At 39.9% G+C, this 72,089-nt stretch overlaps 1 protein-coding gene across 1 annotated transcript; it reads right to left on the bottom strand.

Annotated features, from left to right (window-relative positions):
- Nucleotides 1–21,769: 21,769 nt before the first annotated feature.
- On the bottom strand, nucleotides 21,770–63,790 carry Gm10439 (predicted gene 10439). Its single transcript, NM_001037716.2, has 7 exons — nucleotides 63,730–63,790; nucleotides 46,494–46,619; nucleotides 45,695–45,774; nucleotides 41,122–42,032; nucleotides 29,868–29,949; nucleotides 29,012–29,061; nucleotides 21,770–22,262 (listed from the first exon to the last, which is right to left on the bottom strand). The coding sequence occupies exons 1-7, from the start codon at nucleotides 63,743–63,745 to the stop codon at nucleotides 22,226–22,228; spliced, it is 1,302 nt and encodes a 433-aa protein (NP_001032805.2). The 5' UTR covers nucleotides 63,746–63,790; the 3' UTR covers nucleotides 21,770–22,225.
- Nucleotides 63,791–72,089: the final 8,299 nt, after the last annotated feature.

The following is a 72,089-nucleotide window of genomic DNA, read 5'->3' as shown; positions in this document are numbered from 1 at the left end:
GACAACCAGTAACTTATTACATATTCAATTGTGATCTTGAACTTTTAAACTCCCCCTTCATCCTCTTCAACACTAGGATTAAAGACACTTGCCACTACAAATGGTACTATATTGTAATGAGAATTGAACTCAGGGTTTCATGCATGCTAGCTAAGTACCCTACCAAATGAGCTACATCTACATTTAAGAATATTCTGTAATACAACTCCTTAAGATCAAATAAAATATTCCAAATTATTCTCTCACCACTGGTCATTAAAAATTTATATTTGAATGTAAACAAATACTTAATTCTAGGGAGAAAAACTAAGTGAGTGGAAAAGAAATGCTATAAAGGTAGCAAAAAGTTGGCTTGGTACAATTGAAATAAATGGATCTGGTAATAACTTAGCTTTATTTTCATTCTTTTCAGCTCTTAAACCAGAGAGGCAGATTAGTGAATCACTCAAAAGGAGACAGTAAACACTTTGACAAGTGTCTATGATAATCCATAAGAGTAAGTGACTAACATTATACAGACAGTACTAAAAAATCTAGCTTTAAACTAGTATATGTTGCTTAGCAAGCAAAATACCCCTATATTTGGCATTACCATGCCCTGCTAAAACACTTCTAAATGGTCAAAGTAACTGATATTAGGAAGAAAGTGCTAGCACAGAGAATATTATAAATGCAAAACTTGAATATAATTATAAACTAATCATATTTATGTAAGGAATATCTTCTGGGCTGGGATTGTAGCACAGTTGTCCAGTACATACTCAGCATGAAAAGGGCAATGGTTCTCATAAGAAATTATTTACATCAAATCAGGTACTACAAGATTCATAAACTTAAGGAACTAAATTCTAATTTTCTTATAATAGTGAAAACTATTGTGTATTTTATCCATGATATGTGTGGGTGTGTATTCTGTGGTGTGCATGCAGAAGTCAGAAGCCAACGTTGCATGAACCTACTTTCTCCACCAACTTCTACAAGGATCCCAGAGATCCAACTTAATTAGTTAGGCATATGTGGCAAGAACCTCTCAAAACATTTTTATATAGTCAGGGTGTAATAGCTCTTGCCTATAAACCTAGCACTTGTCTCATTGCTACCAGAAATTTGGTTGCATGCAAGGTTCACTATCACCACTTTGGTTTTCTTTACTTTTCTCAGTGATGCAATTCTTGAATGGTTCAAAACTATTTGCAATGCATAGATGATTTCAATTTCAATATATTTTACAATATTTTCAGTTGGGAGTATCTTGGACAACAGCAAAAGTGAACACATTTTTTTCTTTCTAAATTTATCAACTATACCCTAAACTTTGGCCTGGGGATGTAGTTAAATTGGGAGAGTCCTTGTCTATCATACATATCTCCCTTGGCTGGAGCCTAAGCACTCCATAAAACTAGGAGTAGTGGTACAGTGTCTGTAATTCCAGAAGATGGAAAGGAGAGAATCTGGAGTTAATGTCATCACTACATAGGCAGTCTGGCTTCCATGAAATATCATTTCAAACCAACAAAGATAAAAATCAAAAAACCCTTTAAGGAGCCTAGGATGGTTCTCAGTGGTAGAACACTTGCTTAGTGAGTGTAAAGTCCTGGGTCCAATCCATGAAAATAAACAAATAAAACAAACAAACAAAGGAAAACCTAAACCTAAACCAAATCAAACCAAACCAAAATTAGTATCAAAAATCTCATCCTGCAAGTTCTAGACCAGTTTCTGTCAAACTCACTTGTTCCAGTCAGAAGGAAGTATTTCATCTCTGCACCACAGAATGGAGACTGTGCTTAAAATTGTAACATATTCCTTCACAAAATAATGTTCCCAGAATTGCCTCTATGTGTGTTTGTGTGTGTGTGTGTGCGTGTGCGTGTGTGTGTGTGTGTGTGTGTGTGTGTGTGTGTGTGTGTGTGTGAGAGAGAGAGAGAGAGAGAGAGAGAGAGAGAGAGAGAGAGAGAGAGAGAGAGAGAGAGAATGGGTGAGAGCACATACTTATGAGCTTCAAGGAGGTTGAGTGAAGGTGTCATCAGGTGTCCTGCTCTTACTTTCCAAATTCCTCCCTTGAGATAGGGCGTCTTACAGTACTTCGAGCTAAGTCACAGCTAGTCAGATCCTATCTCCATTCTAAGAACACTGGGATTACAGATGTACCCTTGACCAAGACCAAGCTCTGCTTTTTGTATGGGTTCCAGGTCCTCATTCTTCTTTTGCATGTGCTCTTACCCTGTAGGCAATTTTCCTGTTCAAACACTGTTTAATACCAGATGCCTATATAATAGCTTAAAATGCCCTATCCCATTCCCACTCTCCCTCCCTCTATGAGGGTGCTCATCTACCCACCTGAGCACTCCCTTCTTCCTGCTCTGGCATTTCCTTACACCAGAGCAATGAACACCCTCAGGCCCAAAGACTTGTCATCCTTCTCTGCCTCATATGTGACCAGCAACATGGGTTCCTCCATGTGTATTCTTTGCTTGGTGGTCTACTTCCCGGGAGCTATGGGGGTAGGGGTGGTGGAGTCTGGCCTGTTGACACGGTTACTCCATCCATGGGGCTGCAAAACCCCCTCAGCTCCTTCAATGTCTTCTCCAACTCCTCCATCATGGAACCCCAAACTCAGTCCAATGGCTGGCTGTGAGCATCTACCCTACCTCTGTATCAGTCAGGCTCCGGCACAGCCTTTCTGGAGATAGCCATTTCAAGTTAACATCAGCAAACACTTCCCAGCATCCAAGCTGCCTTGGATGCAAGCTGCTTTTCCAGGTGGTTGGCCGTGCTGAGGATAAAACTCAGTACTTTGTGCATGCTCATCAAGCACTCTGCAAACTAAGCTGCACCCTACTTCTGAACAAACACAGTTTACAAATGCAGGCCTTTGACTGTTCTCCTGTTTTTATTTTTTTTATTTTATTTTTATTATTCCTTTTATGCATTTACGTTTCAAATCATATCCCCTTCCCTGTTACCCCTCCACAAACTCCACCTCCCCATTCTCCCCACTCTCCTTTGACTTGATGAGGGTGCTCCTCCACATACTCACCCACTCCCACCTCACAGATCTAGCTTCCCACTACACTGGGGCATCAAGCCTCCACAGGACCAATGGCCTCCCTTCCCATTGATATCAGATAAGCCCACCCTCTGCTACATATGTACCTAGTGTCATGGATCCTACAACTGCTGTCCCCAAATCACCATAGCCACAGCATCCAAAGGAGCACAGAATTGGATTGGCAAGATGTTGTTTCACAAGCCATACTATGGTCATTTAAAAAGAAAATCAAAAGCAAAACCAAAGAACCCTGTTTTTTAAAATGTATGTTTTGCACATCGTTGAGACCAGGTATCACTTTGCGGTTCAGATTTTACTTAAAATTATATAAACCTGTTTCACCTGCCCCAGTCTTCTGGGTACAGGGTGAGCCTCCACGTCCAGTCTTTTATGAAGAGCCTGAAAACAATCTGTCTGTGGACCTGGAGTAGGAAACTGAGGGTCTTGTGAATACAACATTCAGATCTACATCCACTATGCTCCATTACTGGAGGGGGATTATAAGCATGTACCATTATATTGAATGCAGGTATTTATCTGTGTTAGGCATGTAAAGTACAAGGATAACTACATTTCCAGGTGTGTGCTCTCCATTTTTATACAGGAATGATCCCATACAACATTTATTAAAAACTCAAGCAAAGAAATTTTAGACTTTGGACCCTCTTTGGCTTGTAAATTGTATTAATATTTTTATCTGAAAGCATTAATTTTGTGAGAGCATTATTCAATAATTACAAAATATTAATACAAGACAAGTTTTCTACACACTGAATCACAACTGAGAAAGTACTTCATACAGTGGACACTCTAAAGAATGTGACAGAGGAGATGGGGGAAAATTCATGAGTCTCTGCTCCAGTACATGGGAGACCCTGGGTTTCATCACCTATGATGGGTGGAGACAAGTTAAGTGACAGGTTTCTCTCACTCTCTGAGATTCATGCTATACTTATTTCCAGAAGCCTTAAAAATGGGGATTGTACAGATTTCCTTAGTGGCTTTCTTAACTAGATAATTGGAAATTTAAGAAGAGAGCATTGCTCATTGCTCACATATTATAGTGCCAAGTGTTAAATTAATAGTGTACACTCCATAAATATTTTTGTGACTATAGTTGAGGACATCTGTTATGCTGTCTTGTTAATGCAAGAGAATACCGCAGAACTCTGAAACAGGACTTTTTTGTTTTACTGTCCAAAAGATACACTTGGTAAACAGAGAGCCACAATTTTAGGCATTTGTTTGCTTTTAAATCCAATTCTGGTATATTTAACACCTTTTACCTTAAGTAACATTTATAATGTACTTTGGGATATTACTAATATTGGCAAGTATAAGAATGACATCTTGGACCTTTTATATATTTATTTTGTAAGTATTTGTATGTGCATATCTATGTGGCCATGTACTTGCATGTGTGTTCTGGAAAGCATTGTATGGATTTTGATACCAGGGACCTGTAGTTAGATAGCCATGTTTTGGATCTCTTGGCCCCAGAACCCAGTAGCAGAAAAAAAAGGGGGGGTGGAAACTGGGGTTGAAGCGTGCTCAATAGGCAGTCTGAAAGGAAAGATATTTTCTAAACGAAAAAAAACAAAAAAAAAAACAAAAAAAAACAAAACAACAACAAAAAAAAACAGTTACTACCTATTCATCTATCCATACCCTCCAAAAGGCCCAACTTTAGACTCTCATATTGGCTTGGTACACCGCAAAGAATATAAGACTGAAAGTTCTGCCATTAGTTAAGGAAATTAATACGCTAATATGGCAGACCAGAAAGTGACCCTTTATTCTCTTCCTCCTCAAACAACTTCTAATAATGTTTCCTAAGAACAATCAAGGAAACCAAGGAAATTAATGCTCACTTCTTCTGTCACTTGAAATATAAATATTTAAAATTTTACTTTTAGGCACATGGCTTTAGAGACAAGATTACTCTGCTCCCAGGGGGCATTTTCACAAAGTTCAAACGCTGGGCTGGAAAACCTGGAAGAACTTCATCATGCCACAAGCTTTTCTACTAGCTCCTTAAATGTATTCTCTGTTGTATACTAGGGAAATCCTGATCATTACTAATGGGCTCTAAATAATACTGTTCACACTAATTTCAATTTGATTTCTCAGATCATCTTTTTGGTTGTTTTGCCTCCATTTTGCCTGTGACTCAAGTGTGTACCTGATGCCTGTGCAGTCCAGAAGATGGCCATGTGATGGGAATCAATCCATGTTGTTTGAGGAAACAGCCCACCCAATGTTCTTAACTATATGGTGTTAGAGGTGAGAAAAAAATAGGATTGAAAGAAAGATGAAATTTCAAGACCTGTAAGTCATAAAAAGTACTCAGAAATTGTTGGTTGTTTGTGAGCCTAGAGGCTGCCTGGGGCTGAGAAAAAGGAAAAACAAACCCAGGTATGCCCTGTAGTTAAAACATTACTGGGAATAGCTTAACCTTAAAGATAAAGAGGATTGTGAGGACATAACAGGGCTATCTAACCTGAGTCAACAACTCACAGAACTCTGACACCCTGCACATACATGTAATTTTTCTGCTAATGTTTGAATAAGACAATAGTGTGTCACTATGCTCAATTCCACACCCCTAAGCCCCTTACCCCATAAAAACTCCTAACTTTCAAACCTCGTGGCTGACATCCTTATCTCCTGTGTGGGATGCATGTGAGTTTGGAGCTCCATAATTAAACTACCTCGTCTAATTACATCAAGATGGCCCTTCGTGATTTTTTTTGGGTGCACACCATATAGGGTATTGAGTAGTGGATTCCCCACTATGTTCTATCATTTGAAGGTCCCACCGAGATCTGCGTGACACCAAGGAACCCTGAAAGACCCCTTGGAGGTACGTTTGTTTGTGTGCGTCTTGTATGTTGTCTGTTGTCTAAGTGTCTAAGTGTGGCACCACTGAATTTGTGTCTTGGTTTTTCAGTTCTGAGATTGTGGGTTTGAATCCCACCTTGTGTCTTGGTTTTTCAGTTCTGGTATTCTGTATTCTGGCAGCTGCCACTGTGGACTCTGAGGGCCTACTGGCTATGGGAGGAAGACATTCTAAGGCTCCTTAGGCTGCATCCTTGGAAGACATTCCAAGGGTGACCCTGGAGGAAGTGCCCAGGGTGAGGGACAGTCAGAAAGGTCTGACTGTCATCTGACAGAGTAAGAAAAATAAGGTGCTTTTTCTGCCAGAAATGGAGTCGATGTGGAATCTGACCCCCGTCAGGAAGTCACGTTTGGCTGGTTGTACAAGTCGAGGCATGGACAAGTGTGCTTAGATATACTGGTGTTTTTTCTTTGTTGCTGTTTTGTTTTTGTTTGTGGTTTTTGTCATGGGACATGGACACTGTACATAGGAGGTAAAGTGGAATCCCTTCCTGCAGGTCTGTTTGTATGTCTGTGTGTCTGTCTGATTTGTTCACTTGTGTGTCCTCCATTATACCACCTTCTGATTCTGTTTTGCTTTTGTTTTGTCTGGTTTCAAGTCTGGTTTTGGTCCCAAGGGGTTGACTAATTATCTTAGTTTTCTTTTAGGCCAGTCTCAGGTTCTGGGGGCCTTCCCATGGAGAGAGGTCCATTTGGGTTGGTTGCAGTGACAGTGAGACATGCCAAAACGCTGGAGGATGCTCTGGTATCAAGCTGGGAAGTTGGATCTGAAACAGTCCTTCTCAACCCAGCAGCAGTTGGGTTCAGTATATGCCTGGAACAGATAGTGTCAGGCTATCTCTGGAAACCGAGTGTGAGACGCCCTGTATTGGTCTTGCTTGTGTTTGTCATTTCTGTGGTACTGTGATTCTATGGTGGTTGCTTGAAAACGGTTTCTGTGTGTGTATTGTGTGTCTCTTTGTGTTCGGACTTGGACTAACAACTGACGACTGTTTTTGAGTTATGCCCTCTGAAATAAGCCTAAGAATTCTGTCAGATACCTATGCTGACCACTTCCTTTCAGATCCTCAGCTGCCCTGCCTCCCACTCCAATTCCAGGGAGCAGCCAGCAGGTCACTGTGGTCCTGCCCATGGACCTGGAGCCTAGGGAGAAATAAGATCAGGAAACTCGGAGAAAAAGAGGGGTGGTCTCTGAGAAGTCAGTGGCCCTGGATATTGTGGCTGCTGAAGGGGAGATAGAGGAGGCTGTGGGAGTGGCCGGCCAAGTGCGCCACGGGTTCCCTGGCTGCTTCTCATTCCCCTGTCCCCTGTATCCAGTCTCTTGTTAAAAGAAAAAGTGCTTTCACTTTGAGATATTGGTGGCCCGGTACAGCCAGCTGTGAGAGCTGTGCTCCCTTCCCTGCCCTACATGTTTTCTCTTCTAGGGAAGCCCTGAGCTGCTGGCAGTGAGTCTGTTCCAAGCTCCAGTGAGGGAGGCATCTGCCCACTTGGGGTTTCTGTTCAAGGTAAGGAGCACCTGCGAATCTAACTGCCAGGCTCTGATGGGGGTCTCGTCTCTATAGGACTAAAAAGTGACCCAACAATCTGACCAAGCTAATAGGAAGTTACAGAAGTTAAGAGAAGGACAGGGTAAGTCGGTAAGAAAGTGCAGAGGAAGAGAAACGAAGGAAGGAGAGAGGTCTGCAAAGAAGTGAGCTAAGAGCAAAGCTTCAGCATACTCAGGAGAGATGAATGACAGTGGTAAATAGAGAGCTTAACAGTGAAGAAAAGTAAAAATAGAGATGAAGGAGATTAGAGAAGTCTGAGATGAGAGAGATACTCTAAAGGAATAAATATTCAGAGGAATAACCAGTAAATAAGAGTCAGACAAGAAGAAGAGTTAAGGAAACATGAGGCTGACAAAGACAGAGACCAGAGACAGAATCAGAGATGTGCTGTGAGACAGAAAGATTAACCAGGGTAGAAGAGAACTATGAAAGAAGATAAGTGACAGGATAAAGATGTGATAATTAGATAACATCCAAAGGAAACAAAGACAAAGAGGAGGAACAAAAGATTATATATATATATATATATATATATATATATATAGAGAGAGAGAGAGAGAGAGAGAGAGAGAGAGAGAGAGAACATTATATGAGATCTCCGTTACAGTTAGGAAACAGGAGCAAAGAGAGGTAAATGACAAAGACTAGAACCTAGCAAAGTGGCACATGCTAATAATGCTAGCACTTAGAAATGATCTGTAAGAAACAGGAAGCCAGAGAATTAAAAAGAGAAAAGAGAAATGAAATTCTGGCCACAAAAGTCAGGGAAAATAGAAAACTTAGATAGTACCTGGCAACAAAAGAAAGCTTTTGGCTAAAGATCAATGTGTTTACTGTAAAGAAAATGGCACTGGGTGAGAGACTGCCCCAACAAAAAGAAGAGGAGCCCCCCTCATGTCCAAACCCTTCACCTGTTCGTGGCTAAAAGTAAAGAGATAGCAAAAGGGGTGCTAACACAGAAGCTGAGTCCTTAGAAGAGGCCGGTGGCCTACCTGTAGAAGCAGCTAGAATACAGACTGTGTTTCATATTCCCCCACCGACCAGTGCAAAACAAGTTAGAAAAGTTCCTGGGCACTGCAGGCTTTTGCAGATTGTGGATTTCAGGTTTTGCTGAATTAAAGAGATAAACAGCCCTTCATATAGAGAAATAAGGAACAACAGGCCTTGGATGCCATTAAGACTGACTTAAAGTTGTTCCCAGCTTTGGGACTCCTAGATGTGACTGAGAACAAAGCTATTGCTAAAGAGGTTCTTACTCAGAGATTGGGACACTGGAAAAGACCTGTGGCATACTTGTAAGAAATTAGACCCGGTGGCTGTAGAATGACCTGCTTGTCTGCACATAGTGGCTTCTGGTCAAAGACGCAGATAAATTGACTCTGAGACAAAACTTGGCACATGCCCTAGAAAGTGTGGTTCAGCCCCCCTGACTGATGGCTGACTTCTTGAAAACATTATCCAACCGTTCTCCTGAATGACGGACACATTATCAGTGCTTTTTGTTGACTGAACGAGTGACCTTCACTACCCTACTGGCTGAGACTTCACCTACTGATCACTGTGATGACATTCTGGCAAAAGAAACTGATACTCGAAATGATCTGAAGGATCAGATCAGCCTTGGCCTGAGAGTTTGAGCTGGTACATGGATGGCAGTAGCCTCGAGGTTGAAGGTAAGCAGAAGGCGGGGACAACAGCTCAGTGGTAGACAGAAAGCTGAACTTGTGGCTTTGATACAAGCTCTATAAATGGTAAAGGAGGAGTCTACACTGACAGCAGGTATGCTTTTGGCACTGTACAGAGCAATATACAGACAAAGAGGGCTGTTGACATCTGCAGAGAAAGGCCTAAGTTGCTGTGGCTAAAAGAAATCAGATGGCAGATCAAACCACCAAACAGGTATGCCAAAGAGCAGTGATCCTGGCAGTCTGAAGACTATCAAGTTATAGACAAATTAAGACTGGTAAAAGAAACCCTGTATAGAATAGTAGAAACTGGAGAAAGAAAACTAGTCCTACCATGGGAAGACAGACCCGACATCTACTGAGAGTTAGACTTTACTGAGAAAAATATGTGTATGAATACCTTCTGGTTTTTGTGAACATTCTCAAGATGGATAGAAGCTTTTCCCTGTAAAAATGAGACTGTTCAGATAGTCATCAAGATTATTAAAGAAAAATTTTCCAAGGTTCGGAGTGCCAAAAGCAATAGTGTCAGATAATGGCCCTGTCTTTGTTGCCCAGGTAAGTCAGGATGTGGCCAAGTATTTAGAGGTCAAATGAAAATTACATTGTGTGTACAGACCTCAGAGCTCAGGACAGATAGAAAGAATGAATAGAACTCTAAAAGAGTTCTTGACAAAATTAATCATGGAGACTGGCACAGACGTGGTGCTCCTTCCCCTTGCCCTATTTGGAACTCGAAATACTCCATCTTGATTCAGCCTTACTCTTTTTGAGATCCTTTATGGGACTTCCATGCCCATCACTGTCTTAAATGATGTGTTTAAACCTGTTGTTATAATAATTATCTGTATGATAACTTAAAAGGTGGTGCAGAAAGTAGTCTGGTCACAACTGGCTACAGCATGTGAGCAGGGTTCCCCAAAGACATCTCACTAGTTCTAGCCAGAGATCTGATCTATGTATATCTACATCATGCACAGACCCTCAAGCCTCGCTAGAAGGGCCCCTGCCAAGTCCTCTCTACTATTCCTTCATATTCTATTTTTGTTACAACTTATGGTCCTCCAGCATCAGTACCAACCTATAGTTAAAATAGAAAAAGAATATGATTTCTATTCTCCACATAGAGAAATAGACTTCTGAAATTCTAAGATTAGAATTACTTAGTAGAAGAAGAGGGGAATGAAAGAAAGATGAAATTTCAAGACCTGTAAGTCATATAAAGTACTCAGAAATTGCTGGTTGTTTGTGAGCCTGGGGCTGAGAAAAAGAAAAAGAAAAACAAACCATACATGTAATTTTTTGCTGATGTTTGAATAAGGCAATAGTGTGTCCTATGCTGAATTCCACACCCCTAAGCCCCTTAACCCATAACCACCCCTAGCTTTCAAACCTCATGGCCAACATCCATTATCTCCTGTGTGGGATACATGTTGGTCCAGAGCTCCGTAATTAAACTACCTCGTGTAATTACATCAGGTCAGTCTATTCATGATTCTTTGGGTGCACGCCTAATCGGGAATTGAGTGGGGGTTTCCCCACAAGGTTCTATCAGAATATGACTCAGGGGTTCCTAGAGGAGGATAGAATGCAGACTATGGTTTTATAATTAGAAAGGGCAACTAAGCCCAAATCCGAAAAAATTTTTAAACTTATGTACTTCCCATTCAAATTGGAAGGAAATTATACATTTGAAGTACATGTTTTATCTACATTTTTGAAGTATTTCTATCTGGTCATGAACTTATGCTGTAGCTTAAGAGGCCATGTAAATAACTCTTATCATCTTGACCTACCCTCATTACATTTTCTTACCTACACATATTCGAGGATATTATTAGGTTTCCAGTACATTATCCCGGGCATCAAACTCAGATTCTCATGCTTGCAAGCATGCACTATGTCCTAGAACTCAGCCTAGCCAGCAGTCATTTAATGTTCCAGTGTATTACATGAGCATGGTATTGTAGTTTTTAAAAATCAGCTTGTCTATTTTGAAGAGTACTCCAGGTAGGACTGTGTATATGCAAAATCCCAGCACTGTTAAAAGCAGAAGTAGGGGGGATTTACTGTCATCCTCAACCACAATGGGTGTCTCCAGCCAGCAGGCTTTAAAGGAAACACTTTCTTAAAAGCCAAACCAAACAAATGAAAATATCACATCCCTGAATGATCATCACCTGCAGATTTTATCTACAATTTCATGTCTTAAACTGCAGAAGCAGAAGGATTGCATTGGAGGCCAGGCTCAGTAAATACTGGATTTTAGGACAGCCTTTTGACTACAGTATTGTTTCAGGACAGGTTGGCCCTACACTATGAAGTTTCACATAAAAAATCAAGAGATGAATAAACAAAGTAATGAATACACAAACACATGAACAAATGCAGCACAATTTCAACTGAAAGGTCATTACATTGTAATAGGATAAGTTTTCTTTGCTCTCAAACTCTCACTTTGCCCCTTCTTAGAATTGGGAACAAAACACCCATGACAGGAGTTACAGAGACAAAGTTTGGAGCTGTGATGAAAGGAAAGACCATCTAGACACTGCCACATCTGGGTATCCACCACATAATCAGCCTCCAAACGCTGACACCACTGCATACAGTAGCAAGATTTTGCCGAAAGGACCCAGATATAGCTGTCTCTTGTGAGACTATGCCGCGGCCTAGCAAACACAAAAGTGGATGCTCACAGTCAGCTATTGGATGGATCACAGGGCCCACAATGGTGGAGCTAGAGAAAGTACCCAAGGAGCTAAAGGGATCTGCAACCCTCTAGGTGGAACAACATTATGAACTAACCAGTACCCTGGAACTCTTGACTCTAGCTGCATATGTATCAAAAGATGGCCTAGTTAGCCATCACCGGAAAGAGAGGCTTATTGGACTTACAAACTTTATATGCCCCAGTACAGGGGAAGGCCAGGGCCAAAAAGTAGGAGTGGGTTGGAAGGGTAGTGGGGGGGGGGCGGGGAGGGTATGGGGGACTTTTGGGACTGCATTGGAAATGTAAATGAGGAAAATACCTAATAAAAATATTAAAAAGAGAAAATATCTAATAAAAATAAATAAATAAAAATCAAAAATAAAAAAAAAATTTAAAAAGAGAGACTTTTTCTGAAAGCTCTAGAATAAAAAGAAGCAAAAACATGCAATAGGTTTAGATGGCAAGAAATAGTCAAACTCAGGGTTGAAAAAATCAATTAGACACAAAGAGAACAAAACAAATACTCAGGAAAATCAAGAGCTGGGTGATTTGTTTTTTGTTTGTAATTAATTTTTTTTTATAAAATCAACATGATAGATAAATCCTTAATCAAACTCACTAAAAGGCACTGAAGCAGTATCCAAATTAACAAAATCAGAAATGAAATGGGAGGCATAACAACAGAAAATGAGGAAATTAAAAATTCATTCAAAAGCATGTACTTGACAAAACTGGAAAATCTGAATGAAATGGCTGGTTTTCTAGACAGATACCATGTACCAAAGTTAAATCAAGATTAGGTAACCCGACTAAGCTACCAAACACAGAAACACATGAAGGGACCCATGGCTCCAGCTGCATATGTAGCAGAGGATCGCCTTCTCAGGCACCAGTGGGAGGAGAGGACCTTGGTCCTGTGAATATATCCTCCATTGTAGGGGAATTTTAGGTCAGGGAGTTAGGAGTGGGTGTAGGAACACCCTCATAGAAGTAGGGACAGGGAGGATGGGATAGGGGGTTTCCGGAAAGGGGGGGGCACTGAAAGGGGATAACATTTGAAATGTAAATAAAGAAAATATTCTATAATAAAAAGTGTTAGTTAAACCATCTAAACAGTTCCATAATTCCCCAAGGAAATAGAAGCAGTCATTAAGAACCTCCCAACCAATAAAAGCCCAGGGCCAGATGGTTTTAGTAGAGAATTCTATAAGACTTTAGTGAAGAGCTCAATCAAATCTTGTTTCTTTTGATTTGCATTTCCCTGATGCTTAATTATGTTGAACATTTTTTCAGGTGCTCTCAGTCCTTCGGTATTCCTCAGTTGAGAATTCTTTGTTTAGCTCTGTACCTCATTTTTAAATGGGGTTATTTGATTTTCTGGAGTCTAGCTTCACAAAAGAAGTCACTTGATATGCACTCAGGAATTGTACAGACTAGTGATTGTTACTCTGTTCTGGGTCTCTACAGTGGAGTTGGATTGTTCCAGAGAACATCCACTCCTTTATCATGGGTTGTAGAGGGAGAATATATGTGCAGCTCAGTTGAGCAGTGTCCAACTGAGCTGTAGAGTGTGAGCAGTGGAGAAACTTATTGATGGACATGGGACCACTTGTCATTGAAGCTACTCTCTATTACTCTAAATGGGAAGTCAGGCAGGTCCACTCTTGACGCCTACCACAGACTGAGACTGACACTGGAAAAAAAAGTATCTTCATAGTTTGGCTCAAATTTAGGGAGTAAAAATTATCTCAATTTTCTTTTGTCTCTAGCACCTTTAGGATGTATAGAAAAGACAACACAGATTTGGGGAAATGGCTCAGTTGGCCAAGTACTTGCCAGTAAGTGTAAGGATCCAAGTTGCACCCAGGGCCCCATTAAGATAAGCCATGATCTGTGGCTGTGAGCCAAAAGTACCCAGGTCCTTTATGGCAGAGTGGTTTTCCATCTTATCTTTTTCCTCCACCCCAACTCCTGCCTTGGAAATACGGTTTTTTTTTTGTTTGTTTGTTTGTTTGTTTTGTTTTGTTTTTTTTGTTTTTTCTTGATCAGCCATTCTAGCTTTTTCTGCAATTTGAAGTCTGTAATCGATTACTTGAGGACAGAAGATCCTCAAAATCCTCTGGACGTTCTTCTGAACGTTGCTATCATCTAATATCAGTAGTGTCTAATTTCAAATGCTTAATGTGTGTGTGGAGAGATGGCTGACAAACCTGAAGCTTGGTGGTAGATGGGAGAACTTACCCATGTATGATGTGTGAGTCATGTGTTCAGTCACCAGCACCTTTGGTGGGACACACAGGTGTAGCTTTAAAATGTTTGTGGAGTTTCCACTCCACAGGGAGCAGACAGCTAAGCTCAGTAAGAAGATGACATTTCCAAATACAGTTGTATTGCAGATGACACTGCTCCTTCACAGGACGACTTATAATATTCACCTGGTATGTCATTTGATGTAGCTTGCCTTCAGTAAAGGCAATGTAGTCTTTGGAAGAGCAAAGTGGGCCCAGATAAACAATATTGAGGTTCAAAAACAAGTTTTCAAGTACATGTGTTTTTCTTCAGAGCTGGGACCGAATCGAAGACCTCACTGATGGGTAGCAAGCACTCTGCCATCTTACAATATTAGTAACAACAAAAATCAAGCAACATGCACCGCCCCCAGACTCTATTATAATTATCTTAAAAAGCAGTTCATCTAAGTTAGGGCCAGGCTAATTTTTTTTTTTTTGGACGTTGAATGCTGCCTTCTGCTGGCTGTCATGGAGGAGGGCACCCTTTCAGACACAACAAAACCAAAAACCCACACAGCCTCAGAGGTGAAAGCCAGATTCAACATAATTTTACCCTTAAAAATGATTGCTCCTTTTACAATGTAAGTAAAATATGATTCTTTTAAAATGTGTAAAATATAGAAAAAGTGAATATGGAAAAGTATAAATTTCCTATCACCTTAGCCCAACACTTTGGTGATTTTTGTGTTTGCCCATTCCCCTCTTTCATGTTCCCTTTTTCCCTGTGTGTGTGTGTGTGTGTGTGTGTGTGTGTGTGTGTGTGAGTGAGTGAGTGTGTGTGTGTATGTATTGTTAGCTTATTTGTTTATTTTGATTTAGAGCTTTGTATATAGCTGAGGCTGACCTTGAAACTGACCTTTCCCTGTCTCTGCTTCAGAGTACTGGGTTAACAGGGGGACATTACCACTACCAGCCACCCAGTCTGTAATTTGTATATTGATTCATGTATTGGATTGAAACATGTTTTCCTTTATCCAAGGCTGCCTTAGACCTTTCTAGTTAGCCTTGAACTTCTGACCCTACAGGTTCTACTTTGAGAATGCTGGGATTTCAGGGGTGTGCCACCATATCCAGTTTACCCAGGCTCACCCATGTGGGCATCCAAGCAATTTAACTCAAATTTGAATCTCCAAACTTTACCTGTTACTCCCATTTTGAGGTGCTGTGCATGAAATTCAGTGGCACAGCATGCTGAGCAAGCACCTTGCCATTGAGCTCCAGCCTCTCTCTCTTGTTTCTATCATACAATATTTGGATTTGTATTCCAAACTCTGTTTTTATGCGAGCATTAGTTGCATTTAACAAACAGTTATTGAAAATTTTCTATATGCTAAGCATTTTATTATGCAACAGGTATAAAACAATGGAAGGCTGGAGATGTGACTCATTTGGTGATGTTAGAGCCCTTTGCCTAGAGGGCACTGGACCCCTTATTAGATTTTCAACCATAAAAATCAAAAATAAGGATGCAGGGATGGTTCAACAGAGGAAAATTTATCAAAGTAACCCACTATATAAACAAACTTAAAAAATCGCATGATCATCTCAGTATATGCTTACAAGGTACTTCATTCTTAAGCCCAGCATTTTTTCTAGGTTTTAGGACCAAACCCCTAACTTTTCTTGCTGATCATGGTATCACATAGCTGTAAGCACTCATGAGGTAGAGGAAGGTGGATTGCCCCAAGTTTCTGATCTCATAGCACGTTTGAGTCCCAACAGACAAACATAGGGAAAAATGCCTATCAAAGCAAAAGCAAACTCCACTGTGAATGTAGAAATGAGCAGAAGAGCACTTGACACCTTAGCTCACAACTTCCTGCAACTCCAGCTCGAAGGAACTCAACACTCCTCCGTGGCCTCTGTGGCTTTCTGTACCCACATTCTCATATCCACATGCACAAACATAATTCCAAATAAAACCATTCTTTTTCATAGGAATTCAAAGCATTGAGAGAGAGGAAGGACACAGAGCCCCACATAGACTATAACTTCAACCGTCTCAGTCAATATTCTCAGTTGCTAATCATAATCATTACAGTGTATCACCTGAGAGATTAGGGTTTTTTTTTAAATGTGGGTTTCTGGGTCCTGTAATTGGAGTCTCTTATTCAAGAGTTATTAAGTGATGCCTGGGATTTTTCAAGTTCCCAGGTGACACTGTCAATACTGCTCTGAGGATCAACCTTGAAACATTAGGTCCAGGTGAGAGAAGCATAGTGAATCAAGTCACTGTTTCTTTGTTCACATTCTAACAAATGGAAGAAAGCTTGGCTCTTTGAAGTGCTTAACACTATAATTTATATTCCCTTGCTTCTGTTATTCAAGGCAAATAAGGAGTGACTTGTGAGTGATGTGGCTGAGGTTTAAACACTCATGGCAAGCAATTCTGCATTCTCAGTCTATTTACATATGAGAAAATATACACTTTTTAGAAGTAGAGCTGTTTGTTAAACAGTTCAGTCTTCCAGTGCTGCAATTTATTATACTATATAGCATTCTACAGGTGTACCATTTGGTCTAGCTCTCTTCTAGAAAATTACCATATAGAATGAGCTAAGCATATATTGTAAATATATACTACATGGAACTTCTCTATGAACATAATTTAGCAAAATCTCTCTGGAAACTGCTTAGCAGTCCAGCAATGGGAAAGTGCATACATACAATGGAGAAATTGATTGTGACCAGAAAAGAAGGATGAAAGTAGAGACATCAAGTAAGAGGTATTGTTCTTCTCATCCTTCCTCACTGCTCCCACATCCTGTGAGGCCACAAGGCTCACAAGTTGTGCACTGTACATGGGCGTGTCATGGGAACAGATTGTAAATTTGTGGCACCCATTTTCTTGCTCAGTGATGCCACTCATGTTTGATGCTCTCTTGCCCCAGGAACAGATTTTATTTGTGGGAAATAGATGCATTGTAATGTGGATCCAAGTACTCTAGGGACCAAAATATAAGAGAACATTATGCCACAAAACTGGAAGAGCTGTACAGATTGCAGATACCAACCATAACCTTACTAGAGAAAATGGAGTCAGTACCAGGCTGGTGTCTGCCAAACTGCTGGAACACAGACATAGGGCAATAGCTATGACATAGTTAAGGAAAAGTTCCCATTACTTCTGGGTTTGCTTAAACACTTAGTTTTATTATCTTTGAATTATGGTTTAAATTCCAAATATGTTACTCCCCTCCCTTTCATAACAGAGCAAACATTTTTGTTTTATAAGTCAGAATGGTAAAGGACAGCTTTTGAAGATGTGTTTTGTGGATGGCTGTTGGATGTCATGATGCAGGTCAACAAGCTTGAGCCATAGCTCCTCCATCTGTAAGCCAGAAATTGCCCAGAAAGGACTCTTTGCCCGCATCCCAAAGATACTATCCTGTCTGAATCCTGGTCTAAAATTTTGATGTTTCCCAGATATGATATTCAAGGTGAGAGAGGATGGAGATTTGAAGCACTTGGTAGATTGTTTTCCTATCACACATAAACCCTGGTTGGATCCCCAGAGTTGCAAAACTGGGTGTGATCTTGTAGACCTGTAATCACAACTCGAGTGGGAGGTAGATGCAAGAGCATCAGAAGGCTCGGTGGGTAAAAGTAATTGGCAGTACAAACTGACGTTCTGAGAAGCTGTATTTGATTCCCAAGAGCCTACAGAGAAAGGAGAGAACCTGAGCCAGGCATGCCCATGCACCCTCACTCACACTCATCATCTACAACATACAAAAGTATGACAGTAGTTTTGAACAGTGAGACGGTGCCAGTGAGATGGCTCGGACTTAAAAGAACTTGCCATGCAAACCTGAAGACTTGAAATCAGTCTTCCAGAGGTCCTGTGCTCAATTCCCAGAGTTCAATTCCCAGCAAACACATGGTGGCTCACAACCATCTGTAATGGAATCCAATGCACTCTTCTGTTGTGTCTGAAGACAACAATAGTGTACTCATATACATAAAGTAAATAACCTTTAAAAAATCTCAATCTTCAGATACCAACTATGGTGGTAGATTAACTGGGTCAGCCAAGCTGTCTTTTGATTTCCACATGTGAGTCCCAGTGGCATTTATACTCTTGAGAATATGTAATCACACACACAAATAATACAATTTTAACAATTTTATAATTGAAAAAAAAACCCTTCAGTTTGAAATCTTTGTATTTTGCAGGAGAATGTCCGAAGGACTACATGCATTATTCAATTATCAGTATTAATACAGAAAAGTACCTTATTTCTATTATTCATAATTTAGCAGGCACATGAAGAATAGTTTCCATTATTTAAAAAAGGGCCACTATAAATGTAAGATAGATGCCATACTCTGCATTTTATTTCTTTTTCTTGTTCCTCTTGAATATGAAGGCACTATCAACATTTTTTCCCAGATAATTCCTTGTCATGAAAGATTCTCCTGCACACTCAATCATGTTTTAGTATCAGCTCTACAGTCATATTTTAAGCACATCATATACCAAATTAGAACAAGGTGCAATATCAATATTGGATTGCTATGATTTATATATTGCCTTTTGGTAGCTTTCTTATTGTGGTCTAGCGAGTTTTTGATTTATTAATTTATTATTAATTTTCTAATTAATATTAATATCGACATAAACAGTAAAGGCAGCTGGTTTCTTTGCCACTTTCACTTAGCATAGAAGTTTCAATTAATCTTAGAGAGTGAGAACATTTTTCAACTCTTAGGAATGTATTGGTAAGTGAAGTTTGCCAATAAGTCACACTATGAGTGGAACGTCTCACTACAGTTGTTGTAGCACTGTGCAGAATTATTTTAAGATTTTTTAATAGGAACAAATTTGTACTTTTTCTATCATGAGGTTCAACAATGCAATGGCTATATGTGGGTATGTATATTTTTGCATTTTATGCCTTTTCAAATTTCTCCAATGATGATGTATTAATTTTGTACCAGAAGAAATATTTTTGGGCTGAAGATGCAGCTCATTTGGTAGAGGGCTTATTTGGCATACACAAAGACTGTAGAACCTATAACCTCAGCACTTGGAAGATGGAGGCAGGAAGCCCAAAAGTTCAAAGTTATCCTTGGTGTCATAGCAAGCAGGAGGCCAGCCTGGAATACATGAGCCCCACGAAAGGATGGACTATCCAGAGAGTGCCCCACCCGGGTATCCATCTCATAATCAGCCACCAGACCCAGACACTATTACATATGCCAGCAAGATTTTGCTGAAGGGTCCCTGATATAGCTGTCTCCTATGAGGCTATGCAATTGCCTGGCAAATATACAGAAGTGGATGCTCACAGTCATCTATAGGATGGAACACAGGGCCCCCAATGGAGGAGGTAGAGAAGGTACACATTGAACTGAAGGGGTCTGCAAACCTATAGGTGTAAGAACAGTATGAACTTAACAGTACCCCAGAGCTCGTGTCTCTAGCTGCATATGTAGCAGATGGCCTAGTTGGCCATCATTGGGAAGAGAGGCCCCTAGGTCTTGGAAACTTTATATACCCCAGTACAGGGGAACACCAGGGGCAAGATGTGGGAGTTGGTGGGTAGGGAAGCAGGGTGGGGGAGGGTGTAGGGAACTGTCTGGATAGCATTTGAAATGTAAATAAAGAAAATATTTAATAAAATAAACAAAACAGAAAGAAAGAAAGAAAGAAAGAAAGAAAGAAAGAAAGAAAGAAAGAAAGAAGAAGGAAGGAAAGAAAGAAAGGCAGAAAGAAAGAAAGAAAGAAAGAAAGAAAGAAAGAAAGAAAGAAAGAAAGAAAGAAAGAAAGAAAGGCAATAACCCTATGTTACTCCCTTTTTCAAGAGCTGAACAAATAAAAGGGAACACAATGACAGCAAAAAAAAATTAGAAAATACATACAAATCTTTCACAATTCATAATATTTTTTAAAGGGAGAATACACATTTGCTTTCAAAGTAATTGGCCATATAAATGATATTAGGGCAGGGCAGGGCAGGGCAGGGCAGGGCAGGGCAGGGCAGGGCAAGCCAGAGCCAAGCACATCTATATTCCGTGGATCTTGGAGGCTGAGGCAGGATAACCAAAAACTTGAGGACTGCCTCAATGATCGCTACATTTTTCAGTCCAATAATATAAATAATTTTAAGCCATTGTTAATTTTGTTAAGGAAACAGTGCGAAAGTATAGACTTGAATTGTTCTCATGTCACTACACTGTATCTAATTATCCTCAGAGAAGCCACTCAATGTGAGGACAAGACTTCCTTTGTTATTCTTAAAAGTACTGGCTCCTTATTTATATTCATGTCACTGTGCTAAAAAAAAAAGAAAAAGAAAAAGAAAAAAAAAAACAGAAAAAGCTGCACTTGGTGCTGCATGCCCTTAATCCCAGCACTTGGGAGGCAGAGGCAGGTTGATTTCTGAGTTCGAGACCAGCCTGGTCTATAGAGTGAGTTTCAGGACAGCCACAACCATTCAGAGAAACTCTGTCTCGAAACAAACAAACAAACAAACAAAACCAAACAAACAAACAACCGGATAAAAGCAACTTAGGGAAGAAAGAAAGGGGTATTGTAGTTCACTTTTAAGGTTACAGAGTGTCAGGGTGATGAAATCAGAGCAATGGGAACTTGGGACAGGCATGAAAGCTTGTATTCATGCACTTTATCCTTTTCACACAGTAAAATCACAGCCCAGGGAATGATGTCACCCATACTGAGTGGCTCTTCCTACCTTAATGGACATACACAAGACCATCCTCGAGAAGCACATATGCTCTCCTAATTTACTCTAGAGCTCATCAATAACTGAGATGAACCATCATACACACCTTTAAATGAAATAAAATTACAGTGTCACTATTTGGAATGTATAGCTGGGAGCTGAGGTCCAAAACTTATTTTGATGATTCATCCATGGCAAGATTATCATTACTTACTCCAAATATTCATAGTCAGGAAAAAAATGACATTTGTATTTAAATGTTATTTGAGCTGGAGAGAGAGCACAATAGTAAAGAATTACCTGCCATGCTTATGGCCCTGGTTCTTTATAAATTTCATTTATTTTTTTTAAAATTTTTTTAATTATATATTTTCTTCATTTACATTTCAAATGCTATTAGCTCATTGGTAGAGTGCTTTTCTAGCAAGAGCAAGGCCCTGGGTTCAGTCCTCAGCTCTGGGGAAAAAAAGACAAAATAACAAAAAGACCCCCCAAAAAAGGTAAATTACATTTTCTTTAGTGTTTATGTTGTGTGCACATATGTGTGTGTGTCTGTGTGTGTGTGTGTGTGTGTGTGTGTGTGTGTGTACATGAAGGGTGTTAGAGGAAAATTTGTAGGAAAGAGTTCTAAGATTTGGGCAGGCTTGGTGTCAGCAGTGTTATCTCACTGACCCTAAGGCCTGCCTGGGCTCCAGTCCTAGAACTGAAACAAACAAACAAACAAACAAACAAACAAACACAAAAAAAGAAATAACAATGTTCACAACTCTTTATTGAATTTCATGTGTTTGCAAATCCAACAATAAAAGAAGTTACAAGTAGAATTCTGACAAAAGTAAGAAAAAATTATTTTGCCTTTCATGTTACAGTAAAATGGATAAGAAAAAAAAGCTTACTAGTGTAATACTCATACAGTTGAAGTCACTCACATGGATTGCTTTTGTGCATAAAACCTTCTTATCACTTGTATGGGTTCCAGAGCTTAAGGATTATGGTAAATTACACAGTTTCTCTAACATTGAAAAAAATCCCATGTATTCTGAAAATAGCTGATTTCTTAAAACAACCCCATTGAAACCAGCATTCATCTTGCTCATCTCCTTGTTCTTTTATGCAAACAGTACTAAACACTTTTTCTTCAAATAGCTTAGTATGAACAGAATCCTGACATTTAATCCTAAGAAAGTACATTAACAAGAACAGTCCAAACTCGAACATTATATGAATGTACGTATGCTCTCAAGTGTGGTTCAGTGCAATTAGCTAGCTGCCAACGCCCGAAGGAAAAGGCAGTTTAGTCTTCAGGTCTTCTCATTCTACTATTGTTCATCCTGGTTTCTCGAAGATTCCTTAGTATAGTGTATCTAGCATGGAGCGACAGGTTAGTCTGTGAAAGAGAGAAAAATTCTTTAAGTTGGGGAGCTTAACAATTTAGCAAAAACTCCTGAAATTTGATTATTAAAAATAGACTAGAGAGCACAGTTAGCCCACAATGAAATCCAGTTCTTGGAGTTGGAGGCAGGAGGGCCAGGTATTCAGTCATCCTTGCTACAATACTGAATTAGATAGAGGTCAGCCTGGGCTACCTGTGACTCAAAATTCTAAAAAAGAAAAGAAAAGAAAAAAGAAAAATGAACAAAGGAAGCAATTGAGCAGGCAAGGAGGCAGGCAGGCCTGTTGGTATTCACCTATAAATGCAGGTAATGGAAGTTTGAAATCTGATTGGGCTAAAAAGGGAGTTCAAGGTACCAGAAAAAGACAAAAGGAGCATACTGAGATGGTTTGAGAAGACTCTGGGTGGGGCTGATGTCTGTTTAAGTTTGGAGAATGTACACCAGCTCTCCTTGAGACTCCAGAATCACCGGTGGTTTGCCCGGTCCTTGGTCTAACCCTGAGGTCACTATGTACTTCACCCACAATAAACAGCAAAATCCTAGACCTTTAATGGAAGAACATATTACTACAAAGACCAAGCAGTGGTATCTTTCACTGTAGAACAAATGGCAGGCTTAATTCTACATGCTCAAATTAAAATGACTGCCCTATATTCAGGATTTACAATCTATTATGTGAGAGCAATCCTAGATACCAATGTCTTCCTATTGGTCTTACTGTACAGCTGAGGAGAGTACCTCTAAGGCTGCCTTTAGTCATACTTCATTCCAGCTTCATCTTATATACATGACCACAAAGCCAAGGTTTTTCTTCATCATTCAGACATTCCCTTTTCATCTTAAAACCCAAGTTAGAAAGGATTAGCATTGTTGTGAGATTGAGGTAGTTTGTATGTTTTCTGTTTTCCACTTATGAAACACACACACACACACACACACGTACACACACTTTATTTTTTTCTGTTTTTATAAGAAAGAGCATTTATATAAGAGTTTAAGATGTCCTTGGTCTCATGATTCTCTGAACTAGTCTGCCTTACTTATGTGTTACGTACGTCTTCCCCTAATATAATCAGAATCCTGATGGATTAGTATACTTTTCTTACGTCAGCTCATTGCTCAATGAAGAATGTTAGAAAGTTCTTTTAATTTCAATCCCTTTTAAAAGTCTTTTGCCATGTATTAATTTGCTTCTTTGCTCTAGTACATAGTCTACTAAACATGCTTGCTTTCTTTTGTGAGAATCACTCTAAGCCTGTATGCGGCTGAGCATTTAAGTATAAAGGATTATGGGTTAAATTTGTGTTTCAACAGAGGTTTGTTTGAAAATCAGTCTGGAGAGGGGGCTCAGCAGGTAGTTACCTGAGGTTATTTCCAGGCACTTACATTAGGTAGCTCACATGTGGCTGCAGCTGCAGTTCCAGGGATCAGGAAGACATGTGGACATGCACATGCACACATCCATGCTCACAGTGTGAGAGGGAGGATGATAGTGTAAATAGATCGATAGACAGGTAGCTGGATATATAGACATACTGACTGACTGAGAAAGAAACAGAGACAGACTCAGAGACAGATGCACAAAGACAGAGAGGCAGACAAAGATAATTATAAACACACGTAAAAGAGGTTGGCTTATTTTCCTAACATTTTTGTCCCTCACAAAGGCAGAGAATGGGAAAAGATTCCATGTGTATTAAGGGGGTCTCATGTTTCCTATATGTAAAAGATAACATTATTGATTTCAAGTTGACCTAAAATGAACATGGCTTCTTTAATATCTAATGAGTAAGCAATTCTGCCATTTCATCATAAGTACCCGGTCAGTCTGCACTACAACATCGAAATTTAGTCTCACTCTATTTGGGTGACATGTTAGAGTCTTAATTGTGGTGTATGTACCATCAACAAATTCAGCATCAACTTCAGGTCTCCAGCAACTGTCAATTAAGGCACAATAATTAGTAAGTCGCTATAGTGGCCTCCTATCAGATAAGCAACTTTGGGGCCTTCAACTTTGTGTCTGAAGGTCTCAGACACAAAGAGGTCTAAAAGGAGAAGGTGCAGTCAATTAATATCTATGCTCCCTGTAGAACCCATATTCTGAGTCATGGAGTATGTCTGCAGGCTTTTCCCTGCTGTTGAGAAAACTCAGGCCTCTAATGCATTGTGTGCTTTACCACTGAATTATACTCCTAACGCTAGGTATTATAATCAATTTACTTTACCTCTTTAGGTGAGTTTTCACCTGTTAGATAGGAATCCAGTTCTACTCCTTTTTAAGTGTAGTATATTTTGGAACAAAAGTAATCTAAACTTCCATAGGATGAAAATGGATTTGTGAGTGTCTTGGACTAGGATGCAGAGAACATAGGGCAAGAAAGGTCTGCATGAAGAGTGTCTCAGTAGGAGCATGGCAATTTGGAGGCAAACAGTGAAAATGTTCAAAAATTACATCAGGATGAAGACTGCACACCTCATAATCTACTAAAAGCCACAGAATTGTGTAGTCTAACTACATAATATAAAAATTGTAGCTTAGTAAAATTCATCAAAGCTGTGCCTTATAATTTTACTTCTCGGTAGGTAGAGGCAGTGTCTTAGTCAGAGTTTCTATTCCTGCATAAACATCATGAACAAGAAGCAAGCTGAAGTGAAAAAGGTTTATTTGGCTTACACTTCCATACTGCTGTTCATCACCAAGGAAGTCAGGACTGGATCTCAAGCAGGTCAGGAAGCAGGAGCTGATGCAGAGGCCATGGAGAAATATTCTTTACTGGCTTGCCTCCTCTGGCTTGCTCAGGCTGCTCTCTTATAGAACCCAAGACTACCAGCCCATAAATTGTCCCACCCAAAATGGGCCTTTCCCCCTTGATCACTAATCGAGAAAATGCCTTACAGTTGGATCTCATGGAGGCATTTCCTCAACTGAAGCTCCTTTCTCTGTGATAACTCCAGCTGTGTCAACTTAACACAAAACTAGCCAGTACAGTCAGATTGATCAGGAGCTCATGAATATCCTTGGAAACAGTGTTTGAGGACAGCCTTGTCTATGAAACCCTCTCAAAAAAAAGAACAAAAATAACAACAACAACAACAACAAAACACCAACCAACCAACCAACCAACCAACCAAACAAACAAACCAAACAACAAAGCAGTTGCTTGCTGTTATGTACGACTATACCTAACTAGTTTTCTGAGTCCTAACTTCAAAAGTGTTAACGTTTCCTTTCCTCATTTATATTACTTTTTAAATAGTGCTTAAACTCCTAAGCCTGTTCAGACAGTCTGGCCACTCTTATTCTTTCTCCGCATACTTCCCCACACAGCTGATGAGTATGTAGGCTTTCTTGGACCCTATGTTAAAAGTCAGGAGGACTTCCTTTCTTTTGCTTCTCCATCTCCCTCCTCCTGGCAGCTGCTGATTTTTGCAACTCATCTGCCCTGTCTCTATGTCATTTTTCTAACTCATAAAATGATTCTCAAAGTTAAGCAAAAAGGAAGAAAATTACAAAAATGTTAGCTGGAGTGTTGAGAGTGCAGAGAAGTGGTAGAGCACTTGCTAGCTTGAGTGAAACCGGAGTCCCATTCTTAGCATCATAAATACTCCAATGAACATGGGACCAAAAATTGAAAGTAGGAGCACATATCTAGAATCCCCTAAACCTGGAGATTGATGCAGAAGGATTTGCATTTAATGGCAGCCTGATTAGATAGAAGGTTGAAGCCATCCTATAATATCACGACCTTGAGGTCTCTCACCCAATAAAAAGACAATGGAAAAAAATGTGGTAGCACATACCAAGAATCCCTCAAACCAAGATTTGGGGCAGGAGGATCTTGACTTTAAAGGTAGCCTGGTTATACAGGAATTAGTACAAAAGCCAGTCCGGCTTCCTTTGATATTTGTTGCAAAAGGCCTCAGGTATGGCTGCTAGTGGGTCTGGTTTATGCTTTGTTATAATAGGGCTTCATGTCAGTAATCAGTACAGAAAAAAATTGAGACATTTTCTCATGTATCCAAGGCTGGAATTAATATCACTATATACATGAAGATGGCTTTGAACTTTGGATACTATTGCCTCTACCTCCTGAGTCTTGTGGTTGCAGACATAGACCAGTAAACCTGCTATTATGCATTTCTGGGTAACGAACCAAGGGAAACATACATGTTAGACATTAAAAAACTGGACTATTTCCCAGTCTAAGAAGGAAGATTTCACTGGGGAGGTAAATTAATCCCGGGGAAAAGTTTTATCATATACAGTCTCACTTTGCCATAAAACAAAAAATGTCCAAAGGCTGTGCTGCTTTTGGGATAGTTATTTTAGTTGTTATAGTCAGTAGTTCTGCATAACCAAGTTACTTTCTGTATTGTTATAAATACTGTTACTTTTAGGCCTTGAGTGGACTAAACAGTGTTTGAGGAGGGGATGAAAGTTCGATGTTAGTTCAATGTTAGTAATATTTATAAATTAGATCAATATTACATTCCTTCCTCCCCTTCCTTTACCTCTCCCTCCATCCTTGCCTCCCTCCCTTCCTTTTGCAGTGCTAGTCATGGAACTCAGCACTAAAAAATTCTACACAGGCACTCTACTGACTACTTTCATATTAGTTTCATTATAAAAATTTCCCTCCCTCCCTCCCTCCCTCCCTCCCTCCCTCCCTCCCTCCCTCCTTCCTTCCTTCCTTCCTTCCTTCCTTCCTTCCTTCCTTCCTCAATATACCACCAAGCTGTAGTGGTAGTACATGCCTTTAACCCAAGCACATGGGAGGTAGAGACAGGCATATCTTTGAATTCATAGCCAGGCTGGCCTACAGAGTGAATTCTAGGACAGTCAAGCCTACATAGAGAAACCCTGCCTCAAAACTTAATAAAAGAAAACAAAACAACAAACCAAAGAAAAAACCCACCGAACCCTTCCCCCAAATCAAAGGCCAAAGGAAAACAATACAACAATATATTCCTGGGTTAGCCTAATGCAATCTATAGGACAAAGATAGAAGTGGAAGCCAGGAAGGACAGTAAGAAGGTTGCAATTTCAGCAGAAATATGCCTTAGTTTTTTTGAAGACAGAACTGGTCTCTTACAGGAGGGAGAGAGAGGTAGTTCAGGTTTTGGTTTTAAATGAACGGACTCTGACAAGCAGCAAGATTCTGCCAAGAGCTAGAATGATCTAGGAAGTAGATACTTCCCCATAACCTTCTAGCAAGAGGGAACTCAGGGCAAAACTACAATTTCAGGCATGTGTGTCTTTAGCAGACAGCAGCCAACAAACCTGGACATGCAACCTACCAAGCTGGGAGATGATGGATAGGTCCTGTACTAAAGTGTTAAGTGAGGTAATGGTAGATGCCAGGCAGGCATGTTTTGTGGCATACTCCTCATGTGTGGGGGTGGTGAGAGGGCTACTAATGTTTTATCTCTTTAAATAACTCGAGCTTTCAAATCTGGTTGTTGAGCTACTGGTTGAGCTTAAGCCTTTAGAGAAATTTTTAGTCTGTGACTCATTTACTTCAGTTGACCCTGGGAACATTTTTTTTATATTGTACTAAATTCTCCACCTAGCGACATTTTGACAGCATTTTCATTTTGTGTTTTAACATATGATACATCATGATCTTTGATTGAGCATGTTTTCTAATATACTAGGCTCTTAAAACCGCAGGTCTGAGAATGTTTTTTCTGGAGACCAAGAACATCAGAAGAGATTTATATTTCCTGGTTTCTTAGTATCTCTTAGTCCTGCCTAGAAGCTCTGCAGGAAGAAGTGACTTGAGACTGTGAGGATGTGCCAGACACCTCATATTGGGTGCCCTACTGGACTTACAGTTGTATTTCCCTACTTATACCTCACACCATCTTTTGTCCTACGTTCTTAAACTAGTCCCCAGACTACCATTTCAATGGTCCTGTGTCGCTGGATGCACACCCTTCCTCTATAGGAACCATGCATTCTTCTAAGCTGGCCACAATAAAATGCTTCATCCTAACCCTCCCCTGCCACCCCAAGGCCCAGGAATTTCATTTTTCAAATCTGCAAGACAAGATCTAGAAATCACCTGTCTTTGGAGGATACTGAGTTTTCTTACCTGTCTAAAGCTGAGTTCATCAAGAACTGAGAAAGGCTGCACTCCCAAAGACACGACAAACATTTCCTCTATAACTTACCTGTCTGAATAATCAACCCCTTTCCACTCTTGCTCCCTGGTTGTGATTATCCTTTCCCTACTCACCAAGACTGAATCTACTGTCTACAGCTATAGAAACTGTTTAAGCAACAAATGGTAATGAGCATTCTAGCACTGTAAGAATCATACCTTCTCTGTAATTGTAGGTGTGGAAAGGCAATATGGACAGTAAAATACCCATATATATTTGTTGAAACACAAACTGTGTTTGAATATATCTTCAAGCTTTTATTGATTGTATGATTTGGGTGAAGTTAAAAGCCAAAACAACACAAAAGAAAACACCCCCTTCCTCGGCTGGAGTAGAGTTCATGCACAGTTCCGTGATATATCTTTTCACTCAATGTGTGCACGTGATGCTACAATTCGTTCCCAGTAGTGCCAGAAACAAGCAACAACCAGCACTAGTTCCTCAGTTTCAATGTATCCTTCTGTAATATGGAAATGGTAGTATCTACCCACAAAGGCCATGTGCTGATTTAATATTCAAGGCCCTTTTAAAATATTTTTCCTCTAAGCACTATACAAAGTCTGTGTAAAGTTACCTGTCCAAACTTTCATCACTCTCTTCAGCACTGCTGTAGCCGTCTTCTAGCTAAATAGAAAACATTGAGATAAACGATTGAAAATACATCCTTACTCAGTACGAGGTGATTTTTAAAAAATTCTCAATAGCAAGTCTTAGCATTTAAACAATATTCCCTTCTTTCCTTGGTTGTTAATATTCTTAACTATGGGCTTGGCCATTTTGTAAAGCTTCTGTATCTTGGTTAACCACAACAATACCCAAATCTCACCCCTATAACTAAAGTAAGTTGCTTTTCTATATTCCTGTCTCTCTTATTATTTCTACTCCCCAGTCATGGCTATTCAAGTCATAATGATCCTCTGGCATTCTGTAACTTAACATTGACTGGCTAGTCTTGCAATGGCCAAGATCCCATCAAAAGGGAAAATTTTCTGTCCCCTTCTCCCTTTCCCACCCTCTAACTACTCTTGTGTCTAAGAGGGCTTCTGGCTCTCTAATGTCTTGAACTAGAAATCTCCTCACTACACATCCTTTCCCAAATAAAGCCTGTGCTATTATAGAGTCCCTTGCTCCTGTATTTCACTTTTATTCTTACTGATCTTACAAGTGTAACATTCAATTTCTGATATTGTACACACATGCAAGAACATCCAAGGCAGTGTGCCCTTAGAGATAAATCAGTCTAAGCCTGCTTAACATGTCAGAAAACTGTAGCCCAGAAGGTGACATCCCCAAGTCACAATCATGAATACAAATAAATACTAAAATTTTGAAGAAGGAAAGAAGATCCAAAAGAAGAGCCTAGTTGAAAGAAAATAATACATGGAACCTCACAGAATTTCGAGGTAGAAAATAGAAAGTATTGTACTTACCCCTACATTCAGTTCAACTGTCTCATTTCTTCGATGTTCCTGTACCCATAAATAGTCAGTCCTTTCTCTTATTGCAGACAATCTGGTATATGTCATAAAGGGTGAAAAATTAGAAAAAAAATTTAAAATGCCTATTACTAACAGATTTCACATATGCAAATGATTTATTTAATTTCATGTATACATCATATCTGTGCTGATGCATATTCCTCTAGATACATGCAGAGTCAAGAAGAGGGCAGCATGTTTCCTCCATTATCACTTTCCAACTTGTAGGTGGGTTTCTCCTTGACAGTATACCTTGCATTTTCTTGGCTAGTTCGGAAGCTAGGAAGGCCCAGTGACTATCCTGTCTTCCCCATTTCAGCAATTGGGCTAGAGGTTTGTGTAGCATCACTGATTCATTGTGTGGATGATGGGACTTGAACTCTAGTCTCCATGCTAGTACATCAAGTGCTCTAACTCCTAAGTTGCCTCTCTAGACCCCTATTTAAAACTTCTGCATTACAAATTATTTATCTTTAGAGTATTAATATGTAATCAGTTAGAGCTGTATGCTACATTTATGAATTGTGCAAGCAAATGGATGAATACACTAAGAAATATTAGTTTGTGGATTATCTGAATCTGTAGATGTGATTGTATAACCTCAGAAACCATGAAAGTACAAGGGAACATAGTGGGAGTAGGAACTCTAGAGAGCAGTGAAATAGGACAAGGGTGCTATGAAGGGATAATAAGAAAACAGGGTTGAGATTTAACTGAAAAGGAGGAAGGAAACACAGATCAAGAAGAAAGGAACCCTAAATAACACCAAGAATGGTTAACCAAAACATCAATTTTGTTTACTTAACATACATATGTTGTGTCTGAACCTGTGCTCTGAGCAGAACATGGACACTAACTTCATACCGAGTCACACAACATCCAAAAGAAGGTCAATTCCCAGGTGTTTTAACACACATAGGATCATAGGAATTCAGGAGCTAGGTCACACCAGGATTTCAGGATCCCAAAGGCAGCTTGACTCCCAGGAGCTCTGACACACGCACAATCAAAGGAACTCAGGAGCTTGGTCACGCCAGGATTTCAGGATCCCTGAAGCACCTTGATTCCTAGGATCTATGACATCCCCAGGATCTCAGGATCTGAGGGTCTCAGGATCTCAGGATCTCAGGATCTCAGGGTCTCAGGGTCTCAGGATACAAGGATACCAGGATACTAGAGACAGCAAGAATCTGAGGAGTTCTGACACAACCAGGAACACAGAAGGGACAGGCTCATGTCCCAGAGAAAACAAGGGCAGGTAGCACTAGAGATAACCAGAGGCAAGCATAAGATCATAAGCAATAGAAACCAAGGTTACTTGACATCATCAGAACCCAACTCTCCCAACACAGCAAGTCCTGGAAACACTATCATACCAGAAAAGCAAGATTCAGATCTAAAAATCACTTCTCATGATGATGAAAGAGGACTTTAAGAAGGATATAAATTAACAGCCTTAAAGAAACACAGGAGAACACAGGTAATCAGGTAGAAGCCCTTAAAGAGGAAAGACAAAAATCCCATACAGAATTACAGGAAAACACAACCAAACAGGAGAAGGAATTGAACAAGGCCATCCAGGATCTAAAAATGAAAACAGAAACAATAAAGAAAACACAAAGGGAGGAAATGCTGGAGATAGAACACCTAGGAAAGACATCAGGAGTCATAAACACAAGTGTCAGCAAGAGATAGAAGAGAGAATGTCAGTTGCATTAAATACCATAGAAAACATTAACACTGTCAAAGAAAAAGCAAAATGCAAAAATCTCCTAACTCCAAACATACAGGAAATCCAGGACACAATGAGAAGACCAAACCTAAGGATAATAGGTATAGAAGAGAGCAAAGATTCCCATCATTGTAAATACCTTCTACAAAAGTATAGAAGAAAACTAACCTAACCTAAAGAAAGAGATGGCCATGAACATAAAAGTTGCCTACAGAACTCCAAATAGATAGGACCAGAAAAGAAATTCCTCTGGTCACATAATAATCAAAATACCAAATGCACAAAACAAAGAAAGAATATTACAAGCAGTAAGGGAAAATATCAAGTAACATAAAAGGCAGACGTAATAAGAATTACACCAGACTTCTCGCCAGAGACTATGAAAGCCAGAAGATCCTGGGCAGATGTCATATATAACCTAAGAGATCACAATGTCAGTCCAGGCTACTATACCCTGCAAAACTCTCAATTACCATAGATGAGGAAATCAAATTATTTAAATGACAAAAACAAATTTACACAGTATCTTTCCACAAATCTAGCCTTACAAAGGATAATATATGGAAAAGTCCAACACAAGGAGGGAAACTACACTCTTAGCCACATAAGCATAATTCCAATTCTAACTACTAAAATGACAGGAAGCAACAATCACTTTTCCTTACTAACTCCTTACATCAATGTACCTAATTCCTCATTAAAAACATAGACTAAGAGACTCCATAAGTAAATAGGACCCACCATTTTGCTTCATAAAGGAATCACAACTCAGTGACAAAGAAAAACTCTACTCAGAGTTAAAGGCTGAAAAGAAATTTCCAACTAAATGGTCCCAAGAAAAAAGCTGGAGTAGCCATTCTAATACTGAATACAATTGACTTTCAACAAAAAGTTATCAAAAAAGATAAGGACACTTCATACTCATCAAAGGAAAAATCTACCAAGATGAACTCTCAATTCTGAACATCTATGCTTCAAATTCAAGGGCTTCCACATTCATTAAGAAATTTTAGGATCTTGGTTATGGGATTCCACAGAAAGTAGTGTGTACAGGTGAGAGTGTGGAATACAGAAGCTAACAGCTTCTGGGACAGACGAGAGCCACAGACCTTCTGAGGCAGCACCATTTTCAGGCTCCAGACATCCGGCCACATTCCCGGCCAGAGGACAGGTGTCCGCCAGGCCTGGGAGGCCTTTGCCTCAGGATCCGTGGAAGCCATCTTGGTTCTGGGACTCTGAAGAAAGTAGTCTGTACAGGTGAGAGTGTGGACTACTGAAACTAACAGCTTCTGTGACAGGCCAAAGCAACACAGCTTCTGGGAAAGGTCCTGTTTTGGGCCTTCATCTTCAGCCAAGAGGAGGTCCAAACACCAGATAACAGTGGACTTTCCCTGTAAGAGGAGAGCTTCCCTGCAAAGACTCCTCTGACCACTGAAACTCAGAGGAGAGAGCTAGTCTCCCAGGTCTGCTGATAGAGGGTAACAAAATCACCAGAGGAACAATCTCTAAATGGCAAAAGGTAAACATAAGAATCTTACTAAAAGAAACCAAGACCACTCACCATCATCAGAACCCAGCACTCCCACTTTGCTCAGTCCAGGGCACCCCAACACACCAGAAAAGCTAGACCGAGATTAAAAGCATATCTCATGATGATGGTAGAGGACATCAAGAAGGACTTTAATAACTCACTTAAAGAAATACAGGAGAACACTGCTAAACAGGTAGAAGACATAAAAGAAGAAGCACAAAAATCCCTTAAAGAATTGCATGAAAACACAACCAAACAGGTGATGGAATTGAATAAAACCATCCAAGAACTAAAAAGGGAAGTAGACACAATAAAGAAAACCCAAAGTGAGGTAACACTGGAGATAGAAACCCTAGGAAAGAAATCTGGAACCATAGATGCGAGCATCAGCAACAGAATACAAGAGATGGAAGAGAGAATCTCAGGTGCAGAAGATTCCATAGAGAACATCGGCACAAGAATCAAAGAAAATGGAAAATGCAAAAAGATCCTAACTCAAAACATCCAGGAAATCCAGGACACAATGAGAAGACCAAACCTACAGATAATAGGAGTGGATGAGAATGAAGATTTTCAACTTAAAGGACCGGCAAATATCTTCAACAAAATTATAGAAGAAAACTTCCCAAATCTAAAGAAATAGATGCCCATGAACATACATGCAGAACTCCAACTAGACTGGACCAGAAAATAAATTCCTCCTGACACATAATAATCAGAACAACAAATGCACTAAATAAAGATAGAATAATGAAAGCAGTAAGGGAAAAGGTCAAGTAAAATATAAAGATGGGCCTATCAGAATTAAACCAGATTTTTCACCAGAGAATATGAAAGCCAGAAGAGCCTGGACAGATGTTATACAGACACCAAGAGAACACAAATTCCAGCCCAGGCTACTATGCCCATCCAAATTCTCAATTACCATAGATGGAGAAACCAAAGTATTCCACGATAAAAGAAAAATTCACACATTACCTTTCCACAAATCCATCCCTTCAAAGGATAATAACAGAAAAAAAAACAATACAAGGAAGGAAACCACGCCCTAGAAAAAGCAAGAAGGTCAACAAACCTAAAAGAAGACAGCCACAAGAACAGAATGCTAACTTTGACAACAAAAATAATAGGAAGCAACAATTACTTTTCCTTAATATCTCTTAATATCAATGGACTCAACTCCCCAATAAAAAGACATAGATTAACAAACTGGCTACACAAACAAAACCCAACATTTTGCTGCTTACAGGAAAGTCATCTCAGGGAAAAAGATAGACACTACCTCAGAACGAAAGGCTGGAAAAGAATTTTCCAAGCAAAAGGTATGAAGAAACAAGCTGGAGTAGTCATTCTAATATCTAATAAAATCGACTTCCAACAGAAAGTCATCAAAAAAGACAAGGAGGGGCACTTCATACTCATCAAAGGAAAAATCCTCCAAGAGGAACTATCAATTCTGCATATCTATGCTCCAAATAAAAGGGCAGCCACATTTATTAAAGAAATTTTACTAAATCTCAAAGCACACATTGCACCTCACACAGTAATAGTGGGAGATTTCAACACACCACTTTCACCAATGGACAGATCATGGAAACAGAAACTGAACAGGGACACAGTGAAACTAACAGAAGTTATGAAACAAATGGATCTGACAAATATCTACCGAACATTTCATCGTAAAACAAAACGATATACCTTCTTCTCATCACCTCATGTGACCTTCTCCACAATTGAACACATAATTGGTCACAAAACAAGTTTCAACATGTACAAAAACATTGAAATTGCCCAATGCATCCTATCAGATCACCATGGACTAAGGCTGATCTTCAATAAAAAAATAAATAGTAGAAAGCCAACTTTCACGTGGAAACTGAACAACACTCTTCTCAATGACACCTTGGTCAAGGAAGGAATAAAGAAAGTAATTATGGACTTTTTGAAGTATATTGAAAATGAAGTCACAACATAACCAAACTTATGGAACACAATGAAAGCATTTCTAAGAGGAAAACTTATAGCTCTCCCACAATACCTCTCCTCGGCATATATGCAGAAGATGTTCCAACCGGTAAGAAGGACACATGGTCCACTATGTTCATAGCAGCCTTACTTATAATAGACAGAAGCTGGAAAGAACCTAGATGCCCCTCAACAGAGGAATGGATACAGAAAATGTGGTACATTAACACAATGGAGTACTACTCAGCTATTAAAAAGAACGAATTTATGAAATTCTTAGGGAAATGGATGGACCTGGAGGGCATTATTGTGAGTGAGATAACTCAATCGCAAAAGAACTCACATGATATATACTCACTGATAAGTGGATATTAGCCCAGAAACTTAGAATATCCAAGATATAAGATACAATTTGCAAAACACATGAAGCTTGGGGAGAACGAAGACCAAGGTATGTATACTTTGCCCCTTCTTGGAATTGGGAGCAAGGCACCCATAGAAGTAGCTACAGAGAAAGATTTTGGAGCTGAGACGAAAGAATGCACCATCTAGAGGCTGCCATACCCGGGGATCCATCCCATAATCAGCCTCCAAACGCTGACACCATTGCATACAATAGCAAGATTTTGCTGAAAGGACCCTGATATAGCTGTCTCTTGTGAGAATATTCTGGGGCCTATAAAAACACAGAAGTGGATGCTCACAGTCACCTACTGGATGGATCACAGGGCCCCCAATAGAGGAGCTGGAGGAAGTACCCAGGAAGCTGGGGGATCTGCAACACTATAGTTGGAACAACATATGAACTAACCAGAACCCCTCAGAGCTCGTGTCTCTAGCTGCATATGTATCAGAAGGTGGCCTGGTTGGCCATCCGTGGAAAGAGAGGCCCATTGGTCCTGCAGACTTTATATGCCTCAGTACAGGGGAGTGCCAGGGCCAAGAGGTGGGAGTGGGTGGGTGGGGGAGGGTGTGGGGGACTTTTGGGATAGCATTGGAAATATAAATGAAATAAATACCCAATAATAAAAAATAAATAAAATAAAATATTATGTATACTGATGAGCTGGAAAAAAATAAATTCCATAAGTGAAAGTATGAATCTACACAGTGCAGGCCAATAGCCATAATATTCCTTATATTTTGAAAGTTTGAAGAAGTATGTAAATACTAGAAACTCACAATTGAAGGTATACTACTCAGTCAGCTTTAAAAATGTGCAACATTAAGGAGGTAAGAGAAAAATCAATAAGGAAGTTGTCTCAGTCCCTAAATTCCTTCATTGTGTCATTGTAGATAGTCCCTATTTAGACTTCTATGTAAACAAACCATGAAAATATTTTGCTGTTTGTATCAGACACTATCCTCTTATCAAAATGTTTTGAAGATGTTTTAATGCTGGTATTCCATGATACCATTATTTAAAAAGATTGATATCCATGTTAGTAACAATTGATAGTACTTTCTTAGGGTCATGGTATATTAGGTTTTGAGTCCTTATTCTAGAGGTAACTGTGAAATTACCATGTGAAAAAGAAAGAAAGAAAGAAAGAAAGAAAGAAAGAAAGAAAGAAAGAAAGAAAGAAGGAAGGAAGGAAGGAAGGAAGGAAGGAAGGAAGGAAGGAAGGGAGGGAGGGAAGAAAGAGAGAGAGAGAGAGAGAGAGAGAAAGAAAGAAAGAAAGAAAGAGAGAAAGAAAGAAAGAAAGAAAAAGAGACATAACAACAGAAACTGTAAAAATCAAAAAAATAATCAGATCCTACTTCAAAAGCCTATATACAACTAAATTGGAAAATCTGGATGAAATGGAAAATATTCTAAGCAGATACAATGTGACAAATCTAACCCATCTACACAGCCCCATAACCCCTTAAGAAACATAAGCAATCATTAAAAGGATGTGGAGAAAGAGGAACTCTCCTCCATTTTTGGTGGGATTGCAAGCTGATACAACCAAGGTGGAAACCAGTCTGGCAGTTCCTTAGAAAAATGGGACATAGTAGTTACTACCTGAGGATCCAGCTATACCGCTCCTGGGAATATACCAAAAAGGTGTTCTAACATATAACAAGGACACTTGCTCCACCATATTCTTAGAAGCCATATTTATAATAGCCAGAAGCTGAAAAGAACACACATGTCCTTCAACAGAGGAATGAATACAGACATTGTGGTACATCTACACAATACTACTCAGGGTATTAAAAACAATGACTTCATGAAATTCTTAGGCAAATGTTTGGAACTAAAAAAAAAAATAATCCTGAGTGAGTTAGTAACACAACCACTAAAAGAACATATATGGTATACACTTACTGATAATACCCACGATATAATTCATGTTCGTATTACCCAAGATATAATTCACAGACTACATGAACCTCAAGAAGAAGGAAGACAAAAGTGTGGATACTTCGCTCCTTAGAAGGTGGAACAAAATACCCATGGGAGGAGTTACATACACAAAGTGTGGAGCTGATGGAAAGGCTATCCAGAGATTGCCCCAACTGGGGATCCATCCCAAATACAGTTACCAAATCCAGACACTATTTCAGGATGCCAAGAAGTGCTTGCTGACAGGATCCAGATATAGCTCTCTCCTGAGAGGTTCTGCCAATGCCTGACAAATAAAGAGGGGGGATGCTCACAGCCAACCATGGAACTGAGCATAGGTTCCCAAATGGAGGAGATAGATAAAGTACTGAAGGAGTTGAATGGGGTTGCAGTCCCATAGGAGGAACAACAATATGAACCAACCAGATACTCCAGAGCTCCCGGGGACTAAACCACCAAATAAAGAGTACACATGGTGGGAAGCATGGCTCTAGCTGCATATGTAGCCGAGGATGGCCTTGTTGGACATCAGTGGTAGTCCTTTGGTCCTGTGAAGTCTCGATGCCTCAGTGTAGGGTAATTGGAGGGCAGGTAAGTGGGAGTGGGTGGATGGGTGGGGGAATACTATCATAGAAGCAGGGGAGGGTGGATAGGATGGGGGTTCTGGGGGTGACTGGGAATGGGGACATTTAAAATGTAAATAAAGAAAATATCCAGTAAGAAATTAAAAATATTAATAAAATACTTATGTCATATATGTGCATATTTAAACATATGTATGTATGTAGTTTAAATGAAGTTTTACAATTCTAAGTGCCAACTCTCAGCACAAGGATTATAGACTACATAACATAAACCCTGTGCTAGGTACAGGAAACCTGCTCTTCAAGTGTTAGACACAGGAATAGAAGAGACTCCCAAAATAATATTGGCTACTGCTGTCGCCCTGTTTGCTTCACATAATTTGAAGGCTAGTTCCTACAGCTAAAGACAGCATACACTTTGGAGAGTGGATTTGGAGAAACTGCTGTAAGATATACTTGTTGGGCTTAGACATAAATCACTTGACTAATGTGTACAGGCTCTATCACAATTTGCACAACAACATACAACCTCACACACATACAAACATGCACTCTCTCTCACACAGATACATACACACACATACATGAAAACACACAAAGAAGGAGAGATAATTTGATGAAGCCTTTAAGGCTCCTAAGGAAGGAAATAAAGGAAAGAAACAGGTTGATTACCATTAGTTATATCCTATCATATCAATTTCGCACAATTTGATGGTATATTTTCTTGCTTACTAGCTTGAAAGATGCAAAATGAGTAGCTACTCTGAGTCGTGCATAGGCCTAGTAAGAAAGGCCAGAAACTGGGAAACAATCTTAGGCCATCACATATGCATGTGAGTTGATATCATGAGCCACAAAATTATTCCCATACACTACTGAATTGGAACAGTGTCTGAAAGACTATCCTTTCAGGGATCATTTCTATAGTTTGTTACTAGACAAGTTTCTCCTACTGTGTGCAGCAGTGTCTGAATTGGGAAAATACAAATTCAGTTATTAAGACACAGAAATTCTTGCAAATTCATCTGGAATAACAAAAAACCTAGGATAGCAAAAACTCTTCTCAAGGATAAAAGAACCTCTGGTGGAATCACCATGCCTGACCTAAAGCTTTACTACAGAGCAATTGTGATAAAAACTGCATGGTACTGGTATAGAGACAGACAAGTAGACCAATGGAATAGAATCGAAGACCCAGAAATGAACCCACACACCTATGGTCACTTGATCTTCGACAAGGGAGCTAAAACCATCCAGTGGAAGAAAGACAGCATTTTCAACAATTGGTGCTGGCACAACTGGTTGTTATCGTGTAGAAGAATGGGAATTGATCCATACTTATCTCCTTGTACTAAGGTCAAATCTAAGTGGATCAAAGAACTTCACATAAAACCAGAGACACTGAAACTTATAGAGGAGAAAGTGGGGAAAAGCCTTGAAGATATGGGCACAGGGGAAAAATTCCTGAACAGAACAGCAATGGCTTGTGCTGTAAGATCGAGAATTGACAAATGGGACCTAATGAAACTCCAAAGTTTCTGCAAGGCAAAAGACACCGTCAATAAGACAAAAAGACCACCAACAGATTGGGAAAGGATCTTTACCTATCCTAAATCAGATAGGGGACTAATATCCAACATATATAAAGAACTCAAGAAGGTAGACTTCAGAAAATCAAATAACCCCATTAAAAAATGGGGCTCAGAACTGAACAAAGAATTCTCACCTGAGGAATACCGAATGGCAGAGAAGCACCTGAAAAAATGTTCAACATCCTTAATCATCAGGGAAATGCAAATCAAAACAACCCTGAGATTCCACCTCACACCAGTCAGAATGGCTAAGATCAAAAATTCAGGTGACAGCAGATGCTGGCGTGGATGTGGTGAAAGAGGAACACTCCTCCATTGTTGGTGGGATTGCAGGCTTGTACAACCACTCTGGAAATCAGTCTGGCGGTTCCTCAGAAAACTGGATATAGTACTACCGGAGGATCCAGCAATACCTCTCCTGGGCATATATCCAGAAGATGCCCGAACTGGTAAGAAGGACACATGCTCCACTATGTTCATAGCAGCCTTATTTATAATAGCCAGAAGCTGGAAGGAACCCAGATGCCCCTCAACAGAAGAATGGATACAGAAAATGTGGTACATCTACAAAATGGAGTACTACTCAGCTATTAAAAAGAATGAATTTATGAAATTCCTAGCCAAATGGATGGACCTGGAGGGCATCATCCTGAGTGAGGTAACACATTCACAAAGGAACTCACACAATATGTACTCACTGATAAGTGGATATTAGCCCAAAACCTAAGATATCCAAGATATAAGATACAATTTCCTAAACACATGAAACTCAAGAAAAATGAAGACTGAAGTGTGGACACTATGCCCCTCCTTAGAAGTGGGAACAAAACACCCTTGGAAGGAGGTACTGAGACAAAGTTTGGAGCTGAGATAAAAAGATGGACCATGTAGAGACTGCCATATCCGGGGATCCCTCCCATAATCAGCTTCCAAATGCTGACACCATTGCATACACTAGCAAGATTATGCTGAAAGGACCCTGATATAGCTGTCTCTTGTCAGAGTATGCCTGGGCCTAGCAAACATAGAAGTGGATGCTCACAGTCGGCTATTGGATGGATCACATGGTCCCCAATGAAGGAGCTAGAGAAAGTACCCAAGAAGCTAAAGGGATCTGCAACCCTATAGGTGGAACAACATTATGAACTAACCAGTACCCCGGAGCTCTTGACTCTAGCTGCATATGTATCAAAAGATGGCCTAGGCGCCCATCACTGGAAAGAGAGGCCCATTGGACACACAAACTTTATATGCCCCAGTACAGGGGAACGCCAGGGCCAAAATAGGGGAGTGGGTGGGTAGGGGAGTGGGGGTGGGTGGCTATGGGGGACTTTTGGTATAGCATTGGTAATGTAAATGAGCTAAATACCTAATAAAAAATGGAAAAAAAAAGACACAGAAATTCTTATACATTTCTATATCATTACAAACATTGTACTAACATTGATAAAGTACTGATTTTGTTTCTACCTGTCAATTTCTGGCTCAGATCCTGGTGGTGATGCATCCCTTGGTCCATTTCTTCCTCTTGGACCATGGTATCTTTCTCTTTCATGAAGCATCCATGACTGGATGCTACTAGATCTCAATGAGTTGTGATAACGATCTCTCCGTGACCGGATGTTATGAGCTCTCCATGACTGATCATTATGACCTCTACGTGACTGGTTGTCATGACCTCTCTGTGACTGGTTGTCATGACCTCTCTGTGACTGGTTGTTCCGACCTCTCCATGACTGGTTAAGATCTCTCCATGACTGGTTGTTATCAGATCTCCATGATTGGTTGTTATGAGCTCTCATTGCATGGCGATGATAAGCTCTCCCTGAGTGGTCATGATGAGATCTGCCATCATGGTTGTGATGAGCTAACCCTGATTGGTTATCATGAGCTCTCCCTCTTTGGGCTTGATTATCTCTCTCTGTGTGGCCAGGATGAGCTATCCCTGAGTGGCTAGGAAGAACTCTCTCTGTATGGGTAAGATGATATCTATCTGAGTGGCCATGTTGAAGCCTAACTGCATGGTTTTGATGTGGTCTACCTGAGTAGTCATGAAGTGGTCTACCTGAGAGGTCAGGATGTGGTCTCACTGAGAGTTGATTGTGTGGTCTATTTGAGAGGTCATGGTGTGGTCTATCTGTATAGTAATTAGTTCTACCTGAGTAGACATGAGATCTCTCTGAGTGAACAGGAGCTCTCCTGAATCGACTACGTGATCTTCTGGAATAGCGGCCATGAGATCTGCCAATGTGGTGGTCATGAGATTGGGAGAGGCCATGTAAACTCCTGAAGAACAATTGGATTCTTTCTTGTTGTAGCTGTCTCTCTTCTGATTGGTTTCCATTCCTCCTTGTTAGACTTTCTAGGTTGACTTGTCTTGTCTGCAAAAGATCCCAGTTATATAATATAAATGAGACAGTCTATGATTAGATTAAGCCATAAGTGTATTTTTAAAGCCCCTCCTTCCTTTCTTCCTTCCTCTATTCCTCCCCTACTTTGCTTTTTGAGAGGTCCTAATTATATTGTTTAGGTTAGCCTGAAACACGTGATTTTCACGAAGTTTGGATTTATAGGCTTGTGCCACCACATCAGCTTCTCAAGACTATTTCTATCAGTGATTTTTCTCCTAGAATGAATGACAATACTTTTATGTACTAGTTTACGGAGCTATCCTATATACCATGTCACTTTCACAAGGAAAATTACTTGTATGTATCATAAAAATAATGAAAATTAGCTGTCTTGTGTATTTTACCAACTAAACCATTTGACATCGTACTTGAGAGTAAAGAGATATTTTGGGGGGAACTTGCAGAATTTCATGATAGCCAGTAACTTACTACATATACAACTGTGATCTTGAATTTCTAAACTCCTCCATCAACCTCTTCAACACTAGGATTAAAGACACTTGCCACTACAAATGGTACTATATGGCAATGAGGTTTGAACTCAGGGTTTTATGCATGCTAGCTAAGTACCCTACCAACTGAGCTACATCTACATTTAAGAATGTTCTGTAATACAACTCCTTAAGATCAAAGAAAAATAGTCGAAATTATTCTACTGAGTATTTCTCTACCCAGTGGTCATTAAAAATTTATATTTGAATGTAAACAAATATTTAATTCTAGGGAGAAAAAATAAGTGAGTGGAATAGAAATGCTATAAAGGTAGCAAAGAGTTGGCTTGGTACAATTCAAATAAATGGATCTGGTAATAACTTAGCTTTATTTTCATTCTTTTTATCTCTTTAACCAAAGAGGTATAATAGTGAGTCACTCAAAAGGGGACAGTAAAAACTTTGACAGTGTCTATGATAATCCGTAAGAGTAAGTGAGCAACATTATACAGACAGTACTAAAAAAGGTAGCTTTACACTTGTATATTTTGCTTAGAAAGCAAAAGACCCCTATATTTGGTATTTCCACGTCCTGCTACAACACTTCTGAATGGTCAAAGTAACTGACATTAGGAAGAAGGTGCTACAACAAGGACTATTTAAATGCAAACTTGCATACTATTGTAAAATAATCATTTGTGTAAGGAATATTTTCTGTATTGGGATTGTAGCTCAGTTGTCCAGAACATACTCAGCATGAGCAGGGCTGTGGTTCTCATAAGAAATCATTTACATGAAATTAGGTACTACATGATTTGTAAACTTAAGGAAAGAAATACTAATTTTCTTTTAATAGTGAAAACTATTGTGTATTTTGTCCATGATATGTGTGGGTGTGTATGCTGTGGTGTGCATGCAGAAGTCATAAGGCAACCTTGCATGAACCTACTTTCTCCATCCACTTCTACAAGCATCCCAGAGATCCAACTTAATTGGCTAGGCTTTTGTGACAAGAATCTCTCAAAATATTTTTATATAGTCAGGGTGTAATATCTCTTGCCTATATTCTCAGTACTTGTCTCAATGCTATCAGAAATTGGTTTGCATGAATGGTCCACTATCCCCACTTTGGTTTTCTTTACTTTTCTCAGTGATTTCTGGTATGAAATTCTTGAATGGTTCAAAACTATTTGCAATGGATAGATGATTTCAATTTCAATATACTTTAAAATATTTTCAGTTGGGCGTATCTTGGACGACAGCAAAAGGGAACATATTTTTTCTTTCTTTCTATATTTATCACTTGTACCCCAAACTTTGGACAGGGGATCTAGTTAAATTGGTAGAGTCCTTGTCTATCATACATATCTCCCTTGACTTAAGCCTATACATTCCATAAAACTAGGCGAAGTGTCTATAATTCCAGAAGATAGAAAGGAGAGAATCTTGAGTTAATGTCATCCCTATATAGGCAATCTGGCTTTCATGAAATATCATTTCAAACAAACAAAGAGAAAAATCAAAAACCCTTTAAGGAATCTAGGATGTTGCTCATTGGTTGAATACTTGCTTAGCATGTGCAAACTACTGGGTGCATTCCATGAAAATAAACAAACAAAACAAACAAAGAAAAACCCAAACCTAAACCAAATAAAACCAAACCAGAAGTAGTATCACAAATATCATCCTGCAAGATCTAGACCTCTTTTGGTCAAATTCAATTCTTCAAAACAGAAGGAAGTATTTCATCTCTGCAATACAGAATGGAGACTATGCTAAAAAATGTAACCTATTCCTTCACAAAATAATTTTCCCTGAATTACCACTGTGTGTGTGTTTGTGTGTGTGTGTGTGTGAGTGTGTGTGTGTGACAGAGAGAGAGAGAGAGAGAGAGAGAGAGAGAGAGAGAGAGAGAGAGAGAGAGAGAGAGAGAGAGAGAAAGTGTGAGTACACATAATTTTGAGCTTCAAGGAGCTTGAGTGAAGTTGTCATCAGGTGTCCTGCTCTTACTTTCCAAATTACTACCTTGAGATAGGGCCTCTTACAGTACTTGGAGCTAAGTCACAGCTAGTCAGATCCTATATCCATTCCAACAACACTGGGATTACAGGTGTACCCTTGACCAAGACCAAGTTCTGCTTTTTGTGTGGGTTCCATGTCCCCATTCTCCTTTGCAAGTGCTCTTACCCTGCAGACAATTTTCCTGTTCAACCACTGTTTAACACCAGATGCTTATATAACAGCTTAAGAATAACTAGTTCTTACTGTTAAGCTGAACTACTGATACATATCAAAATTCTTGTCCCATGACCCAGTTACCTATGCCAGTTTAGAAGTACAGGGAAGTATAAATTTTTCCTCTGGAAAGTTCCAGAATGTGTTTCATATCCCATTTCACTTAATTTCTATCTTCACGTGATTTTTTAATGTGTATAGGTTTGTGTGTGTGTGTGTGTGTGTGTGTGTGTGTGTGTTTATGTGTGTGTTTTATGTGAGATTATGCCCCATGTGTGTGGTGCTTACAGAAACCAGAGGAGGGGTTAAAGCCCTTGAAACTGCATTTAAGTTATAGGACCACTGATGTGGGTGTTGAGAGCTGAACTTGGGTCATCTGGAACACTAGCAAGCACTTTTAAATACTAGGGTATCTCTCTACTCCAGATTTCTGGTTCATACCATTAGTTTTTGAGGGTAGTAAACTATTTTTACACTATAGCTTAAGATAAAAATTTATATGAGGACAAAATGAGAATAATATTTACAATTAATGACAATCACAAACTATCTATTTTTGTACCTTATAAATTCAAAATTCCCAATGATTAAAATAAAAAATAAAATGTTTCCTGAAATAGTTGAAGGGGCCTTCCTCCTGCTGCCATACACTGCCCACCCCATGATGATCAAGGTTTCTGACCCTCTTCCTTTTGTACACTGCCTTGATCATAGTGTTTTTTTACAAAGAAAAGTAATTATGATACCTAACATATAACACCTTCTTTTAGTTTCATCACTGGAAGACTGAGACAGGACGAACATCAGAAATTCTTTACCAACCTAGGCTACATAGAAAGTGATATACTACCTTGTACTATGGAACTTGTAAGACCTTGTCTTCAAAGAAACAAACACACTCATCTCTAAAAGAACTATGTTACATCTCAGACTCTTGATTTCTGTTAACCCTTAGTGTTCACTTACCAGATGAAGTAGAGGATGATTTGCTGAAAATCTTTGTCTGAAAAAATGGCCATTTCTTCCCCTACTGTCACGTCTGTGTCCTGTGTATTATTTTGAGAAAAATTATTTTCCATATTTTCAGCAGTGAATTCAGTATCTTTTAGAAACAGTTTTTAAAAGATAGGCCTTGTTTTGAAAAATGACTTAGTATTTCAACACTCTAACGTTGTCTGCTTGTCTCACTGAATGCTATACAAGAGTGATTGTCCATTCTATCTATACTCAGCATTTCAAAGTGGCAGTCTTCAGTTTATGTGGAATTCAACATTTGGTTGTATATGGTACCAAACTGGAAACCTATCTAGAAATAATATAAAGACTACGACAACATAAAAATTCTGTTACAATATGTTCCCTACTCCAAACAATACTGTTAGGTTTAAAGAAGACATTCTTCCCATTCAACCTTATTCCATTCACTCAGTGACATTGTTTTCTAACAAAATGTCTTTGCTATAGTGATTAGGCTATTGATCATGCACTTAACACTCCTGTATTGCCTCCCAGTAGTGGATCAACCTGGCAAATTTAAAACAATTACCTCCATTGTTAATTTCTACCCCTGCTCTCCATTAGAAAAGCAGCTCTTATAAATGAAACATATTTTTTTTCATCTGAACTGGAATTAAACTCTTACCAACCTTGTACAAGTCCATGTCTGAAAAATATGAAGCATGTAACATAATATAACATTAGAACAGTGCAAGTTCAAAAATCTGCCTGCTCGTTTTTACCACCTGTGCTGTTCAGTGTACTTTACCTCTCCCTCGCGGATGTCCAGGGAAAAATGCTTGCCCTCTGGAGCTTTCTGACTGTATGTCATTCTCCTCATTGTATTCTTCTTCAGAATTAGCAGCTTCTAGATATCTCAGCTGTCTAATTTCGTCTGTACAAGATATTACAGAAAAATTAAAGAAATGAGAAGTCAAATGACAATAACGTCTTCTTAGCCAGAAATTGACATTATATTTCATCATATTATGGAATATATAGAACTGTTAATCCTTTAAAAATCCTAACACTATAGTAAAAGAAAGAATAATTTGTAACAAACTTGCACAACGATAGCAAGATTAAGAGGTTTTATTGTTTCTCTTTACACCACACACACACACACACACACACACACACACACACACACACACACACATTAGCAGGTGTGTTAGAAAGAAATGTTACATCTCTTCTCCTGGAGCTGGAGCTAGAGTTAGAGTTGCAGGCAGGCATGAAGCAACCAGCTTATATGTAGGAATTGAACTCTGATCCTCTGAAAGAAAAAATACTCTTGAAAAAAAAGTTAAATGTTTTTTAAAAATTAATTCTTGGAGAATTTCATACAATCTATTTTGATCATAATCACCCTACTCATCCCAGATCTAACTCTTCTTCCTTACCCATTCAACTGTGAATCCACCTATTTTTAAAACTCATTAAGTCCAATCTATGTTGCCTATATACTCTTGGATATGCAGCTATCCACTTGAGTGTGGGTAACATGCTAGCATCACAACGTTAAAGAATACAGACTATTCCCATCTAAGCAGCTAACAGTTGCCAGGAGAAATTTCCCAACTCTCCTCAACATGCCAGGAGCTTGTTTGACTTGAGGTACTGGTTGTTCTAGTACTACAATTTCTCCATCTCCATGAGAGTCAACAAGCTATTTCAAAGTATTTATCAGTTTCCACACTAATCTTAAATTTGAATAAGAGCTGATATTTTATTTGGTCAATTGACAATGATCCTGTGAAAGGCATCCCTACAACACAGAAACCTTTGAGAAACATCAAACATATTTAGCAATAATCAGCAATTCTACATGTTACTGAATCAACTAGGGCAATTCAGTAGCTTTTCTATATACCATCAATAAACATACAGATAATAAATATGTGTTATATGTACATTATGCAATATTATTCAGTTGTAAAGAAAAATGATATCATGGAAACTTTGCAGGCAAATAGATGAAGGTAAAAGAGATCATTGTGAGTAAAGTAACTCAGACTCAGAAAGATTAATGTTTCATATTCTCACTTTCTGTCTCTTCTGAGGTTCCTAACTATAAATATGCAGATATGAATATATATCCTAGAGTAACTACAGAGACTTAGGAAGGCAAAAGTCATCCCTCCAATAGTAGGAGCATGGAGAAGCTAAAGAGAGGAGGCTGTTAGTATCATAGAAATGATCTGATCAGGGAAATTCAAAACAGATCTCTAATTACTGAAAATGAGTGAGGTAAATATAGAAGGGGTACAATAACATTAGAGATGTTTAGAAGAAGCACGAGGAATAACTTGAAACTATGTAAAGAAACACTTATGACAATAAAATTCTCTGATATATATATATATATATATATATATACAGACATACATATATACATATATATACAGACATACATATATAAATATATATATACACAGACATACATATATATGTGTGTGTGTGTATATATATATATATATGTATATATATATATATATATATATATATATATATATATATATATATACACAATTTAAATGACAAATTTTCATCTCTGTTGAAAATGCTACTTGTAAGAGCCAAAGACAAGCAAGCAAATTCACTAACTCCCACTGAGAGAACCCCTTTTTTGAGGTCTTTGTCAGGGTTGTTCAAGAAACTCTCAAAATATTTCAAGCTGTTTCTATTGCCCTTGATTGCGATTGGGAGTGTAAGGAAAGTCCATATTGGAGAAGTGAACATGCACATCAGATGCTGGCCCAGAGACCTCTGAGTTGGAACTGACCTGAAAGCCTCCTCCCTGAGAACTTGCACTCATGATACCATAAGGACATACAGGTTTCCAATGGATGGAAGCAACCAACACTCCTACCCACTTATGATACCTAAATTCCAGACCAATCAGCATTGCATAATAGCACTAGCAGTATAGTTTTAGCACCAATCCTTGCAGTAATCAACTGCTCTTTAACTGGACTTAAAGACTCATTCAACAGGTGGGAAATCACGGTTGGTACGTTAAACTAGCCAAGTACCCAGGTCTAATGAAGCCATGGATTGTGAAGAAGAATGTACAAATACTACATTACTTAACCAGACAAATAATTTCTTTTTCAACGTTTTTTATATACCCCCAGAGAAATAGAGTCTGTTGCAAAGAGAGGACAAAAACTTCTCTTTGTACCAGATTGAAACAATTACAGAAAACTAGAAGTAATCCAAGTATTTCTTGATCCCAGTCTAATGCATTAATACACCAATAAAACAAAGTGCCTACTTGAATATTATGCAACTTCAGGCAAGAGAAGGATGAATGGTTTTTAGAGCCAGAGGTATAATGAGTTTGCTCTCATAATGTATCTCCCCGGAATGCCAGAAGTGAAATTCATAGTCTCACCAACCTGACTTATAGGAGACCTGAACAAGAGTGTTGCCAATGGACATGCTAATGTGGACATTGAACACTCAAGAGAGCTTAACACTACCTAAAGAACTTTAGGCAACTGAAGAACACTGAGAGGAAGACAAAGTCTCCTCCCCAGGGAAGAGCACACCAATTGTTTACCACAAAGCAAATGGTCAGCCCTAAAAACATAAACATAGAAGATATATTAAATAGACTTTTCATGTTTCATTTATATTTTAGGAATACACATTAACACATATACATACCTGTGATGGGGTAGGGTAAGAAGGAGTTATGTGACAACTATTTAATGAATAAAGAGTACAATATACTTGGAAACAGCAAAGAGGAGCAATATGGTAGGTTTGGTAGGAAGAAAGGGAAGGGAGAAATAGTGTAATTATAATGTCAAAACTGTTAAAATATATGGAAAATATTAATCTGAAGCAAACAAATGTACAATCTAAACTGATGGATGATCCTGGCATTACCAGTGATAAGCACAATCTCAGCACTTAGAAGGGTAAGGCACATGGGCTTCTACACATCAAATTATCTCAAAAATGTGAAAGAAAAATAAATAAATTCAGCAATATTTCAATTGAAATGAAAGGAAAATGATTATTAAAAATGGTATCTACGTTCCCATATTAGAAATGTCTGATGACTAAGAAGAAATATTTAAAATTGATTCTTGAAAATATATCAAGTATTTTAACAGTGACATCCCTTTAATTTTTATAAAATGGTTTATTTATTTTTTAGATCCTGCTAGCTAGACAATAAAATAGAAGGGGACAGAAATACTTCTGTTTTGTTTCTTATAGCATCTGTTTGATGGCAGGATCCATATGTCACAGTTGGTAAACACTTGCTATGCAAGTTTTAGGACCTGAACTGGAACCTCACAACCTTCCCTTTTGTGAGGACCTGTGAGATGGTTTAGTGTGTAAATACAGTTCTTGCCATGCCTGACCCTTGTGACCTCCGTGTTGAAAGGAGAGGAGCAGCTACTCTAAGTCAAACTCTGACTACCACAGGTACACTGTAACATGACACACAAGCCCTGAACACACACAAAGCAAATTAACAGAAAACTTGAAAATGTTTGAACCAAAGGGTATATAAATTATGAACTTTTAGAAGGAAAAAAGACAGGAGAAGCCCTAGCACTTACTGGACAGTCAATCTAGCCTAATCAATAAATTCCAAGTCTCAGGGAGAGACTTCTTTCAAAACAACAACAACAACAACAACAACAAAACAAAACACACAGGAAGATGGCTCCTGGGGAATAAGACTCAAATTTGACATCTAGGGTTTTTTCAATCTTGTACAAGAATTCCTACACATGTAACAGCTACATGTACACACAAAAATGCTTACACACATGTATATATACACCTGCAAATGCACTTGTCTACACACATACATACACCAATTTGTTAGGAAAAGAGCAAAAGAAAATTTCTCACATTATGCAGTTTGTATTTGATTACTACAGTAAATGAAATTGGTATGAAATTGAAATAGTTTGTTTTTTTTTTTACAGAAAACTTTTTTTCTCAAATGTATCCATGTGGCCTGTGAAAATTACTGTATATTATTTGTGACCCAGGAACAGCACACAACCCATTTCATAGGAGATAAAGGTAACACAAAGCACCAACTTCCTGGTTTGGTGGCTTACAGTAACAAATTCTGACACTAGAGGGCAGAAACGAGAAAAGGAAAACAAGGGGCTGCCTGTACTATACAGACAGATCCTGTCTAACTAAAAATAGGAGAAGATACAGGATCAGAGATCAAGTCCAAGTAGATCAAGGACCTTCACATGAAACCAGATACACTGATAGAAGAAAAGTTAGGAAAGAGCCTCTAACACATCTGCACAGGGGAAAATTTCCTGAACAGAACACTGATGGCTCAGGCTCTAAGATCAACAATTGAAAATGTGACTTTATAAAATTGAAAAGCTTCTGAAAGGCAAAGGACACTGTTAAAAGGAGAAAACGGGAACCAACAGATTGGCCAAAGATCTTCACCAACCCTACATTCTATAGAGTGCTAATAACCAAAATATACAAAGAATTCAAGAAGTTAGACTCTAGAGAACCAAATAACCTTATTAAAAATGGGGTACAGATCTTCTGTATTCATTTCTTTGTTGAGGGAAATCTGGGCAGTTTCCAGCTTCTGGCTACTATAAATATAGCTGCAATGAACATAGTGGAGCATGTGTCCGTATGACATGTGGCAGCACCTTCTGTGTATATGGCCAGGAGTGGTATAGCTGGATCTTCATTACTATGTCCAATTTTCTGAGGTCCTGCAAGACTGATTTCCATATGGGTGGTACTAGCTTGCAATCCCACCAGCAATGAAGGAGTGTTCTTCTATCTCCACATCCTCACCCACATCTGCTGTTAGCTTAGCGTTTTTATTATTGGATATTTTCTTCATTTACATTTCAAAAGTTTTCTCTTCTCCTGGTTTCCCCTCCAAAAAACACCTTCCCCCTACTCAGCAACCCACCCACTCCCACTTTCTGGCCCTGGCATTCCCCCAAACTGGGGCATAGAGCCTTCAAAGGATAAAGGGCCTATCCTCCCATTGATGGACATCCTACTAGCCCATCCTCTGCTGCACATGCAGTTCAGCTGAGTTTTTGATCTTAGCAATTCTGACTGGTGTGAGGTGGAATATCATGGTCTTTTTGATTTGCATTTCCCTGATATCTAAGAATGTTGAGATTTTCTTTAGGTGTTTCTCAGAGCCATTTGAGATTCCTCAGTTGAAAACTCCTTGTTTAGAGCTGTATCCCATTTTTATTGGATATTTTCTTTATTTACATTTCAAATATTTTCCCCTTTCTGGGTCTGTCTCCCCTTCTGAAATGCTCTATCCCATCTCCACTCTCCCTGCATCTATGAGGGTGCTCACCCACCCACCTGACCACTCCCTTCTTCCTGCTCTGGCATTTCCTTACACAAGGGCAATGAACAGCCTCAGGCCCAAAGACCTCTCATCCTACTCTGCCTCATATGTGACCAGCAACATGGGTTCCTCCATGTGTATTCTTTGCTTGGTGGTCTACTTCCTGGGAGCTTCGGGGTTGGGGGGGGGGAGTCTGGTCTGTTCACACTGTTATTCCCTCTATGGGGCTGAAAACCCCTCAGCTCCTTGAATCACTTCTCCAATTCCTCCATCAGGGAACCCCAAACTCAGTCCAATGGCTGGCTGTGAGCATCTACCTCTGTATCAGTCAGGCTCTGGCACAGTCTTTCTGGAGACAGCCATATCAAGTTAACATCAGCAAGCACTTCCCAACATCCAAGCTGTCTTGGATGCAAGCTGCTTTTCATGGTGGTTTGCTGTGCTGAGGATCAAACTCAGTACTTTGTGCATGCTGGTCAAGCACTCTGCCAACTAAGCTGGACCCTACTTCTTAACAAACACAGTTTACAAATAAAGGCCTTTGACAGTTCTCCTGTTTTTATTTTATTTTATTCATTTCATTTTATTTTTATTGTCCCTTTCATGCATCCCCCTTCCCTGTTACCCCTCCACAAACTCCACCTCCCCCCTCTCCCCACTCTCCTTTGACTTGATGAGGGTGCTCCTCCAGCTACTCACCCACTCCCACCTCACAGATCTAGCTTCCCACTACACTGGGGCACCAAACCTCCACAGGACCAATGGCTTCCCTTCCCATTGATATCAGATAAGCCCACCCTATGCTACATATGTACCTAGTGTCATGGATCCTACAAACGCTGTACCCAAATCACCGTAGCCACAGCATCCAAAGGAGCACAGATTTGGATTGGCAAGATGTTGTTTTACAAGCCATACTATGGTCATTTAAAAAGAAAATAAAAGCAAAACCAAAGAACCCTGTTTTTAAAAGTGTATGTTTTGCACATCATTGAGACCAGGTATCACTTTGCAGCTCAGATTTTACTCAAAATTATATAAACCTGTTTCACCTGCCCCAGTCTTCTGGCTACAGGGTGAGCCTCCACGTCCAGTCTTTTATGAAGAGCCTGAAAACAATCTCTCTGTGGACCTGGAGTAGGAAACTGAGGGTCTTGTGAATACAACATTCAGACCTACACCAACTAAGTTCCATTACTGGAAGGGGATTATAAGCATGTACCATTATATTGAATGCAGGTATTTATCTGTGTTAGGCATGTACAGTACAAGGTTAACTACATCTCCAGGTGTGTGCTCTCCATTTTTATACAGGAATGATCCCATACAACATTTATTAAAAACTCAAGCAAAGAAATTTTAGACTTTGGGCCCTCGTTGGCTTGTAAATTGTATTAATATTTTTATCTGAAAGCATTAATTTTGTGAGAGCATTATTCAATAATTACAAAATATTAAAACAAGACAAGTTTTCTACACACTGAATCACAACTGAGAAAGTACTTCATACAGTGGACACTCTAAAGAATGTGACAGAGGAGATGGGGGAAAATTCATGAGTCTCGCTCCAGTGCATGGGAGACCCTCGGTGTCATCACCTGTGATGGGTGGAGACAAGTTAAGTAACAGGTTCCTCTCACTCTCTGAGATTCAAGCTATACTTACTTCCAGAAGCCTTTAAAATGGGGATTGTACAGATTTCCTTAGTGTCTTTCTTAACTAGATAATTGGAAATTTAAGAAGAGAGCATTGCTCACATATTAGAGTGCCAAGTGTTAAATTAATACTGTACACTCCATAAATCTTTGTGTGACTATAGTTGAGGACATCTGTTAGGCTGTCTTGGAAATGCAAGAGAATATCACAGAACTCTGAACCAGGCCTTTTTTTTTTTTTTTTTTGTCTTATTGTCTAAAAGTTAGACATGGCAAACAGAGAGCCACAATTTTAGGCATGTGTTTGCTTTTAAATCCAATTCTGGTATACTTAACACCTTTTACCTTAAGTAAGATTTATAATGTAGTTTGGGATATTAATATTAATGACAAGTATAAAAATGATATCTTGGCCCTTTTATATATTTATTTTGTAATTATTTGTATGTGCTTATCTATATGGCCATGTACTTGCATGTGTGTTCTGGAAAGCAGAGTATGGACTTGGATACCAGGGACCTGTAGTTAGTCATGTTTTAGCTCTCTTGGCCCCAGAACCCAGTACCATAATAAAAGGGGAAACTGGGGTTAAAGGGTGCTCAATTGGCAGTCTGAAAGGAAAGATCCTTTCTAACTGAAAAAAAAAACAAAAAACAAAAAACAAAACAAAACAAAACAAAACAAAAAAAAACAAAACAGAAAAAAAACAAAAAAACCACCCAACTCAGTTACTACCTCTTCATCTATCCATACCATCCCCAAGGCCCAACTTTAGACTCTCATATTGGCTTGGTACACCACAAAGAACATCAGACTGAAAGCTCTGCCATTAGTTAAGGAAATTAATACACTAATATTGCAGGCCAGAAAGTGACCCTTTATTCGCTTCCTCCTCAAACAACTTCTAATAATGATTTCTAAGAACAATCAAGGAAACCAACGAAATTAATGCTCACTCGTTCTCTCACTTCAAATATAGATATTTAAATTTTTACTTTTAGGCACATGGCTTTGGAGACAAGATTATCTGCTTTTGGTCACCCCTTATCAGACTTTCTTTTCCTATCTCTCGTCTGGTGCTCTTTTCTGTAATCTGAATCCTATATACCATATATTTTTAAACTTTGGGTTTTTTGTTTGTTTGTTTTTTGTTTTCATAGACAGGATCTATCTGAGTGACACCTCAGTCTGGGCTCAAATACATAAATATTTAATTGTCTCTACCTCACACGTGATGAGACTTAAGTCATGTGTTATCAGGCCCTGCAACCTCTCCCCATTTCTTTCACTCTTTCTGTGTCTTCCTGTTTCCAGCTCTGGGTATAAGTATATTCTCTATTCTGTGCTTGCAGTCAGTTACTCCTTTCTCAACAGTGTGCAGATCCACTTGTTCCTGCAGCAGAGGTTGCTTGTTAAACAGTTTATGCCATATTCAAAAATATACTCTCACAGACAGACACTCACAGTCACAAAAACACCCAGAAACACAGTTGCACACACTCATAGACACACACAGACTCAGGCACACAGACACAGAAACTCACACAGACACACACATCCCATACACACACACACACACACACACACACACACACACACACACACATATTTTTCTGTTACTTTGAAGCCCTTGTTAATGATAACAAAGTGCTGCTTAGTGAGAATGTTCAGGGAGTAAAAGAAGGAAAGGACTGGGCAGGGAGGGGCTGCAGTATTAAGCTGTGGCTTGTGGGATAACTGAAATCTATATCCAGGCATGGGACAATAGTGATTTATACAAACAATCAAGGACACCCATCCAACAAATGTTCATGCTCTACTTTTTCTGTCGTTTTAATTTGAGGATCCCTGGAAAGCTAGCCTAACATCCACTAATGAAGCCCATCCCACACCCTCCCAGCCACGTCTCCTTAAAAAAAAAAATCCTCTGTTATACCCTTCTGGCATTCTAATTCCCAGATTCCTAGAAGGCAATCCCTAGGCTCGAGGTATGTGATCCTGGAGGTGGGAACTCTGCAAGCTCCCTGTCCTCACTCAAAAACAAGGGCCGTTTTACTGTTGCCCCATCCAATATCCATCAATCACTAGGATGTTTATAGTTTCCCTTCCAGAATAGAGGGTTTGATGGGGTAGAGGGGCACTGCGCCAAAACGTCTAAAAGCCCCTCCTCGAATGAGGAAGTCAGGAGAGACAGAGCCCGAGCCCTCTCGGGAATTCTCCACACCTCCAGGCGCCATTTTGAGCCGCTAGGATTATGAAGAGGTCTCCCAGTCAACAACCTTTTCTGACCAGTGGGAACCCTGAGCAGGGAGAGGGGTCGCGCTGCTACTCTCAAACTAGAGAGAACTGGTTACCTTCATGGTTCACCATCAGGTTGCCACCTCCTGTGAGAGTCCCAGCACCTCAAAGCCCAGAGATCCACTTGCTGAGGTGTGTCTTCCCCGGACCAGTCTGAGGCTATCAACAGTTTCCTAAAGGCGTTCTCCAATCACTGTGCTTCCTGCACTGTTGCAGAGGCTCAGTGGCCAGAGTTCAGCCTATGCATAAATTATGTGAAATGTATAACCTGAAAGTAAGAATGCTTTTCCCCCCAACAACTGGTCCCTTGATTTTCTGTGTACCCAGCTTGATGACTTGCTGGCTGGATTAGAAATCAAAATGGGAATTATTTTCCTGCTTTTTTTTTCTCTGTTAAAACAACTGGAGACATATAACAGGTGTTAAACTCTTTCCATGGAGGCCTTAGGACATGAATTTGATGCCCAGATTCCCTGCAGAAACCACACACTCAAGGGCCAGTGAAATGGCTCAGTGAGTCACTGTAGTTGCTGTCTTTTGAACAACCTAAGCTGGATCCCTGGGAATGGCATGGTGAAAATAATGAACCAACTCCTGCACCTGATGCTCTAATCCACACATATATGCACCATAGCATGCCACATGACATCTGACTCCATACCAAAAGAAACAATATATGGAAATAATATGTAGAGCACCATGATTTAAAACAGTAATCCCTCCTGTGTGAAGGCAGAACTCAGAGAATCCCTAGGATGTTATAGTGGACAACTACCTTGGCCTGACTGCTAAGCCCCAGGTCCCTCTGAGAGACTGATCTCAGCAGACAAGAGGAGGATTCCTGATGAACAAGTGTCAGAGGTACCAGTTAGCCTCCACATGGAATTAGACACACCTAACAGCATTACTGTTACATACAGTACATAAAAATGTGTACGTGTTCACATAGTAACAGAAGCACACAGAGATGTAGCCACACCCTCACCATCATACACACACACACACACACACACACACACACACACACACACACACACACAAGAGATTCTGGCAGAGAAGAAAAGAAAAAATAGATTATTTGCACAGTGAGCATGTAATTATTCCTTAAACTCTTGCTCTGGGATCATTTTAAACCTCAAAATGTTTGCTACTATTTCTCCATGAGGCCATTCAAAGGTACTTAGTAACTGATTTTCTCTGTAGCTCTAGAATATAATTCAATCCACTTTATGGAAAGACAAACTTAAAGCAAAGTGAACAACAAACCTGTGTGGTGGCTGACACTAAAATCTTGCTCTAGCGGAAGACCACAGCAATGTAAGACAGAGAGGGCCAGCCAGTGCTGTGTATCCAAAATCTATCTATATACATAAAAATCACCCAAGGTCACAACTTGTTCAGAACTCCTGAGGTTTACTTTATCATAGAGTGCTTGACTAGATTGCACCAAACACTGAATTTGATATCCAGGGCAACATCCTATCCAGACAGACTGTACCAGTCTTGAATCCAGTTTATTGCTTGCTTCATGACTCAATGGAAAATAACCATGTTAAAAAAATATAACATGTTAAATTAAAAAAAAATTAAAATTTTACTTAAGGCACATGGCTTTGGAGACAAGACTACCTGCTGTTTTTCAGACCCTAGTTTTTCAGACCTTCTTTCCCATGCCTGTCCTGGTTCTGTTTTCTCTAATCTGAATCCTCTATATCATTTCTTTTTTAATCTTTGGTTTTGTTTTAGGAGAAAGGGTCTTTCTGTATGAAAGCTCGGTCTGGGCTCACATCCACAAATATGCCCTTGCCTCTGCCTCACCACTGCTAAGAATCAAGTCATTTGCTACCATGCCCTGAACCTCTCATTTCTTTCACTCCTTCTGTGTGTTCCTGTTTCCAGCTCTGGGTCTAACTGTTTTTTTTTAATTCTGTGCTTCTAGTCAGTTACTCCCTTCTCACCAAAGTGCAGACACTCCTTTAACCTGCATCCTACGCAACTTGTTAAATACTTTATGCCATATTCACATTCATACTCTCAAAGACAGACTCACAAGGACACAAACAAAACCAGAGACAGTCCCACACACTCACACACACACACACACACACACACACACACACAGAATACACAGACCCTCAGACACACAGACACACAGACACACAGACACAGGCACGCACACACAAACACACAGACACACACACACACACACACACACACACACACACACACACACACACACACTTTCACTGTTGCTTTGAAGCCCTTGTTAATACCAACAAATTGCTGCTTAGTGGATAGCCAGGGAATGTTCAGGGAGTGAAAGAAGGAAAGGCCTGGGCAGGGAGGGGCTGCACGATTAAGCTGTGGTTTGTGGGATAACTGAAGTCTATATCCAGGCATGGGACAATAGTGATTTATACAAACAATCAAGGAAACCCATACAACAAATGTTCATGCTCCATTTAATTTGAGGATCCCTGGAAAGCTAGCCTTACATCCATGAAGGAAGCCCATCACACATGCTCACAGCCACGCCCCCTAAAAAATCATGTGCTATACCCTTCTGGCATTCTAATTCCCAGATTCCTAGAAGACTAACACTAGGCTATAGTTATGTGATACTGGAGGTGGGAACTCACCAAGCCCATTGTGCTTACTCAAAAATAAGAGCCATTTTACTGTTGCCACATCCAATAACCATCAATAGCTAGGATAATAAAGTTTCCCTTCTAGAATAGATACTTTGATGGGGTAGAGGGGCACTGTGCCAGAACGGCTAAAAGCCCCTCCTAGAATGAAAAAGACAGGAGAGATAGTGCCCTAGCCCTCTCTGGAAATCTCCACACCTCCAGATGCCATTTTGAGGCACCGGGGTTATGCAGAGGTCTCCCAGTCAACATCCTTTTCTGACCAGTGGGAACCCTGAGGAGGGAGAGGGTTCACGCTGCTACTTTCCAACTAGAGAGAACTGGTTACCTTCACAGTTCGCCATCAGGTTGACACATCCTGTGGGAGTCCCAGCCACCTCAAAGCACAGAGATCCACATGCTGAGGTGTGTCTTCCCCGGCCCAACCCGAGGCTCTCAACACTTCCCTAAATGTGACCTCCAATCACTGTCCTTCCTGCACAGTTGCAGAGGCTCAGGGGCCAGAGTTCAGCCTATGCTAGGCCACACAACGCCTCCAATCCCAAGTGAGGGGCGGGGAAAGCATCTATCTTCACATGCCTGCTACTCTGCTACCGAGGGGCATTTTCACAAAGTTCAACCGCTGGGATGGAAAACCTGGAAAAACTTCATCATGCCATAAGCTTTTCTACCAGCTCCTTAAATGTATTCTCTGTTGTATACTAGAAAAATCCAGATCATTACTAACGGGCTCTAAATAGTTCTGTTCACACTGATCTCAACTTGTTTTATTTCTTTTCATTTTGATTTCTCAGTTCATCTTTTTGGTTATTTTGCCTCCGTGTTGCCTGTGACTCAAGTGTGTGCATGATGCCTGTGCAGTCCATAAGAGGGCTCAGTTCTCCTGGAATCCATGGTTGTGAGCAATATGCTGGGAATCAATCCGTGTTGTTGAAGAAACAGCCCACCCAATATTCTTAACTATATGGTGTCAGAGGTGAGGAAAAAATATGATAGAAAGAAAGATGAAATTTTAAGACCTGTAAGTCATGCAAAGAACTCAGAAATTTCTAGTAGTTTGTGAGCCTAGAGGCTGCCTGGGGGTGAGAAAAAAAGAAAAAACAACCTGGATATTCCCCTTACTTAAAACATTCCTGGGAACAGCTTAACCTTAAACATAGAGGAATGTGAGGACATAACAGGGCTATCTAAACTGAGTCAACTATTCACAGAACTCTGACACCCTGCACGTACATGTAATTTTTCTGCTGATGTTTGAATAAGCCAATAATGTGCCGCTATGCTGAATTCCAGACCCCTAAGCCCCTTACCCCATGAAAACCCTTGTTTGCCTTGTGGACAACATCCTTTATCTCCTGTGTGGGGATTCATGTTGGTCCAGAACTCTGTAATTAAACTACCTTGTCTAATTACATCAAGATGGTCCTTCGTGATTTTTTGGATGCATGCTGAATGGGGAATTGAGTGAGGGTTTCCCCACTAGGTTTTATCAGGATATGACTCAAGGGTTCCTAAAGGAGTATAGAATGCAGACTCTGGTTTTATAATTGGAAAGGGTAATTAAGACCAAATCTTGAAGGATTTTTAAACTTAAATGTACTTCCCATTAAAATTGGAAGGAGATTATACATTTGTAGCACATGTTTTATCTACATTTCTGATATATTCCTGTCTGGTCCTGAAATTGGGCTGTAGCTGAAGTGTCCATGTAAATAACTCTTATCTTCCTGACCTAGCCTCATTACATTTGATTACCTACACATATTCTTAGATATTATTATGTTTCTAGTCCATTATTCTTGACATCAAACTCAGATTCTCATGCTTGCAAGCATTCTCTATGTCCCCGAACTCAGCCTAGCCAGCAGTCATTTAATGTTCCAGTGGATTACATGAGCCTGGTATTGAAGTTTTGAAAAAACAGTTTGTCTATTTTGAAGAATACTCCAGGTAGGACTGTGTATATGCAAAATCCCAGCACTGTTAAAAGCAGAAGAATGGGGAATTTACTGTCACCCTCAGTGACAATGCTTGTTTCCACCCAGCAGGCTTTAAAGGAAACACTTTCTTAAAAACCAAACCAAACAAAGGAAAATTTTCACATCCCTGAATGAGCATTGCCTGACAGATTATATCTACAATTTCATGTCTTAAACTGCAGAAGCAGAAAGATTGCATTGGAATGCCAGTTCAGTGAACACTGGATTTTAGGACAGACCATTGACCACAATATTGTTTCAAGACAGGTTGCCCCTACACTATGAAGTTTCACAGAAAAAAAATCAAGAGGTAAATAAACGAAGTTATGAATACACAAACACATAAACAAATCCAGCATAATATCAACTGAAAGGTCAGAAAATCATAATAGGATAAGTTTTCTTTGCTTCCAAACTCTAAATGCACCGATGATAAATGCATATGTTATTTGAAAGTAAGAATTTTTCCCCCATGCACCAACCCACAACTGGTTCTTTGATTTTCTGTGTACGCAGCTTAATATCTTGATGGCTGGATTAGAAACTCAGAATGGGAATAATTTTTCTGTCTTTATTTTTTTTCTGTTAAAAGATCTTGTCTTTTTTTTTTTTGTCTGTTAAATAAACTGGAGACATATAGCACTTGGTAAACTCTTTCCATGGATTCCTTAGGACCTGAATTAGATGCCCAGATTCCCTGAAGAACCACACACTCAAGGGCCAGTGAAATGCCTCAGTGAGTCACTGTAGTTGCTCTTTTTCTGGGCGAACTATGTTGGATCCCTAGGAATGGCATTGTGAAAAGAATGAGCAAACTCCTGCACCATATGCTCTAATCCACACATATTTGCACCATAACATGCCACATGACACCTGACTCCATACCAAAAGAAACAATATATAGAAATAATATGTGGAGCACCATGATTTATAACAGTAATCCCTAGTGTGTAAAGGCAGAGCTCAGAGAATCCCTAGGATGTTGTAGTGGACAACTACCCTGGCCTGAATCCTAAGCCCCAGATACCTATGAGAGTCTGGTCAGAAGACAGGAGGAGTATTCCTGATGAACAAGAGTCAGAGGTAACAACCTCCACATGGAAGTAGACACACCTAATAGCACAAATACACAAATATGTGCACCTGTTCACATACCAACAAAAGCACACAAATATGTAACAACGCCTTTACCATCATACACACACAAGCGATTCTGGCAGAGAAGAAAGGAAATATTATGTTAGGTGTGCAGTAAGTAATTATTCCTTAACCTCTTGCTCTGGGATCATTTTAGACCTCAAACCGTTTGCTCCTGTTTCTCCATGAAGCCAGTCAAAGGTACTTCGTAACTGATTTTATCTGTAGCTCAGGAAATGAATACAATCGGTTTTTTGGAAGGACAAACCAAAAGCAGAGTGAACAACAAACCAGGTGTGGCGGCTGACACTAAAATCTTGCACTGGCAGCAGACCCCAGCAATGTAAGACAAAGAAGGCCAGCCTGTGCTGTGTATCCAGAATCTGCTGACATATATAAAAACCACTCTAGGTCTTAACTTGTTCAGAAGACGGGAAAGTTACTTTTTCATAGAGTGCTTGACTAGATTGCACCAAAGCACTGAATTTGATACCCAGGGAAGCATCTGATTCAGACAGACTGTACCAGCCTTGAATTCAAGTTATCCCATGCTTCAAGACCCAATGGAAGATATCCTGCAGTGAGACCTTGTTAAAAAACAATACCTTGGTAAGTAAAAAATTTAAATTTTACATTAGGCACATGGCTTTGGAGACAAGATTACCTGCTGTTTGTCAGACCCTAGTCAGACCTTTTCTCATGAATGTTCTGGTTCTTATTTCTCTATTCTGAATCTGCTATATAATTTCTTTTTTAATCTTGTTTTGTTTTAGGAGAATGGGTCTGTCTGTATGACAGATCAGTCTGGGCTCACATCCAGAAATATGCACTTGCCTCTGCCTCACCACTGCTAAGACTGAAGTCATGGGCTACCATGCCCTGCAACTTCTCCCCACTTCTTTTACTCCTTCTGTGTCTTCCTGTTTCTAACTCTGGATGTGACTGTATTCTTAATTCTGTGCTTCCAGTCACTTACTCCCTTCTCAACAGTGTGCAGACATTCCTGTAACCTGCAGCCTATGTAACTTGTTAAACATTTTATGCCATATTCACATACATACTCTCATAGACAGACTCACACAGACAGAAACACACCCAGAGACTGTCCCCCCCACACACAGAACACAAAGACCCTCAGACACACAGACACTGACACAGACAGACAGACAGACACACACACACACAAACACACACACACACACATTTTCACGGTTAATTTGAAGCCCTTGTTAATGATAACAAAGTGCTGCTTAGTGAGAATATTCAGGGAGTAAAAGAAGGAAAGGACTGGGCAGGGATGGGCTGCATTATTAAGCTGTGGCTTGTGGGATAATTGAAGTCTATATCCAGGCATGGGATAATAGTGATTTATACAAACAATCAAGGACACCCATCCAACAAATGTTCATGCTCTACTTTTTGTGTCGTTTTAATTTGAGGATCCCTTGAAAGCTAGCCTTACATCCATGAATGAAGCCCATCCCACACCATCCCAGCCACATCCCCCAAATGAAATCCTCTGTTATACTCTTCTGGCATTCTAATTCCCAGATTCCTAGAAGGCGATCCCTAGGCTCTAGGTATGTGATCCTGGAGGTGGGAATTCTGCAAGCCCCCTGTCCTCACTTGAAAATAAGGGCCGTTTTACTGTCGCCCCATCCAATAAGCATCAATCGCCACGATGTTTAAAGTTTCCCTTCTAGAATAGAGGGGTTGATGGGGTAGAGGGCACTGTGCCAAAACGTCTAAAAGCCCCTCCTCGAATGAGGAAGTCAGGAGAGACAGAGCCCGAGCCCTCTAGGGAATTCTCCACACCTCCAGGCGCCATTTTGAGCCGCCGGGATTATGCAGAGGTCTCCCAGTCAACATCCTTTTCTGACCAGTGGGAACCCTGAGCAGGGATAGGGGTCGCGCTGCTACTCTCAAACTAGAGAGAACTGGTTACCTTCATGGTTCGCCATCACTTTGCCACCTCCTGTGGGAGTCCCAGCCACCTCAAAGCACAGAGATCCACTTGCTGAGGTGTGTCTTTCACGGACCAGCCTGAGGCTCTCAACACTTCCCTAAAGGCGTCCTCCAATCACTGTCCTTCCTGCACTGTTGCAGAGGCTCAGTGGCCAGAGTTCAGCCTATGCCAGGACACACCACGCCTCCAATCCCAAGTGAGGGGCGGGGAAAGCAGCTATCTTCACATGCCTGCTACTCTGCTCCTGAGGGGCATTTTCACAGAGTTCCACAGCTGGCCTGGATAACTTCGAAGAACTTCATCATGCCACAAGCTTTCCTACCAGCTACTTAAATCTATTCTCTGTTGTATACTAGGGAAATCCTGATCATTATTAACGGGCTCTAAATAATTCTGTTCACACTAATCTCAATGTGTTTCATTTCTTTTCATTTTGATTTTTCAGTACATCTTTTTGGTTATTTTCCTCTGAGTTGCCTGTGACTCAAGTGTGTGCCAGATGCCTTATCAGTCCAGAAGAGGGCTCGATTCTCCTGGAATCGATGGCTGTGAGCAATGTGCTGGGAATCAATTCCTGTTGTTTGAGGAAATGTTCTTAACTATATGGTGTCAGAGGTGAGAAAAAAATAGGATACAACTCAGGAGCCCCTAAAGGAGCATAGAATGCAGATTATGGTTTTATAATTGGAAAGGGTACTTAAGACCAAATCCGAAAGAATTGTTAAACTTAAGTGGTGTCAGAGGTGAGAAAAAAACATGACTGAAAGAAAGATGAAATTTCAAGACCTGTAAGTCATACAACGAACTCAGAAATTGCTCATTATTTGCCAACCTAGAGGCTGCCTGGGGCTGAGGATAAAGAAAACCAAACCCAGGTATGCCCCGTAGTTAAAACAATCCTGGGAACAGCTTAACCTTAAAGATAAAGAGGAATGTGCGGACATAACAGGTCTATCTAAACTGAGTCAACTACTCACAGAACTCTGACACCCTGCACTTACATGTAATTCTTCTGCTGATGTTTGAATAAGCCAATAGTGTGTCGATATGCTGAATTCCAGACCCCTAAGCCCCTTACCCCATGAAAAACCCTAGCTTTTGAGTATCCTGGTCGACATCCTTTATCTCCTGTGTGGGATGCATGTGGGTCCAGAGCTCTGTAATTAAACTACCTAGTCTAATTACAGCAAGATGGTCCTTCGTGATTTTTTGGGGTGCACACCGAATCGGGAATTGAGTGGGGGTATCCCCACTAGGTTCTATCAGGATATGACTCAGGGGTTCCTAAAGGAGTATAGAATGAAGACTATGGTTTTATAATTGGAAAGGGTAATTAAGACCAAATCTTGGAGGATTTTTAAACTTAAATGTACTTCCCATTCAAATTGGAAGGAAATTATACATTTGAAGTACATGTTTTATCTACATTTCTGATATATTCCTGTCTGGTCCTGAAATTGTGCTGTAGCTGAAGAGTCCATGTAAATAACTCTTATCTTCTTGACCTAGCCTTATTACATTTGATTACCTACACATATTTGAGGATATTATTAGGCTTCCAGTCCATTTTCCTGGGCATCAAACTCATATTCTCATGCTTACAAGCATACACTATGTCCCAGAACTCAGCCTAGCCAGCAATCATTTAATGTTCCAGTGGATTACATGAGCCTGGTATTAAAGTTTTGAAAAAACAGTTTGGCTATTTTGAAGAATACTCCAGGTAGGACTGTGTATATGCAAAATCCCAGCACTGTAAAAAGCAGAATAATGGGGCATTTCCTGTCATCCTCAGCCACAATGGGTGTCTCCAGCCAGCAGGCATTAAAGGAAACACTTTCCTAAAAACCAATCCAAACAAATGAAATTATCACATCCCTGAATGAGCATTACCTGGCAGATTATATCTACAATTTCATGTCTAAAACTGCAGAAGCAGAAGGATTGCATTGGAATTCAGGCTCAGTGAATACTGGATTTTAGGACAGGCTTTTGACCAAAGTATTGTTTCAAGACAGGTTGCCCCTTCACTCTGTAGCTTCATATAAAAAATTAAGAGGTAAATAAACGAAGCAATGAACACACAAACACATAAACAAATGCAGCACAATTTCAACTTAAAGGTCAGAAAATGGTAATAGGGTAAGTGTTCTTTGCTCCCAAACTCTCAATGTACCAATGAAAGATGCATAAATTACGTGAAATGTGTAACCTGAAAGTAAGAATGCTTTTCCCCCCAACAACTGGTCCCTTGATTTTCTGTGTACCCAGCTTGATGTCTTGTTGGCTGGATTAGAAATCAAAATGAGAATAATTTTCCTGGCTTTGTTTTCTCTCTCAAAAGAACTGGAGACATATAACAGCTGTTAAACTCTTTCCTTAGATGCCTTAGGACCTGAATTAGATGCCCAGATTCCCTGCAGAAACCACACACTCAAGGACCAGTGAAATGCCTCAGTGAGTCACTGTAGTTGCTCCCTTACTGGGCAACCTATGTTGGATCCCTGGGAATGGCATTTTGAAAATAATGAAGCAACTCCTTCACCTTATGCACTAATCCACACATATATGCACCAGAGCATGCCACATGACATCTGAATCAATCACAAAAGAAACAATATATGGAAATAATATGTGGAGCATCATGATTTATAACAGTATTCCCTCATGTGGGAAGGCAGAGCTCAGAGAATCCCTGGGATATTGTAGTGGACACCTACCCTGGCCTGACTGCTAAGCCCCAGGTCCCTATTAGAGACTGATCTCAGCAGACATGAGGAGGATTCCTGATGAACAAGTGTCAGTGGTAACAGTAAGCGTCCACATGGAAATAGAGAAACCTAACAGCACTCCTACACACACATGTGCACCTGTTCACATACTAACAGAAGCACACAGAGATATAGCCATACCTTCACCATCATACACACACACACACACACAAGAGATTCTGGCAGAGAAGAAAAGAAAAATTAGGTTATTTGCACAGTGAGCATGTAATTATTCCTCAACCTCTTGCTCTGGGATCATTTTAGACCTCAAACTGTTTGCTCCTGCTCCTCCAAGAGGCCAGTCAAATGTACGTAGTAACTGATTTTCTCTGTGGCTCAGGAATAGACTACAATCCGTTTTATGGAAGGACAAACCAAAAGCATAGTGAACAACAAACCTGTTGTGGTGGCTGACACTAAAATCTTGCCCTGGCAGCAGACCACAGCAATGTAAGACAAAGAGGGCCAGCCTGTGCTGTGTATCCAGAATCTGCCGACATATATAAAAACCACTCATGGTCTTAACTTGTTCAGAAGACGGGAAAGTTACTTTTTCATAGAGTGGTTGACTAGATTGCACCAAAGCACTGAATTTGACACCCAGGGCAGCACCCGATCCAGACAGACTGTACCAGCCTTACATTCAGATTATCCCATGCTTCAGGACCCAATGGAAGATATCCTGCAGTGAGACCTTGTTAAAAAACAATACCATGGTAAGTAAAAAATTTAAATTTTACTTTAGGCACATGGCTTTGGAGACAAGATTACCTGCTGTTTGTCAGACTCTAGTCAGACCTTCTTTTCTCATGCCTGTACTGATTCTGTTTTCTCTAATAGGAATCCTCTATACCATTTCATTTTTAATCTTTGTTTTTCTTTTAGGAGAAAGGGTCTGTCTGTCTGACAGCTCAGTCTGGGCTCACATCCACAAATATGCACTTGTTCTGCCTCACCACTGCTAAGACTCAAGTCATGTGCTACCATGCCCTGCATCTTCTCCCCATTTCTTTCACTCCTTATGTGTCTTCCGGTTTCTAGCTCTGGATCTGACTGTATTCTTAATTCTGTGTTTCCAGTCACTTACTCCCTTCTCACCAGTGTGCAGACACTCTTGTTCCTGCAGCATATGTAACTTGTAAATATTTTATGCCATGCTCACATTCATACTCTCACAGACAGATTCACCCAAACAGAAACATACCAGGATACACAATTTCAAACACACAAAGACACACAACCACATACACACAGAATACACAGACAAAGACACACAAGGCACACAGATACACACACACACACACACACACTCACACATACACACACACCCATTTACTCTGTTACTTTGAAGCCCTTGTTAATGCTAACAAAGTGCTGCTTAGTGCATAGCCAAGGAATGTTTAGGGAGTGAAAGAAGGAAAGGCCTGGGCAGGGAAGGGCAGCAGAATTAAGCTGTGGCTTATGGAATTATTGCAGTATATATCTAGTTTTGGGACAATACTGATTTATACAAGCAATCAAAGAAACCCATTGAACAAATATTCATGCTCTATTTTTTCTACCGCTGTAATTTGAACAGCCCTGGAAAGCTATCCCTAAATTTAGAAATGAAGCCCACCACACACTCTCTCAGGCACCCCCACCCACCACTAAAAAAAAAATGGAAGGTATACCTTTCTGGCATTGTAATTCCCAGATTCCTAGAAGGCTAATCCTAGGGTCCAGCTATTTGATGCTGGAGGTGGAAACTCTGTAAGCCCCCTGTCCTGACTCAAAACTAAGTGCCATTTTACTGTCACAGAATCCAATAACCACTAAACGCCAGGATGTTTAAAGTTTCTCTTCTAGAATAGAGGGGTTGATGGGATAGAGGGGCACTGCACTAGAAAGGTTAAATTCGCTCCTCGAATTAGGAAGCCAGGAGAGACAGAGCCCGAGCCCTCTCTGGAAATCTCCACACCTCTAGGCATGATTTTGAACAGCAGGATTATGCAGAGGTCTCCCAGTCAACATCCTTTTCTGACCAGTGGGAACCCTGAGCAGGGAGAGGGGTCACTCTGCTATTCTCAAACTAGAGAGAACTGGTTACCTCAAGGTTCGCCATCATGTTGCCACCTCCTGTGGGAGTCCCAGCCACCTCAAAACACAGAGATCCACTTGCAGAGGTGTGTCTTCCCTGGATGAGCCTGAGGCTCTCAACACTTTCCTAAAGGCGTCCGCCAATCACTATGCTTTCTGCACTGTTGCAGAGGCTCAGTGGCCAGAGTTCAGCCTATGCCAGGCCACACCACGCCTCCAATCCCAAGTGAGGAGCAGGGAAAGCAGCTATCTTCACATGCCTGATACTCTGCTCCAGAGGGGCATTTTCACAAAGTTCAACCGCTGGGCTGGAAAACCTGGAAGAATTTCATCATGCCACATGCTTTTCTACCATCTCCTTAAATGTATTCTCTGTTGTATAGTAGGGAAATACTGATCATTTCTAACAGGCTCTAAATAATTCTGTTCACACTAATTTCAATTTGTTTTATTTCTTTTCATTTTGATTTCTCAGTACATCTTTTTAGTTATTTTGCCTCCATGTTGCCTGTGACTCAAGAGTGTGCCTGATGCCTGTGCAATCCAGAAGAGGGTTCGATTCTCATGGAATCGATGGTTATGTGCCATGTACTGGGAATGAATCCGTGTTGTTTGAGGAAACAGCCGACCCAATGTTCTTAACTATATGGTGTCAGAGGTGACAAAAAATAGAATATGACTCTAAAGGAGTATAGAAACCAGTCTATGGTTTTATAATTGGAAAGTGTAATTAAGACCAAATCTGAAAGAATATGTAAACTTAAATATTCTTCCCATTCAAATTGGAAGTAAATTATAAATTTGAAGTACATGTTTTATCTACATTTCTGATATATTCCTGTCTGGTACAGAACTTGTGCTGTAGCTGAAGTTTCCATGTAAATAACTCTTATCTTCTTGACCTAGTCTCATTACATTTGCTTACCTACACATATTCAAGGATATTATTAGGTTTCCAGTCCATTATCCTGGGCATCAAACTCAGATTCTCATGCTTGCAAGCATTCACTATATCACAGAACTCAGCTTAGCCAGCAGTCAAATTAATGTTCCAGTGTATTACATGAGCCTGGAATTGAAGTTTTTAAAAACAGTTTGTCTCTTTAGAAGAATACTCCAGGTAGGACAGTGTTTATGCAAAATCCCAGCACTGTTAGAAGCAGAAGAATGGGGAATTTGCTGTCATCCTCAGCCACAATGGGTGTCTCTAGCCAGCAGGCTTTATAGGAAACACTTTCTTAAAAATCATACCAAACAAATGAAATTATCACATCGCTGAATGAGCATCACCTGACAGTTTATATCTACAATTTCATGTCTTAAACTGCAGAAGCAGAAGGATTGCATTGGATTGCCAGCTCAGTGAATACTGGATTTTAGTACAGACCTTTGACCACAATATTGTTTCAAGACAGGTTGCCCCTACACTATGAAGTTTCACGGAAAAAATTCAAGAGGTATATAAATAAGGTAGTGAACACACAAACACAAACAAATGCAGCACAATATCAACTGAAATGTCAGAAAATAGTAATAGGATGAGTTTTCTTTGCTCCCAAACTCCAAATGTACTGATGATAGATGCATATGTTATTTGAAATGTATAACCTGAAAGAAAGAATGCTTTTCTCCCCAACAACTGTTTACTTGATTTTCTGGGTACGCAGCTTAATATCTTGCTGTCTGGATTAGAAATCAGAATGGGAATAATATTCCTGTCTTGCTTTTTTTTTGTTAAAAGGGCCTGTCTTTTTTTTTGTCTGTTAAACAAACTGGAGACATATAGCAGCAGTTAAACTCTTTCCATGGAGGCCTTAGGACCTGAATTAGATGCTCAGATTCCCTGCAGGAACCACACACTCAAGGACCAGTGAAATGGATCAGTGAGTCACTGTAGTTGCTCCTTTACTGGGCAACATTTGTTGGATCCCTGGGAATGGCATTTTGAAAATAATGAAGAAACTCCTTCACCTTATGCGCTAATCCACACATATATGCAACATAGCATGCCACATGACATCTGAATCAATCACAAAAGAAACAATATATGGAAATAATATGTGGAGCATCATGATTTATAACAGTATTCCCTCATGTGGGAAGGCAGAGCTCAGAGAATCCCTGGGATATTGTAGTGGACAACTACCCTGGCCTGACTGCTAAGCCCCAGGTCCCTATTAGAGACTGATCTCAGCAGACATGAGGAAGATTCCTGATGAACAAGTGTCAGTGGTAACAGAGAGCATCCACATGGAAGAGGACAAACCTAACAGCAATCCTACACACACATGGGCACCTGTTCACATACTAACAGAAGCACACAGAGATGTAGCCACACCTTCACCATCATACACACACACACACAAGAGATTCTGGCAGAGAAGAAAAGAAAAATTAGGTTATTTGCACAGTGAGCATGTAATTATTCCTCATCCTCTTGCTCTGGGATCATTTTAGACCTCAAACTGTTTGCTCCTGTTTCTCCAAGAGGCCAGTCAAATGTACGTAGTAACTGATTTTCTCTGTGGCTCAGGAATAGACTACAATCCGTTTTATGGAAGGACAAACCAAAAGCATAGTGAACAACAAACCAGGTGTGGTGGCTGACACTAAAATCTTGCACTAGCTGCAGACCCCAGCAATGTAAGACAAAGAAGGCCAGCCTGTGCTGTGTATCCAGAATCTGCTGACATATATAAAAACCACTCTAGATCTTAACTTGTTCAGAAGACAGGAGGCTTACTTTTCATATAGTACTTGGCTAGATTGCACCAAAGCACTGAATTTGATACCCAGGGCAGCACCTGATCCAGACAGACTGTACCTGCCTTGAATTCAGATTATCCCATGCTTCATGAACCAGTGGATGATAACCTTGTTAAAAGAAACGATAACATGTTAAGTAAAAAAAAATTTAAATTTTACTTTAGGCACATGGCTTTGGAGACAAGACTACCTGCTGTTTTTAAGACCCTAGTTTTTCAGACCTTCTTTCCCATGCCTGCCCTGGTTCTGCTTTCTCTAATCTGAATCCTATATATCATTTCTTTTTTAATCTTTGGTTTTGTTTTGGAGAAAGGGTCTTTCTGTATGAAAGCTCAGTCAGAGCTCACATCCACAAATATGCCCTTGCCTCTGCCTAACCACTGCTAAGACTCAAGTCATATGCTACCATGCCCTGCAACCTCTCATTTCTTTCACTCCTTCTGTGTAATCCTGTTTCCAGCTCTGGGTCTAACTGTTTTTATAATTCTGTGCTTCCAGTCAGTTACTCCATTTTCACCAATGTGCAGACACTCCTGTAACCTGCACCCTATGTAACTTGTTAAATATTTTATGCCATATTCACATTCATACTCTCAAAGACAGTCTCACACAGACACAAACATGCCCAGAGACAGTCGCGCACACTCACAGACACATACACACACAGAATACACAGACCCTCAGACACACAAGCACACAGACACAGGCACACACACACACACA

This window comes from Mus musculus, chromosome X (genome assembly GCF_000001635.26).
Source record: "Mus musculus strain C57BL/6J chromosome X, GRCm38.p6 C57BL/6J".
Lineage (NCBI taxonomy): Eukaryota > Metazoa > Chordata > Mammalia > Rodentia > Muridae > Mus > Mus musculus.
This window is presented reverse-complemented; position numbering and strand designations above follow the sequence as displayed.

Bases quoted from the DNA above. Each gene is read 5' to 3' on its own strand.
- Gm10439 (NM_001037716.2), bottom strand. The intron at 29,950-41,121 runs GTAGAAACAAAA...GACATATACCAG, and splicing joins TCTGAGCCAGAAATTGACAG to ATTGTCTGCAATAAGAGAAA. The intron at 29,062-29,867 runs GTAAGTACAATA...TTTTCTATTTAG, and splicing joins CAGTTGAACTGAATGTAGGG to CTAGAAGACGGCTACAGCAG.